At 45.8% G+C, this 67,269-nt stretch overlaps 3 protein-coding genes across 3 annotated transcripts; all 3 read left to right on the top strand.

The window, feature by feature from the left end:
• Window positions 1–507: 507 nt before the first annotated feature.
• LOC115394557 (transmembrane protein 236) lies at window positions 508–3,274 on the top strand. The gene is made up of 4 exons (XM_030099899.1): window positions 508–779; window positions 985–1,057; window positions 1,725–1,848; window positions 2,538–3,274. The coding sequence occupies exons 1-4, from the start codon at window positions 508–510 to the stop codon at window positions 3,272–3,274; spliced, it is 1,206 nt and encodes a 401-aa protein (XP_029955759.1).
• Window positions 3,275–11,505: 8,231 nt separating this feature from the next.
• Window positions 11,506–25,542, top strand: LOC115394020 (macrophage mannose receptor 1-like). Its single transcript, XM_030099135.1, has 30 exons — window positions 11,506–11,648; window positions 11,741–12,142; window positions 15,857–16,030; window positions 16,443–16,598; window positions 16,683–16,796; window positions 16,887–17,027; window positions 17,110–17,289; window positions 17,478–17,635; window positions 17,728–17,844; window positions 17,921–18,036; window positions 18,178–18,326; window positions 18,819–19,018; window positions 19,095–19,201; window positions 19,291–19,372; window positions 19,467–19,617; window positions 19,716–19,754; window positions 19,847–20,010; window positions 20,121–20,185; window positions 20,294–20,394; window positions 20,497–20,636; window positions 20,783–20,891; window positions 20,997–21,166; window positions 21,475–21,586; window positions 21,669–21,901; window positions 22,553–22,718; window positions 22,836–22,985; window positions 23,080–23,196; window positions 23,349–23,507; window positions 23,795–23,827; window positions 23,913–25,542. The coding sequence occupies exons 1-30, from the start codon at window positions 11,579–11,581 to the stop codon at window positions 24,140–24,142; spliced, it is 4,305 nt and encodes a 1,434-aa protein (XP_029954995.1). The 5' UTR covers window positions 11,506–11,578; the 3' UTR covers window positions 24,143–25,542.
• A 21,204-nt stretch (window positions 25,543–46,746) lies between these two features.
• Window positions 46,747–63,973, top strand: LOC115394023 (macrophage mannose receptor 1-like). The gene is made up of 30 exons (XM_030099138.1): window positions 46,747–46,901; window positions 46,994–47,395; window positions 48,355–48,528; window positions 48,944–49,099; window positions 49,191–49,304; window positions 49,395–49,535; window positions 49,618–49,797; window positions 50,255–50,412; window positions 50,506–50,622; window positions 53,860–53,975; window positions 54,117–54,265; window positions 57,223–57,422; window positions 57,499–57,605; window positions 57,695–57,776; window positions 57,872–58,019; window positions 58,118–58,156; window positions 58,249–58,412; window positions 58,523–58,587; window positions 58,696–58,796; window positions 58,900–59,039; window positions 59,187–59,295; window positions 59,401–59,570; window positions 59,879–59,984; window positions 60,066–60,298; window positions 60,947–61,112; window positions 61,227–61,376; window positions 61,471–61,587; window positions 61,749–61,907; window positions 62,196–62,228; window positions 62,314–63,973. Exons 1-30 carry the CDS (start codon window positions 46,832–46,834, stop codon window positions 62,541–62,543), a joined length of 4,296 nt encoding a protein of 1,431 aa, XP_029954998.1. The 5' UTR covers window positions 46,747–46,831; the 3' UTR covers window positions 62,544–63,973.
• Window positions 63,974–67,269: the final 3,296 nt, after the last annotated feature.

The raw sequence follows: 67,269 nt of genomic DNA, 5'->3' as shown, positions 1-67,269 counted from the left end.
TCTCATGTTCCCTGGGCTTTCAGCTCATGGTCCCTACATGGTGATTTTGCTTTTGGATCGATCAACATCAGTTTTGTGAGACGAATTCTGAGATCAAGATTCAGACATACGAGGGTCTGATTTGAGCTTCATTATACTGATAAAAAAAATAACAGGCATACATCTAATTCAGTCCCATCAGAAGGCTGTAGTAGATGCATATCCTTCAGGTCACAAAGTTGCATGACCTTTGTTTGTATCCTGTGTAAAAGGAGAGTAAAGGGCCGGTCGCATCGCCGTCACATCGAAGTACACAATGCCTAGTGCAGTGTAAGCAGTTGGGCGAGCAGAGAGCCGGGACTGTGGTGTGTGGAAAATGCTAGTGGAGGCAGACAATGCAGGGGTCCGAGGCCTGACCAGCCCTCAGAGGGACAGGGGTCGCCTCACTGCGACAACAACCCCCGTCTCCCTCCCATCTTTAGCTTCTTTTTTTGTTTTTTGTTTTGTTTTGTTCCACACAGCCACAGGATGGGCTCTGGGAGGACGCTGAAGTTCGCTGTGTGTGAGGTGCTGCAGTTCGCAGGCTTGTGTGTGCCACTCTTCATCATCATGCAGAGGTTCGCCGTCATCGTGGCCAAAGTCAAAACATCGGCAACCCCCCCCGGGGACGGCAGCACGGCCTACTGGCTGATCGTGGCTTCCTCCATCGCTTACGTCACCTCCACCGCCTTGCTGGTCTGGGTCCCGGTGAAGTACATGGTCTTCATCAAGAAGAAGTTCCTCATCGGGAGGAAGAAGTGGTGAGTGTTTCTGGCTGCAGGAGCCTCAGCGCTGATCTGACAGGGCCGCTCTGACTGACACCTGACCAGCTCCGCTGAGTCTGAACAGATCAGTGGCCTGGTTCGAGCAGCTCTCGGTCAGGAAATACCAGGACCTGGCGAGTCATGTGTCTGCAGTTTCCTCCCTGATTTTTCGGTGCTTCCCTCTTTTTTGTGCTCCTATCAGGAGGCCTGTGACCCTGGTATATGTGATCCTGTCCACATTACCCTGCTTCGCTTTCCTCATCGCCAGCTCTGAGGTACAACTTTCACATGATTTGCTTCTCGTTTGATTCGCCCATTTGAAATATCAATTTCAACCCGGGTGCTGCTATATTTGTAAGCAAGAAGCAGCCTGTGTTTGTAGATCATTTGAAGTTATTTTGGCCAATCGTGTTTATATTTCAAAAGAAGTGGCAGAGAACATGAGGGACCAAGATATCTCGTGGGTGAGTGAAAATCACAGTGTGGGGCCTCCGTGAGTCGAACAGAGGTGATGAAATCTTTCACTTCTCAGGGGAGGAATATCCAGCCTAATGGATAAGGAGCTACTGATAAGCAGCTTTTTTCCTCTTCCTGTCCAGGGTGCTCTTGTCAAATCATCTGTCTATGAGGCACATTTTCACTTCCTCGCTGGCTGCAGCCCAGGCTCCACTCGCTGTTTTATGTAGCACTTTTGGAAAGCCCGAGGTGACCTCTTGGCCTTACCTTATCTGGTGTCTTTTACATAAGAGCAATAAATTCTGCTAAGATGACCAGCTTGTCTGCTTTGTTCTCTGTCCAGTTGGTATGAGGCCCTGACTCCAGCAAATACCAGGGCTGCGAGTGATGCAGCTCGCTCGATGCATTACTGCAGAAGCAAATTGTTAGTATTGATCAGACATGAATAATTACAATAACTACTAACATCACGTGTCCATCCCACAGGTTCAGATAAATAACAACCTGAAACACGATACGTTCACAGAGCTCCCTGTGTCACTCGTCCTCTTTTCACTCATCTGTATAGACGTGGTGGAGAGGATTCGCCACTGCAGACTGACCGGCCAAGGTGAGCACAACTCAAGTAGCAAATGACTCGGTGAGTGCCGCAGAAACTGATTTTTCACCAACTACTCACTCAATCACACCTTCAGAGGTCAAAGGCCAAAGGGTACACATAGTTGCAGCATTTTAGCATTTCTCTTTTCAGAAACGTTGTACTATTACTACTGTTTCAGAGTCAGTACTTTTCATGAGACAGACTAAAAAAAATAAAATGACATAAAAGAACAAGTCTGATTTCTTATGGCACATTAGCTCCAGTTGAGGTAATGCTTAATATTTGACTTTTTTCATGAACACAATATCTGTTGCAGCTGGGACAATTGAGCTAGTAGTCTCTCCTGGAGGATCCTGGTTCTTTTCCCAGTTTGAATATTCATCTTGTGCCGGAGTGGCTGTTCTCTGAATCCTCTACCTCCCTCACACAATCCAGGGACATGCTTGTTGAGTTTGATTCGTTTTGATTGAGGCTGTGAATTGCCTGTAGGCATGAATGTGTGAAAGTGTGGGATCGCGTCACTCTGCATTAGTGCTGTGGCCCTGACTTAGAAAATAAATGAGCAGAAAAGTAATGGTTGAAGTAGAGGTTTGGTCTCTCACCTTTCTTTAAGCCATGGCCAAACAAAAATTAGATATAAAACTAAAATCATATAATTTGTTTCATTTCTTCTATCGTCTTTGCTTTCCTCTCCTCAGCTAACGACATGGAACGAGATGCAGACATCCCTTCCACTGTCCTAACCCATGTGGAGCAGGTAACTCCTGTGAATACCATCACTCCAGCTGTCCCGGGGCCAGCTGTGCCCGGGCCAGCTGTGCCCGGGCCAGCTGTGCCCGGGCCAGCTGTGCCCACCCCTTTACAACCGGGCGCAAACCAGCAAAACGATAGGAACCAGAACGGAGCGGCGGCTCGCCCGGAGACCAACGGGACAGTACCGGGGATCCCGGGGATCCCGGGAAACCCCAGGAGGCCGTTCAGCATCTCCGGGCTGAGCTCCCGATCAGCAAGCACCACGGCGTACCGTCTGTCCCCCTACGCCTACACGGGGCCGCTGCGATTCCTGTGTGCCAGCGACGCCCGGGCCGACGTGTTCGTGGACAGCTTCGTGTTCTGGATGGACACGGTGGAGATGGTCAGGGTGGCAGGTCACCCTCTGGTGTACTACTCAGGCTGGGTGTTCCCCATCTACATCTTCAGCTACCTGTCCTGTTTGCGCGTGGTGGTCATGCCCCACAGCCCGCTGCTGTCCTCACTCGGAGTGGCCCTCCAGGATTTGCCCTTCTTCTTCGTGCGCGTTGGCCTGATCGCCTTCTTCGGCTTTGTCACGCCCATCCTCTACCTGATGAAGAACCTGCTGGTGTGCCTGGCCTTCATCTATTTCAACTTCATGACCAAGCTGAGGATCTTCAACACGGAAAGGATGTTTTTCTGAAGCTCAAACCTCAACGACAAACATGAAACGTGTTAAAGGACAGCCTGACAAAAAATACAAAACACAGTGTAAACCTTCATCGGTGGTTGCATCAGTATAAAAAAGGTTGAAGTTAATGACTTCAGAAGACTAAAAGGGCTATTATGATGGCCTTAAAATTGCATTAAATTGTGTCTAATTTGAAAATTTTGCAAAATCATAAAATACAAAATGTAAGAAGCCATTTATTCAGCTAACATAGAATCAAACACAGTGTAATCCTAATACTGTAATGTAATGTAGTTTTTGTTTCTGAACTCAGAAAAAAAAGCTGAGGTGAAACACAACATCTCCTCTCAAAAACTGAAATGTTTTAATGTTTAATTTCCCTACATAATATTCCTGAGTCATAAATACATAATGTTGTTTAAACTAAAAATATAAAATAGACATATCTAAAACTTTGAACAGTTTTCATGCATATTTGAGTTCCTTAAAGTCTGAAGTAACATGACGTTTTAAATATATTTATTATAGATTTTTTTGTGAAGGCAAAATAAACTTTGACAAACCTGACTAGCATGATATAAAAATTGCATTTTTTTCTAGCATAAAAACCTCCCTAGATATTAAATTCCGAAAACATAATTCCTGATTTCCTAAAATTAATGCTAAAATACCAAATTTAACATTTGGTTACATTGTCTGGGATAGATCGTGTTGATAGCTGGATACAGTTAAGTTAAACATTTGAAATCCATCTATCTTTTCAGCTAAAATATTTAATTAAAATGAGCAGAAGTCCTAAAAATGTCCAACCCTTTATTCCGCACCATTGCCATTGTTCAAATTCTGAAACAAGTTTCATTATGTAATCATGACTAAATCATCCGAGTAGAAGCAGGAGGGAAAGAAGTTTGGCTCAGATGTTTGATGAATGTACGAAAAGCTGTTGCAATCCAGTCAACATGTGAATTTGCATGTGCACTACAGAACTTCTTTAGATATCAGCGATCATATTTAATACAGGCCAAAGGGGAGCTTGTAGGCAAAGCACATTGTGTATAAATGACTGTTGATTTAAGCATGATGACTTTGATATAAATGCATCATTTTTTTACCCTTTAAACGGTGCTTTGAGAATGTGCCTGTGACTTTTGAGAGATCGCAGCTGACTTTTTTTTTTACTGCTATCATAAAGTGCAGTGAAAATATAAATCCTTTTTTTGTTATCATTGGGTTTTTCTTTTCTTTGCTTTGATAAGGTTATTGAACAAGCTCCTTAAAAACCTGTATGTTTCATTATGTATGTGTGTGATTTCACACGCACATCTTTGTCAGGCCTAATTGAGGCACAAACTGGTTTTATAAGTCCTCCTGAATGTGAACAAATAATGTGGGTGGACTATCGAGCAGACTGAAATGAAGCTATTCTAACAGTGTTGACTGAATTTTTTTAATGGGCTGGTGGGGATATTCTTTTTTTTTTTTTTTCTTTTTTTTTACAGCACTGTCCAAGTTTGACAGATAATAAACAAAAGCATATACTTGACCTCAGAAAATAGAATTTTCGTTTTTTGTGTGAATTTTGTCTGTGCGTTGAATGGTGCTCTGGTGAATTTTGACATTCACCAAATTAAGAATAACAATCAGTAATATTAAGAACAATAATCAGCTTTTTGGACATTTGGTGTCACTTATTAAAAAAACTAAACAAAAAAAACACACTAACAGGGCCTTGTGCTTCTTGAGCCGTCTGGCTCCTCAGCTTGGTGGACTCATGATAACTGCTTATATTTGAAGAAGATTAGATCAATTCTATTTCGTAAGTGCTTAGCCCACCTACGGGCTTCGCTATTGGTACTCCTCTTTAGCGCAGCCAATCCACTGAGACAACAGAAAACTCAACGCACCATTCCTCTCCGTGCGATGGCACAGCACCACACCCCTCGCCGAGGGTATATCCTGAGCCAGCGGCCGCCACTCTCCCTTCTTCTTCCTCAGCCCTTGAGACATCAGGAAGCCACAAGACTCTTCAGATCAAGATTCCTTGGATCAAGATCAAGATGGATTCGCCTGCCCGCGAAGATTCACCAACGGACGCCGGGCCCTTCACCTGCCGCTCCTGCGGCACCCCGTTCATTGAGCAAGATCACCATGAGCGCTGCTTCATCTGCCTTGGCTGGCAGCATCACCGCCAGCGGTCCTCCTACCCGACCTGCCTCACTCTGCCGCCTGAAGAAGTCCAACGGCAAGCAGCCTTTATGGGCTCCGCCTCTCCGGTTCCCGCCCACGGGGAACTGGGTCGAAGTCAGCGGCAGCATCAGCAGCAGCAGCGTGTCGCTGCGTGGACGGCTGGCCGCTGGTCTCCAGAGTACCTATCATAGAGGACTCCGTCAGACTGTGCCTTCTTCCCAAGTCCTCCGCCTGGCCTGGCAGAAAGCCCATGCTGCCGTCTGAAAGAGACAGGCACATGGCGGGCCTTTTGGATCGTTGTTATGCTAGCGGCAACCAGATGTTCGCCCTAGCTAACAACATGACTTTCCTGCTGGGCTCCGTCAATAAGATTTGCCACAAAAAGTCCCAGCTCTGCCCTGATGATATCAAGGAGGTGCAGAATGTGGCCGAGGTTCTGATGCGGATGTGCCGCACCATCGCCATCAATGACTCTGCGTCATGGCAAACGCACAGCTTGCCATGAGGCACCTGTGGCTTGGTCTCTCCTCCCTCTCTGAGCGGGACCAGTGGGGAGTTCTGGGGCTCCCCCTGTCAACCGCCTCTCTCTTCGGACCTGACATACAGGTCATCATCGAGTGCCTTGAGGCGGTGGCGCGAGGCTCCCAGCAGCTCACCTTGCACCTGCAGCCCCGTCGCGAGGCCCCACCGCAGCAACGACGTCCGGTGGAGCAGTGGTGTCCAGCCCCCTGGAGTTCCCTGGCGACTGGCCAGAACCGACCATCTTCCCACCGACCCTCCTCCCAGGATGCCAACTAGCCGAGCCGCAGAGCGCCCCGTCCGCTCGTCCTGCACCTGCTGTTAAAAATGTAAATAAAGGGCGTAAGGCCCGTTACATCACTCAAAGAGCAGCAATCATTTCCTCTTCCCGTGCTTGCATGAATGATGCATGTCAAGCTCGGCGGGGCTCTTTCCCTCCCTGCTCTGGCTGTGTGATAAAGCAGAGAACAGTGAACAGAGCGCACTTGGAGCTGCCTGGACGCACAGCGCCTTCGCCGGCTCTGCCTCCTTGCTCTCGCCGCGCTGCGGCCATGGAAGCGGGACACAGCAGCGAGCTTGGGCTGCTGGCTCTACCGAGGAGCGATGCTGGTACCGCTCCAAACTGCATTCTCCGCTGGCTTCCACCTGTGTCAGCACAGTGAAGCGTCAGAGCAGCGGGACTGTGCCAGTCTGGGTCCCCGCTGACGAGCACCCTGGCCCCAGCATCATCACTCAGGTCAGTGGCCCGTCAACCTCCGGGAGCGCGCCCCCGCCACCGGGTTTGTCCCCATCAAAGCACTGGTCCGCTGCCCCGAAGCAGCCGCCCATGCTTTTTCATGGGACGCCCCCTCCACAGCCCTTTCGTTGGGGGCCCCCCGTCTCCCAAGGTCGGCAGGACGGGTGGGCCGCCCCCTCAGGCTGTGGTGCAGCTGCTCGCGCTCCACTTCCGGACGTGGCATGCTATGTTGGGACCGCTTTCTCCCTGGTTATCCAGGATGCTGAGAAGCGGCTTTGCCCCCCACTTATGCCGAAGCAGAAGTGGCCTCGCTCCTCCGCCGGGGGGCGGTAACGGAGCTGGGCGCGGAGGAGGCGAATTTGGGCTTTTATTCCCCCTACTTCTTGGTTCCCAAGAAGAGCGGAGGTATGAGACCCATTCTGGACCTGTGGGTCCTGAACGCTCACAGAGCCACCAGGAGGTTCCGCATGCTGACGGTCAAACACCTCGTGGAGAGCATCCACCCTGAGGACTGGATGACGTTGGTCGACCTTATGGACGCCTACTTCCACATCCCCATTCTGAGAAGACACACAACCTTCCTCCGGTTCGCTGCAGGGACCAGGTATTTTCAATACAACCGGCTCCCCTTCGGCTACTCTCTCGCCCCCCCCCCCCCGCACCTTCACCAAGTGTGTCGAGGTGGCGCTGGAGCCTCTCTGTCGTCGGGGTCTGAGGAACCTCACCTACATCGACAACTGGCTCATACTGGTGTCCTCTGATCAGGAGGCTGTGCTGCACACAATCCGGGTCCTGCACCACATTGAGCTCCTGGGGTTCTTGGTGAACCGGGACAAGAGCACGGTGACCCCAGCTCAGCATATGGTTTGTCTGGGTTTGGAGCTGGACACACTCTACATGACGGCCTGCCTCTCTGCGGACAGGCGAGCCTCCCTCCTTTCGGCCCTGAGGTCTGTGACGACCACACCTCTGGTCAGGGTCCATCTGGTCAGGACTGTCCTGGGTTGAATGGCTGCGGCCCACCCAGTGGTACGGTTGGGCCATCTACACACGCACAGACTGCAACGGTGGTTCAGTCACCTCCGCTACTTGGGGAAGCGGGATGGATGCAGACAGGTCTTGATCTCACCCCAGGTATGCCAGGATCTCCTATTCTGAATGGATCCTGCTCTCCTCGTGCAAGGAGTCCCCTTGGGCTGCGTGCCGCATCACATCGAGGTGTTCATGGATGTGTCTCTCGCAGGATGGGGAGGCACCCAAGACCACCATGAGGTGGGCGGTGCCTGGGATTACACTCCCATTCACGTCAATGTGCTGGAAATGACAGCGGTGCAGCGCGTCCTGCTCCATTTCCAAGCCAGGCTGAAGAACAGCTATGTGCTCATCAGGACGGACAACACCACGGTCGTCGCATACCTGAACAGGCAGGGGGGGGACTCGGTCTCCCCCTCTTCATCGCAAAGAGACGGATATCCTGCTGTGGGCGGAACGGCACCTCACCTCTCTCAGAGCGCGACACATGCCCAGGGTTCTCAACATCGGTGCGGACATAATGTCCCGGGGAGGCCCAATCCGCGACGAGTGGGTCCTGTCCCCGTGGATGGCAGCCCAACTTTGGTCCAGGTTCGGCCACCCAGTGGCAGACCTTTTCGCCAGTGCAGAGAACGCACAGTGCCCACTCTGGTTGTCGCTCAGGTCGTCAGACGGACCCCCTCTAGGGGCACATGCCTTCACACACAGGAGCTGGCCTCCGGTTCCTTTCAGCCCACCTCTTGGCCGCGTTGCTGCGCAGGGTGAGGATGCGAAACCTCCACATGATTGTGGTGGCTCTGGACTCCCCCAGCATCCAGTAGTTCCCGGACCTGGTCCAGCTAGCGGTCTCCGACCGCTAGCTGGACCAGGCGTAAAGGTGGCCGATCCCCGACAGGCCCAACACGCTGCTGCAGGCAGGGGGCACCCTTCGATCCCACCCTCTCCTGGGCGGGAGGCTCCTGGCTTGGAGGTTGAGAGGGTGAGACTAGTGGAACTAGATCTCCCTCCAGCGGTGGTTTCCACCATCCACAGTGCCAGGGCCCCCTCCACTGTCAAGGCCTACAGGTCTTGGTGGCAGCTCTTCACAACGTGGTGCTCGGAGAGGGGTCTGGACCGGGTCTCCTGCACTATTGGTGGAGCTTTGGAGTTCCTCCAGGCCCTGCTGGACAGCGACCGCGCTGCATCCACTCTGGCGGTGTTTGCATCGACCATTACAGTGGGTCACGACAAGTTCGGCCACTTCTCTGCACGCAGTCACCTGCTGGTGAAACGGTTTCTGCATGGGGCGTGTCGGCTGCGGCCACCCCCCACGCATGTGGTCTCCCCGTGGGACCTCCACACGGGACCCCCTTTTGAGCCTTTGGAGCAGGCGGAGGACCGCTTTCTCTCCTTTAAGGCCACCATCTTGCTAGTACTAGCATCCGCCGAGAGAGTTGGGGATCTCTGTGCCTTGTCGGTCCACCCGTCCTGTATGGTGTTCAGCCAGGAGGGGGACTCGTGCACCTTTGGCCTAACCCAGCCTTTCATCCCAAGGTGATCACTTCGGACCTCTGGTTGCGAGTGATCCGGATCAGAACGCTTAGCTCCCTGCCTGGCTCATCTGGGGACGACCCACAGCTGCGGTTGCTGTGCCCAGTCAGGGCTTTGCGTTACTATGTGCAGCGCACAGCTGACTTTCGCACCATGGACCAGCTGTTTGTGAGGTTTGGTGCCAGGGGGTGTGGAGCCTCGCTGACCTCTCAGCGTAGTGCCCACTGGGTAGGGGGCACTATTGCAGCTGCCTACGAGGCACAGAATCTCTCCACAGCCGGTGATTCGTGCTCATTCCACACAAAGTATGACTGCCTCTGTGGCCCTGTGCAGAGGTGTCATGGTGGGTGACATCTGCCAGGCTGCCTCCTGGGTGTCCACGTCCACTTTTGTGTGTTCATATCTGATGGATATGTGCACAGACACTGTGGCTATGTCGGTTCTCAGCGAGTACAGGGGTTCTGTTGCTTAACCGTGTTGGTCCTTTGGCCCAGCTGCCGTGTCCCGGGTGGGGTTGTGGACCAGGATTTTTCCCCGCCTGCCGTTCTGGCTCTGCCGCGGCTTGCGGATGTTGTGACTGTGGTAGTGCTCAGCTGAAACAGGAGTTCTGCCGCTTACCGTGTTGTCCTTTTTGGCCCGGCTGCTGCTCCCCATGTGTAGCTCACGGACCAGGGGTTTCATCCCCGCCTGCCGTTGTGGCTTTGCCCCGGCCGGTGTGTGTGTGTGTGTGTGTCACTGTGACGATGCCTGTGCACGTCGCGGGTGGCGCTTCAGCGCGTGGATGCCCGCCTCCTTCTTCGGGAGTTCTGCAGCCGTTCTGGACGTACGGTTTGTTTACTTCCGCCTTCCGCACCAATCCTGTCAGCTTGCCAGCTGGGAGTACATTCATCCCTACGGCCCCCACCTTGGTGAGAACCACTAGCGAAGCTCGTAGGCAGGCTAAGCACTTACGAAATAGAATTAGTAGTTACTGAATGTAACTTCAGTTCTACGAGTGTATGCGTGCCTGCCTACCTGCTGGCCCAGCTGTCTGCTTACCTTACTTGTCTGATTCAGAAGAAGGGAGAGTGGCGGCCGCTGGCTCGGGATATACCCTCGGTGAGGGGTGTGTTGCTGTGCCATCGCGCGGAGAGTATTGGTGCGTCGAGTTTTCTGCTGTCTCATTGGATTGGTTGCGCCAAAGAGGAGTACCAATAGCGAAGCCCGAAGGCGGGCACACACTTACTCATAGAACTGAAGTTACGTTCAGCAACTTCTAATTATATTCATTAACAAGACAACGTTAACATACGTAAAATGTGTGAGTGTTTATATGTTCTGTACACTTGGTGTCATGAAGTTTCATAGGAATCCGACAAAGCTTCCTGTTTCTAGCTTTGCCCGTATATCACTTCAGTAAGAGTTTACTGATAAGAACTTTCACAGGATTTTATCTTCCTTTACTGTAAACCTCCTGCACAGAACCTCAGGCCCCAGGGGACAAGGTTTCCCGTCATTCCTCGACAAACAAGAATAGGTCAGAGTCCGACATATGTCTGGGTCACATGTTGGAGGGCTTTTAAATTTGAAGCGGATACAAGAAGTCAGAACTCTTCACTAATCTCTATTTACATCTACACATCTGAGGGGGAGTGCTGGGTACTCATGCAGTTCTAAGGTGAGGTAGTCAGATCAACAGTTGTTTCCCCCAATAGGAAGCAGGATTTCCTCCTGTCCTTTCCGTCCACTGACCTGTATCATCACTGCACTCCTCGCAGTCCTCTTGGGAAGTGGTGTCCCACAAAGAAATCCACATCATCAGCAAAAAGCTGCACACTTCATTCAGTCCTCATTCACTTTGGTGTGAAGTCAACATCTGGTCTCCAGGGTTTTTAAACAGGTGCAGATTCAAGTACAAGCCAATGCATCATCTCTAATGAATAAATAGAAATCTTAGAAAAAATTATAACATCTATTGAAAATGATACTGTGAGAAAAATGATTCAAAACGTTATCTTTCTACGTGTTTTGTTTTTCACAGCTTGGCAATGTTGGTTCACGAAAGTTCTTGCTGAATAATGTGATTAGATTGTTTCCCACTTCCTGCCTTCCTCCACTCAGCCAAGAGGTCAGTGAAAGTTGGTGGATGCTGCAGTTCTGTGACCAGCAGTAAGGACTCACGTGACAGGATGTCCATCACAGTGATTAAGAGGAGAAGGCGCCGTATCTCGGTGTCACTGCTGCTCCATGCCACATGCCTTTGAGCACAGTGGATCGCTCCATGCACAACTGGAAAGCCCTTCTGCCGCCTCGTTCACCCCAGAGAGTTGATAATGTTGCCCTCGATGCATTTTACTGTCATCATCTGCCTCCTGCAAGTCCTCTGCATCACTGCTGACATTGGTAAGAACTATTGTTTCAGTGACTTCACCTTTAATTCTGCAAAAGGCTCTCGAAGTGTTTTACAACCACTGTTCTGCTGTGTTCTGTTCCAGACAGCGGCACCTTCCTGATCTACAACCTTGACCACAACAAGTGCGTAAAGGTGGAGGGCCCCACCTCCCTGACAGCCGGCCCTTGCAACCCTCGTGCCAAGAACCAGCAGTTTCGCTGGGCTTCGGAGTCCCGCATCCTCAGCATCTCTCAGAAGCTGTGTCTGGGCGCCACGGAGATCAAAGACTGGGTGAAGGTGGCCCTCTTCGAGTGCGACGAGAACAGCATCCTGCAGCACTGGCAGTGCAAGAACGACACCCTGTTTGGCCTGAAAGACGAGAACCTGCACCTCAACTACGGCAACTACAAAGAGAGGAGCATAATGATCTTCAAAGGCTCGGGACTCTGGAGTCGCTGGAGGATATACGGCACTCAGAATGACCTCTGCTCAAAGGGCTTTCAAGGTAGCCATTGTTGGTGAACAATTAAGGAAGCTGTGATGCTGTCGTTATCTGAGTGTCTTGTATTAAAACCTCTAGACCTCTCCCTCTAGAACTGCCACCTTATTGTGGTGGGAGAGTTTGAGAGCCAGCATGATCCCAAGAGCTATGTTGCTGGGGGGCTTTATGCCCCCCAGTAGGGTCTCCCATGGCATCAGGTCCTGGGTGATGGGCCAGACTGAGAGCAGTTCAAAAGCCCCTATGCAGAGAAAAAGAACAAAGGTCGTTACGTCGCCCGGTATGGTGCAGCCGGGGCCCCACCCTGGAGCCAGGCCTGTGGTTGGGGCTCGTAAGCGAGCGCCTGGTGGCCAGGCCTTTGCCCACGGGGCCCGGCCGGGCTCAGCCCGTAGGGACGACGTGGGCTTGATCTCCGGTGGGCTCACCACCCACCGAGGGAACCGTAGGGGCTGGGTGCAATGTGGATTGGGTGGCAGCCAACGGCAGGGTGCCCGGCGACCCGATCCTCAGACACAGAGACGAGCTCTAGGGACATGGAATGTCACCTCGTTGGCGGGGAAGGAGCCTGAGCTTGTGAGGGAGGTTGAGAGGTACCGGCTAGATATAGTCGGGCTCACCTCCACACATAGCCTGGGCTCTGGAACCCAACCTCTCGAGAAGGGCTGGACTCTCCACTTCTCTGGCGTTGCCTGCGGTGAGAGGCGGCAGGCTGGTGTGGGTTTGCTCACAGCCCCACAACTCAGCCGCCATGTGTTGGATTTCACCCCAGTGAATGACAGGGTCGCATCCCTGCGCCTTCGGGTCAGGGATAGGTGCCTCACTGTTGTCTCGGCTTACGGGCCGAACAGCAGTGCACAGTGCCCGGCCTTCTGGGGACTACATTGTTGTACTCGGGGACTTCAACACCCACGTGGGCAGCGACAGTAAGACCCGGAAGGGGGTGATTGGATCACACAGCCTCCCCGATCTGAACCCGAGTGGTGTTTTGTTGTTGGACTTCTGTGCTAGCCAGTTTGTCCAACAAGCACCATGTTCGAGCACAGGGGAGTCCATAAGTGCAGTTGGCACCAGGACACCCTAGGTCGGAGGTCGATGATCGACTTTATTGTCGTGTCATCGGCCGTGTGTTTTGGACACTTGTGTGAAGAGAGGAGCAGTGCTTTCGAGCGATCACCACCTGGTGGTGAGTTGGATTCGCTGGCAGAGGAGGAAACTGGACAGACTTGGCAGACCAAAACGTGTTGTGAGGGTCTGCTGGGAACGTCTGGTAGAACCCTCTGTCAGCATGGTTTTCAACTCCCACCTCTGGGAGAGCTTCTCTCATGTCCCGAGGGAGGCTGGGGACATTGAGTCCGAGTGGACCATGTTCTCTACCTCCATTGTCGAAGCAGCTGCTCGGAGCTGTGGTCGTCAGGTCTCCGGTGCCTGTCGTGGCGGCACCCCCTGAACCCGGTGGTGGACACCGGAGTAAGGGCTGCCGTCAAGCTGAAGAAGGAGTCTTATTGCGCCTTACTGGCTCATGGGACTCCCGAAGCAACTGACGGGTACCGGCAGGCCAAGCGAACTGCAGTCTGAGTGGTTGTGGAGGCAAAAACTCGGGTCTGGGAGGAGTTCAGGGAGGCCATGAAGGAGGGCTATCAGTCGGCCTCGAAGAAATTCTGGCAAACCATCCGGCGCCTCAGGAGGGGAAGGCAGGTCTCTGCCAACACTGTTTTCTGTGGAGGTGGGGAGCTGCTGACCTCAACTGGGGATATTGTTGGACGGTGGAAGGAATACTTCGACGACCTCCTCAATCCCGTCGCCACAACTTCCGTGGAGGAAGCAGAGGCTGAGGTCTCAGAGGTGGACTCGTCCATCACCCAAGCTGAAGTCACCGAGGTGGTTGGTAAGCTCCTCGGTGGCAAGGCATCGGGGGTGGATAAGATTCACCCTGAGTACCTCAAGTCTCTGGATGTGCAGGGACGGTCTTGGTTGACACGTCTCTGCAACATCGTGTGGCGGTCAGGGACAGTGCCTCTGGATTGGCAGACCGGGGTGGTGGTCCTCCTGTTTAAATAGGGGGACCGGAGGGTGTGCTCCAACTATGGGGGATCACACTCCTCAGCCTCCCTGGGAAAGTCTATTAGGGATACTGGAGAGGAGGATTCGACCGATAGCCGAACCTCGGATTCAGAAGGAACAATGCGGTTTTTGTCCTGGTCGTGGAAGAGTGGACAAGCTCTATACCCTCCATAGGGTGCTCAAAGGTTCGTGGGAGTTTACCCAACCAGTCCACATGTGTTTTGTGGACTTGGAGAAGGCATTCGACCTTGTGGGGGTTGCTCCGGGAGTATGGGGTCCGGGGCCCCTTGTTAAGGCCCATCCGGTCTTTGTATGTCCGGAGTAGGAGTCTGGTCCGCATTGCCGGCAGTAAGTCGGACCTATTCCCGGTGCAGGTTGGACTCCGGCAGGGCTGCCCTTTGTCGCCTGTTCTGTTTATAATCTTTATGGACAGAATTTCTTGGTGCAGTCAGGGGCCGGAGGGGGTCTGGTTCGGGGACCACAGGATTTCATCTCTGCTTTTTGCAGATGATGTTGTCCTGTTGGCTTCATCGAACCCAGACCTACAGCATGCACTGGGGTGGTTCGCAGCCGAGTGTGAAGCGACAGGGATGAGGATCAGAACCTCCAAATCCGAGGACATGGTCCTCGACCGGAACAAGGTGGCTTGCCCTCTCCAGGTCAGTGGAAAGACTCTGGCTCAAGTGGAAGAGTTTAAGTATCTTGGGGTCTTGTTCACGAGTGAGGGATGGATGGAGCGTGAGATTGACAGGCGGATCGGTGCAGCGGCTGCAGTGATGTGGTCATTGTATCGGTCCGTTGTGGTGAAGAGCTGGAGAGACCATGTCTCTCGGCTGGCCTGGGAACACCTTGGGATCCTCCCAGAGTAGCTGGAGGAAGTGTCTGGGGACAGGGAAGTTTGGGCATCCCTGCTGAGACAGCTGCCACCGCGACCAGGCCCCGGATAAGCGGTAGAAAATGGATGGATGGATGGTTCAACATGAAGCTGTTTTATACCTGGCTGCCTCAAAATGTTGAGTCACGCTACAGAAACATTAGTGACATTCGTAGTTTGCACCGGTTGGACATGACTTTGGTAAACCAAGCTGAATATCTTGGAGAGCTAAACTTTTTTTTTTTTTTTTTTTTTTTTTTAAGAGATGTCAATGAGAAAAAAATTCAAATGAAACCATTTTGATTCCAAATTGCAAGACCACATTTTGCAACTGCTTGAAACAGCTGCTGAGAACAGATTTCGAAATCAATATTTTTATTGTTTGACAGAGAGGCACTCTGGCAGTGTTTTTGTATGCTTCAAGAAAAAAAGGTCCAGTATTTGTATTTATATATACAGAAAAATGCCTTTCACTTCAAAAAACAAGTGAAAGATCCCCAAAAAAATCTTTGTTACTTATTAAGTAAAAGGTGTCAATAAATGACAATAAAGATGATTCTGATTCTGATTCTGATTCATTTCAGTCAGGGGAAAATGAAGCGATACATGTACAAGCATCAAATTTCCACTCAAAGACAATAACAGACGCTTGTATAAGGATGTCACTTGGCTTTAGTATTAGAGTAGTGCTGTATTTCTAAGTGAAGTCATGACGACACAAAATATCTTCAATTTGCTCAGTCTCGATGCCACTGACGTTAAATCAATGATCTGTGTCTCCTCAGAGATTTTCACCCTTGGAGGTAATTCCTTTGGAGCACCTTGTCAGTTTCCTTTCAAGTACGGCGATAATTGGTACTCCGAATGCACAAAGGATGCACGCACAGATGGACTGCTGTGGTGTGGCACAGACAGAGACTATGACAAGAGCAAGAAGTGGGGGTTTTGTCCTACTAAAGGTAAGTATCACAACACAAAATGACCGGTTTGCTCTTTCAGGCATTAGTGCTGCACTTCACAGGCACTGCGATACAACCCCCATGGCTATCTGGCTTTATTTTACTGAGGTCAGCGCTCACAGGTCTGGTTTCTGACTCCTCCTCGCTCTGGTCCACTGGTAGAATAACAGCACCACTTCCTGTCATGACTTGCCAACACAGCCCTGTCCTTGCTTTCCTCTTTCCATCCCTTCTTTCCCCTCAAATTGCTCAAACTGTGGAGCTGGAAAACAGCTGAAAAATAAAAGCATTTCACTTCACTGCAGTCTTTCATAAACCACAGATGTGTCAATCAGCATCAGAACACACTTTGACCCTTATTTCTCACACTCATCATCCAGTAGCTTAATGGTGTGTCTTTTCCTGAATGTAGACTCCGCTGGCTGGGACACTGACTCAGTCACGGGGGTCCAGTATCAAAGGAACTTGCAGTCAGCGTTGACCTGGCATCAAGCCAGGAAGAGCTGCCAGCAGCAGGGAGCAGACCTCCTCAGCATCGTGGAGCTCCACGAGCAGTCATACATCTCAGGTACGTGGCCACCCCCTCTCACCCACCCGTCCATTTCCATGCTGTTTTAAACCTTGTGTTTTTTTCTCGCTTGTGCTGAAGCAGGGTTAACAAGTCACTTGGGAGCGCCTCTTTGGATCGGACTGAACAGCCTGACGTCTGAGACTGGATGGCAGTGGAGCAATGGAAATCCATTCAGGTATCTGAACTGGGCTCCAGGTACGTGTCCATTTGGTGTTCTATGATGTGTTTGTAGCGTTTAGGTAAATTAAAAAGACACTCAGGAACTACACTCTGCACTTACTGCAGGTCATCCCTCGTCGGAGCCCGGGCTCTCCTGTGCGACCTTGAATCCTGCAAAAGCTTCAAAATGGGAAACCAGTGCCTGCTCTCAGAAACTTGGCTACATCTGTCGCAGGGGAAAGTCAACGAGTCTGCCTCCACCACCAAGTAGGACTTTGATTCAAAATGACCGGAAGGAAACAATTCGACACAAGATTGAACGCTCAGCTCTTTTGATGTCTGTTCACAGGCAAGGAGCCCAGCTTCTGCCCCAACCACTGGGTCCCCTACGCAGGAAACTGCTACTACTTGGAGAGGAGTAAAAAGATGTGGAAAGATGCTCTGGCTGCATGCCGCAAGGTGGAGGCAGATCTGGCCAGCATACACAATATCGAGGAACAAAGCTTCATTATCTCTCAGTCTGGATATTGTAAGTATAGAACGAACCCAAACAACCATCATGGAGGACTAAAGTACAGCATTACAACAGACATTCATGAGAGTTTATTGATACTATTTGAATATCTTTGCAACAAATTAAACAATGCAAGTTGGATCTATTTATCTTGGATTATTAGCTGTTACATGAGTCACTGCTCTGTGTATTTCTAACCTCAGTGTCGACTGATGTCCTCTGGATCGGCCTGAATGACCAGCGGAGCCACATGCTGTTTGAATGGTCCGATAACTCCGACGTCACCTTCACCCAGTGGCTGAGCGGCGAGCCCTCTCACTCCGCGAGCTTCCAAGAAGACTGCGTCCTCATCAGGGGGAAGGTAACAACCGCCACCGTGAAAACAGACCAACCGAAAGGACTAGACAACGTTAACACTGCATCAGCTCTGACGTTAGAAGGTTTCCCCTGCAGGATGGGAAGTGGGCAGATCACATCTGTGAGAAGACGTACGGTTACATCTGTAAGAAGAAAGGATCCACCAAGCCAGCTGAAGGGATCCAGGAAGACGTCAACCCAGGATGCGTAATTGTGAGTCGTGATTTTTGGAAACAAGTATTATCATAGTGGGAGTAATACTTAATATCACAGTGTTTTTACTTTTCAGGGCTCTGTCAGGTTCGGTTCATACTGTTACAACAGCGGAGTGGAAACAAAAACATTTGAAGAGGCAAAGCAGGCGTGCTCACAGGCTGGGGCCAGTCTGGTGGATATAACTGACAGGTACTGCATCGTGATGTGAAGATCCGAGACAGAATCAAGAATCCTGTAATTTTGAGATTAATTTTGAAGGAAATTCACAGTTAAAGAAGTTTCTTATAATTTTACCTTCTCACTTTTCTGTTTCTGTGCATTTCATTGCAGATATGAGAATGCTTTCTTGGTGAGTTTAGTGGGTTTGAGGCCAGAGAAGTATTTCTGGATGGGTCTTTCCAACACAGCTGACAAAAGCACTTTCAAGTGGACGACGAGAAGAAAAGTTACCTTCACTCATTTCAATGCAGGAATGCCAGGTAAACTAAACAAACTTATAGTATTAAAAATCCAATAATCCCAAAAGGGTGGAATAATGTTTTAAAAAATAAAAAATTAAAAAGGTTTATGATATAACATAAGCAACCAATTTGATTTTGAAATCAAAATATTCTACAATGTCACAAAAACATCTTGTCATTTTGAACTTGAGAAAACAAACCTCAGGAAAAGTTAAGAAAGCACAATGTTGACTTGTCGTTGATGTGATTGTGAATCACTGTTGAGCATTGTCAAGATAAAATAAGGTCGTCTCTAAAAAAAGGGCTGAAGAAACTGTCCAGAAAACAAACCATAATGAGTCTTTATTCAGGGGGGAAAAAAAAGAAGAAAAACATGCAGAGATTGTTTAATCCACTTTCAGCAGAGTCACTGCTGGGCCTGTGTTTGATTGCTCGAAGTTCATGCATTGTACATCTTTCAGTTCAGTTTACTTGTTTGTTTTTCTGTTATTTGATTGAAAAAAAAAAAAGACAGACATCAGGGATGTGTTGCAATGACAACTGGGATGTTTGCCGGGCTTTGGGACGTCATCAGCTGCAGCAGGAAGGAGAAATATATCTGCAAGAAGGGGGCTGAGGGTGTGCACGTGACAACAGTTCCACCCACCACTCCGACCCTGTACTGTGCGTCCGGCTGGAACCCTGTCGCCGGCAGAAACGCCTGCTACAAGGTAGGAGAATAAACACCGCAGTGAAAGTTGTGCTGCTTGAAGTACATAACACTAATCTTTTCTATTCATCAAATAGCTTTACAAGAACGCAAACAACGTCAAGAAGACTTGGCAGGAATCTAATGACTTCTGCCAGGCCATCGGAGGAAACCTGATGAGCATTCACAGTTCGGATGACCTGAGGTGCCGCTTATACTCTGTGATGTACATCAGAATTCAGGCCAGAAAAACAAAGGTAACGATCAGGTAATCTGTGCTTCTGTTTTCCAAAGGTCGTACAGAGGTGAGCCAGCTTGGATAGGCCTCACCTACCGTGGCGTGCGTGAAGGTTTTGTCTGGAGTGATGGATCGCCTGTAAGTGGCGCTTCACATTCACAGAAAGTGATATTTCTAATTTTGACATTCCAGGGTATGATGATGTGTGTTTCCCAAAAAAACTGTGATTTAGTTCGCCTATGAGAACTGGGGACACGGGGAACCAAACAACCACAATGACAATGAACTCTGCACAGAGATCCAGTTGTACGGCGATTACGGACAGCATTGGAACGATCGGCACTGCGACGCCTACAACAACTGGATCTGCCAGATACGTAAAGGTAACACTGGCAGAGACAGTCTTGAAAGAGAAGTTCAGATATTAAATAAAGCATTTCCCTGTCGTTTGGAGTGAGTACTGTGATTCTTATGTTTTCAGGAGTGGAACCCAAACCTGAGCCTGTAATTGTGGAACCAGGTAGGTTTGGTAGCTTTGTTTATCATTGCCGTAGCATAAGTACAGCCCTGGTGTGCTCTAAATGACTCCTAACGCCAGTTTTCTCTTCACAGTATACAACAAGACAGATGACGGGTGGCTGATATATAATGGCACGCAGTACTTCATCAACAATGATAAACTGGCGATGGAACACGCTCGAGCCTACTGCAGGACAAACTTTGGTGATCTTGCCGTCATCACAGGAGAAAGTGAGAGGAAGTTTCTTTGGAAACAGGCAAGAAAAGCTCATGCCTCATCAAAATGTAGCAACATGGAACGAGAATTCAAAAATTGTGTGTGCAAAAGTTTGACATCAAATCATTTGATATCTTAACTTTCAATTAGATATCTCGAGGCTCACACGGACAGTACTACATTGGCATGACAGTGAACTTGGATAAATCATTTAGGTAAATCATTCTACTTGATATCAGGAGTTCCAGAAAATCACCGCTGATCAGTTCATTCAGTAACGTCATGAGGATGATGCATCATTCATTTTCTTATTCTATTTCCAGCTGGTTAGATGGGACTCCAGTGACGTATACCGCATGGGAGCGCAATGAGCCTAACTTCGCAAACAACGACGAAAACTGTGTCACAATGTACAAGAGCATGGGTCAGTCAAATGCAAGGACGCTCCATTTCTTTTGTTCGCTTCAAGTAAGAATAATTGTCATTGATCACATTTTCTGAACATTTCCATTAACTCTGTATTTAGGATACTGGAATGATATCAACTGTGGCTTGGAGTTCCCCTCCATTTGTAAAAGAAGCAGCCATTCAGTCAATACAACAATGGTCCCAACCACAGTTCCGAAAGCAGGATGTGCGCCAGAGTGGCTGTCTTTCCAAAGTAAGGTAATAATAAATTGATATATCATTTTTGTCTGAATGACATGTAAGTCATTGATCTCGAAAAGTTTCCCCCTCCTTTTATTTGGGATTGAAAATTACTGTTGTGTTATTATTACAAATAAAAGTGAAAATGTCTCTTTTTGACACAGTGCTACAAAATAGTCACAGGGAAGGACAGTGAGACCTGGCAGGATGCAAGGAAATACTGCCACGACCAGGGAGGGAATCTGGTTTCTATCCTGAATGACAGAGAGCAAGGTGATCAATGTGCAGTATCCTGAAATCACCTTTCTGAATAAAACCGTTTTCCTTATTGTTTCATCCTTTTTCCCCATCATGAGTTTCTCATTTCTTTCTTCGTAGCATTCCTAACAACACAGACGCTCCACCACAATCAAGACTTGTGGATTGGCATGAATGACGTCAACTGGGAAATGCATTTTGTATGGACAGACGGCCGAGCCATTAAATACACCAACTGGGCCAAAGGGCACCCAAGATCAGCACCCGATGGTCTCTATTTTAAGGAAGAGGTTATCTATCACTCTGTGATTGACGGACGTTTAAACTCTTTGCCATGAAGCTGTTGATGGATTCTCAACAGTCAAAATTAAACAAAGTTGATCATTATTGCTATTAATGCTAAATTGTTCAATTTTTTGAATGATTAAAGTGTAGGTTAGCATTTAAAAGACACACATTAGGTCAACTGATCTTCTAAAAATTCAGTGATGGTATGAATTTTGGAGGAATACGAAGCCTGCACACAGTTTCTGGCAAGCAGCCTGAATGAATGTGATAACATTCCAGGGGAAGTGATGCACCTTTCTCTGCCCGATAGGCGTTTGACTGTGTGATGATGGTGGGGAGCATCCCCAAAATAACAGGACAAGGACACTGGAAGGTGGAGGACTGCAACACAAATCTCGGCTTCATCTGCAAGAGGAACGGAGGTGAGTGAGATTTTATCAGGACCATGTGTGGCAGGAAGAATTTCCTGCCGATACTTCATGAAAATACCTTGTATTTGTCCAGATTCTCAGATCGCAGTGGCACCCACCACCGTGCCACCAAATGCCTTCTACAAGCTTGGTAATGACTCCTACAAACTGGTGGCTCAGAAGATGAGATGGGATGAAGCGAGAAGGCAGTGCCAAGCAGATGATGCTGATCTGGCCAGTATCGTGAACCCCGTAACCCAGGCGTACGTCACGCTGCAGATCTCTAAGCTCAATCAGTCTGTTTGGATTGGCCTCAACAACAATGTGGTAAGAAATCTCCCAGTTCCACAATGACACAGAGGTTATATAAAGACACAAGGCTTCATTGAAACTTTATGATAGGGATCATGTATTCTGATTTCCTAAACAGAGGACCTTTGGTCCAGCCTCAAGATGCTTAAATTATAATCAAAGTTTATTCAAATACATTGTATAACTATAATCAGAATGCCCCTTCTCTGCATCGACAGTCAATTCAGTTATATGAAAAAGAAAATCTCTTAATGATCACATACATAAATTCAGATAAATGTCTCAGACTCAAGATGATTTAACGTGATTCAAATAATCTCTATCAGTCTTACAAACGACATCTGAAATTAATAATGGTAGAGATTACACATCTTCAGTATGGAAAATAACATCAAAACTCATTTTAATTCATTTTAATTTCGAATGTATTAAAATGTGTAACAATACACTGAATAATAAGAATTCTGTTTTGCAAAATCCATCTTGAAGTCTGATTCGTTTACATGTAATTATGTAACAACAAGATAAATTAATATATTTATACTTTTTTCTTCCGTTTTTCACTGCAGTCCTGCAGCCACTTCTCCCAGCCTTCCTTTGTTTGGCTGTGTTGTTGATCACCACCCTACATATTTTCCTCAGCCTTGTCTGTTTATCTATTTGCAGAGTGGGGGTCGCTTCAAGTGGGTTGATAACTGGCCTCTGTCTTACACCTTGTGGGGAAAAAATGAACCCAAAAACAACTACGGCTGCGTTTATGTAGATGTGGACAAATTATGGAAGACGGCGCCTTGTACCAACACATACTATTCCCTTTGCAAAAAATCGACAGGTCAGATCGTTTTTTTTTTTTTTTTTCGTCTTCTACTTGTTACTCTGAATATTAACTGTAAGCATTCTTATCCCAATCTTTTGAAGATTGACATGCACTTTTTGGCCTCTTTTTCAGACATAGCTCCCACTGAGCCCCCTCAGCTCCCTGGCAGATGTCCAGAATCTAAGGATAACAGCTGGATACCTTTCAGAGGCCATTGTTATTCATTTTTCCCCTCACAATCACTGAATTGGCCCTATGCCTCAGTGGAATGTCTAAAATTGGGTACATTGCTATGAATTCCTCTTGATCCACTGTTAAACTGTAATACCACTGTGTGTAAACCATGACAAAGTATTATTGTGGCTCTGCCTGTCAGGCGCCTCTCTACTCAGCATCCAGGACCCTGCTGAGAATCTGTTCATACAACAGAACTTGGAGCTTCTGCATGATGGTGCAAAAAGTTTCTGGATTGGCCTGTACAAGACTAATAATGGTGAGAATATAATGCGAAATACAGCTTTAGTGTCTCAGAGTCACTTAAAGTTAGTGAAGTGACCAACGCATGCCTAATGGACAGACAGCTTGGTGAAATGAATACAGGTGATCAACAGAGTGAAGATATTGTTTCCTTTTTTATTTTTCCAGATGACTGGATGTGGATCGATAACACTGTTGTAGACTATACCAACTGGAAGAAAGAAATGCCAAAGTCAGACACGTGTGTTCTTATAAATTCTCATGGCGGACAGTGGAGTACGGACAGCTGCAGGAGATTCTCGGCTTTCATTTGCAAAATGCCCAAAGGTAGGTTCAGTCATTTCAGAAGATCATTTCAGATGGATTAGAGATAAATGAGGAGGATCTGATGTTTGGTGTGTGTTCAGGATGAAAAAGTGCTTCACATTAAATAGATGATCACATTGGGGGTTACCTCTGAACTCTTTCATGTCAGCAATGTTGATGTACAGTATGACAGCTGAGGCCAGGCAGGAAGTTCAATTAAACATGATGTTTGCAGTCGACATGAGAATGACAGCAGTCGGGACGAAAATGAATTCACTCGTTGATGTTTTTTTCTTTCTTTTCCTCAGTTGTCACACCGACAGAAAAACCTACAGCTGCTGGTATGTTAAAGAAAATTATTTCATATCAATATGGTAAATGAAAGCTCCGTCGCTGATAATGTTGATGTCTGTTTTGCCTCCTCAGCACAAATTAAAGAACCTTCACATGGCTCTGCCGGCATCCCTGTCGCGGTGGTCGTCATTATGATTGCCTTAGTTGGACTCGGTGCCTTCGTCCTCCTCCGCAAACGAATACCCTCCTCAATCCTGGGAGAATCCACCTTTGACAACAAATTGTATTTCAACAATCCAATTCGAGCTCCTGTCGACGCCAAAGGTCTGGTGGTCAACGTAGAGCAAAATGAGCAGGCATAGCAGGATGGCGGAGGAGTGACAGCCAACAAAATCAGGTCAAACAATACCAGCAGATCTTGTCAACTTTTTTTTTGATCACTGTATTAGGAAACTGGATCTGAAGCAAACCCTGTGCTGTTTTGTTTGCTTCTGTTTGACACTGAATTATGTACTGTGAAATTATTATATAATAATTGAAGCAGCACAAAACAGAGGAATTGGGACAAGACCTTCTGTGTATACAAAAAACATTAATGCAGTTTGTGAAATGTGTGCAAATATTTTGATTTTGCTTTAAGAAATCAGTTTACCCAACGTCAATTGCATGAGAAAACTCACAAGATGTCAGAACAACCAAGTTGTTATTTTATTTTTTTGTCTGCTCTGGTCTTTGATATTGTAAATAAATGTCCAGTAAATAATGACATAGTTAAATTGTCCTGTTTTCAAAAAGCAAAAAAACAGTCATGAATCAAAACCCTACCATACAGCACAGACTGTATTTGTACTAATAAATGTCAGTAGTCAGACTTTATTAATGCCCTTGGAGAAAATTTATTTTTTCCATATTGAGCCACCCTGTCTCTGGGATGGAGCCACATTGAATCATTCCAGGGGAGCTGAAGGGGGTCAAGGGTCACAGTGGTGACCCATCGACTTTGATATTTGAATGTGTGAATTCCCGATCCAAAGTCTGCTTCTCTGACCTCCAGGTTAGTGATGTGAAGTGAACAATGATAATTGATTGTAGTCGTGCCACAAATCAATATCCGCAACACGTTGCACATTTTTAAAACACAATTCACAGGGATGGGAGTGCTTCAGGCTATCGGAATTTAGAAACACAAATGGCAAATTTCATCAGTACAATGAATAAATGAAGCCTTGCTAAATAATCTATTAAATTGTTTAGGTAGCCTAATTGTTGTGTGACCAGCCGTATTCAACAAGGTGATCATGACATTTTGAAGAATTATGGCAGCAAAAGTGTGTTTTTCAGAGCAAAATGAGGATATTGATTCGTGGCACTACGACAATCATTTGTCATTGTTCACTTCACATAACTAACCCAGAGGTCAGCGAGAGGTTTTGAAGTAATCACATCTAAATCATCCGAGTAGAAGCAGGAGGGAAAGAAGTTTGGCTCAAACGTTTGATGAATGTAAGAAAAGCTGCTGCAACCCAGTCAACATGTGAATTTGCATGTACACTATAGAACTTCTTTCGATATCAGTGATCATATGTATTACAGGCCTCAGGAGAGCTTGTTGTCAAAGCACATTTTGTATAAATGACTGTTGAGTTACGCATGATGACTTTAATGTAAATGCATCTTTTTTTTTACCTTTTAAACAGTGCGTTGGGAATGTGCCTTTGAGAGATCGCATCTGACTTTTTTTTTACTGCTATCATAAAGTGCAGTGAAAATATAAATCCTTTTTTGTGATCATTGGGTTTTTCGTTTCTTTGCTTTGATAAGGTTATTGAAGAAGCTCCTCAAAAACTTCGTAGTTAATAAACGTAACTCCAGTTATGAGTGTATGCGTTCCTGCCTACAGGCTTCACTATTGGTAATCCTCTTGGCGCCAGCCATCCGCTGAGACCACACTGAAACCTGTGCACCAATCCTGCCCGTGTGTTGGCACAGCACCACACCTCTCCCTGAGGGTATAAAACCAGGTACTCGCCGCTTAATCTCCCTTCTTCTGAATCAGCAAAGAAGGAAGCAAACAGCTGGGCCAGCAGGTAGGCAGGCACGCATACACTCGGAGAACTGGAGTTACGTTTAGTAACTACTAATTCTACGTCGTGATATGCTCAGCCTGCCAACGGCCTTCGCAATTGGTATAAACCAAGGCGGAGGCCGTAGGGGATGAATGTACTCCCAGCTGGCATGCTGACAGGATTGGTGCGGAGTATCGCCTAGTATCTGGTGACACGATTCGTATCACGATTCATGGGTCACGATTCGATATATCCCGATATATCCCGATACCAATGTTCATGACAACTAATTTGTAAACTAGTAGTACTTAATGAGAAAACTTGTATGAAACACATTTTATTCATCCCAAATGCAACAGAAGCATTCAAGCAACTATATTTAACAGCAAACAAGTTGCAGGCTACTTTTTCATTTAAACAGTCAATAAAAATAAAGGCTACATATACCTTCAATAATGTAACATGTTTTGAGAAAATAAAGTGCAATCATTGTAAAACCTTGAACTGAATTGAATTGAAATTCCTTTATTTGTCCCACAGGGGGAAATTGCAATGTTAAGCAGCACAGGGAAAAGAAATAGAAACAGAAAGAAATGCAAAATATGAGAATTTACAAGGTCCAACCATACATAGAAAAATTAACTATAAATTTAGGATAAATACAATTAAATAACAGATACAAACTAAATGACATAATTTAAATATAGTTTAAATATAAGTTTCAGACAGATATAAAGAAATAACAGATATACACTAACAGATATAAATCAAATATAAATTAAATATACATTTAAGACAGAACACATATGTAAACTATAATATTAAAAGATATGAGTTACATATTATTTAAATATACATATAGGACAGTATGTACAATATTATAGAAAAATGTGAGAGAAATGAAAAGACAAATACACAGGAGTGTCATTTAGGACAGTGTGTGGTGGGTGTTTGGACGAGTTGGAGCAGTGCTGGCTGTAGAGTCTGATAGCAGCAGGGAGGAAGGACCTGCTGAGGAGGCAACGCTCCTTCACACACCTGGGGGGACGCAGCCTGTCCCTCACCGCTGTCCAGGGCCCTCAGGGTGTCCTGCATGGGGACATCCTGCTCAAATGCATGTGGGTTGGTGGTGTTTCCGCGGTATATGACTTTTGCAAAGCACATTTTACAAATGGCGTGGCTCTTATCTGTCCCTCCGTCCTTGTTGTAAAAGCCAAAGTGCGTCCAGATTCCGGCTTTATAAATATTCCTCGGAGCGTCTCCCACTTCCTCTGCCACGGGAGACTGTTGTGTGATCCAATTACCGCGAGACGGTAGTGTAAAGAAACCACCCGGGATAGCTCTCGCGAGATGCTGTTCTTCCTCTGGCAGACTGGAGGCTCTGCAAAGCTCTTGGTGTGGTGTGCTGCCAACTAGTGGCCAGGAGTAAAAGTGCAGCACACAAAAAGACAACGCAATGGATATTTGCCGGGTAAATACATAATTAAAAATCGATATGGACGTATTTTGAATCGATGCGAGAATCCCATGATGTCATATCGCGATATATCACCGAATCGATTTTTTTAAACACCCCTAGTAAACAAACCGTACGTCAGAATAGCCGAAATAACTTCCAGGAGAAAATGGGGCAAGCAGCCTGACCGAGGCGCTGTCCAAAAGTGCATAAGCATCGCCAAGCGACACACACACACGCCGACCGGGGAGAAGCCACAGAGGCAGTTGAAGAAAACCCTGGCCTGCGACCCCCACGGGGCGCGGCAGCTGGGCCACGAAGACCAGCACAGTTAGGCGACAGAACCCCTGTTCTTGCCGAGAACCGACATGGCCACAGTGTCCGTGCACATGTCCATCAGATATGAACGCACAAAGGTGGACGCGGATGCCCCGGAGGCAGCCTGGCAGATGTCACCCACCGTGACACCTCTGCACAGGGCCGCAGAAGCAGCCATATTCCGTGTGGAATGTGCATGAATCACTGCCGGTGGCGGAAGATTCTGCGCCTCATAAGCGGCTGCAATAGCGCCCCCCACCCAGTGGGCGAGACGCTGAGAGGACAGCGGGCCTCCACACCCCCTGGCCCCGTATCGCACAAACAGCTGGTCCCGAGTGCGAAAACCAGCTGTGCGCTCAACGTAGAGACGTAGAGCCCTGACGCGACAAAGCAACCGCAGCCGCGGGTCGTCACCGGACGAACCAGGCAGGGAGCAAAGCATCCTGATCCAGATCACCCACGACCGAAAGTCCGAGGTGATCACCTTGGGATGAAAAGCCAGATTAGGCCAAAGGTGCATGAGACCCCCATCCGGGCTGAACACCATGCAGGTTCGGTGGACCGACAGAGTGCAGAGATCCCCAACTCTCTTGGCGGACGCAAGCACTAACAAGATGGCGGCCTTAAAGGAGAGAAAGCAGTCCGCTGCCTGCTCCAAAGGCTAAAAGGGGGCTCACTTAAGACCCTCCAACACTGTGTGGAGGTCCCACTGGGAGACCACATGTCGGGGGGGGGGGGGGGGGGGGGGGGGGGGGGGGGGGGGGGGGGGGGTTGGGGGGCTGGGAGCAGAAAACACTTCAACAGACGACGGGTGACAAAGAAACGGCCGAAACTGCCATGAACCGCTGCAATGGCCAATGCAAACACCGCCAGCGTGGTTGCAGCGCGACCACTGTCCAGCCGGACCTGGAGAAACTCCAAAACTCCACCGATAGCGCAGGAGACTGGGTCCAAACCCCTCTCTGAGCACCACATTGTGAAGAGCTGCCACCGAGACCTGTAGGCGTTGACAGTGGAGGGAGCCCTGGCACTGTGGATGGTGGAAACCACCGCCAGGGGGAGATCTAGTTCCACTAATCTCACCCTCTCAGCCTCCAAGCCAGGAACCTCCCGCCCTCTCCTGGGTGGGAAGGGCGCCCCCTGCCTGCAGCAGCACATCGGGCCCGTCGGGAATCGGCCACGGGTCTCCAAAAGCTAGCTGGACCAGGTCCGGGAAGCACCGGTCACTCGGGGAGTCCGGAGCCACCACGATCAGGTGGAGGTTCTGCATCCTCACCCTGCGCAGCAATGGGGTTAAGAGGCGGGCTGGAGGGAATGTGTACAGGAGGCCCGGAGGCCAGCTCCTGTGTGCGAAGGTGTCTACCCCGAGAGGGGGTGTGTCTGACGACCTGAGCGAGAACCAGAGTGGGCACTGTGCGTTCTCTGCACTGGCGAAAAGGTTTGCCACTGGGTGGCCGAATCTGGACCAGAGTCGTGCTGCGACCCACGGAGACAGGCCCCACTTGTCATGGAGTGGGCCTCCCCTGGACATTCTGTCCGTGCAACGTTGAGGACCCCGGGCACGTGTCGCACTCTGAGAGAGGCGAGGTGCTGGTCTGCCCACAGCAGGATCTCCGCCGCTTTGCGATGAAGAGGGGGAGAACGAGTCCCCCCCCGCCTGTTTAGGTACGCGACCACCGTGGTGTTGTCTGTCATGACGAGCACATGGCTGTCCCTTCAGCCTGGCTTGGAAATGGAGCAGAAACTGCTGCACTGCCGTCATTTCCAGCACGTTGACGTGAGTAGGTGGGGAACCCAAGGCCCTGCCCACCACGAGATGGCCCAGGGTTCCCCCCCATCCTTCGAGAGACACATCCGTGAACATCTCGACGTGATGCGACACGCAGCCCAAGGGGACTCCCTGCATGAGGAGAGCAGGATCCATCCAGAAAAGGAGATCCTGACGCGCCTGGGGCGGGATTGAGATCATTCTGTGTCTGTCCCATTTCCCCAAGCAGCGGAGGCATGAGAACCACCGCTGCAAGCCTGCGCATGTGCAGAAGGCCCAACCATACCACTGGGTGGGCCGCGGCCATCAAACCCAGGACATTCCTGAGCAGACGGACCCTGACCAGAGGTGTGGTCGTCAAAGACCTCAGGGCCGAGAGGAGGGAGGTTCGCCTGTCCTTGGAGAGGCGGGCTGTTGTAAAGAGCGTGTCCAGTTCCAAACCCAGGTAAGTCGTGTGCTGAGCTGGGGTGAGCGTGCTCTTGTCTTGGTCAAGACCTGGGCCGTGTGCTCCACCGCCTCCTGAGGATGGCAGTATGAGCCAGTCGTCGATGCAGGTGATAATCCTCAGCCTACAACGACCGAGGGGCTCCAGCGCCACCTCGACACACTTGGTAAAGGTGCGAGAGAGTGGCCGAAGGGGAGTCGGTTGGATTGAAAATACCTGGTCCCCATGGCGAACCGGAGGAAGGGCCTGTGCCTCCTCAGGATGGGGATATGGAAGTAGGCGTCCGTGAGGTCAACTAATGTAATCCAGTCTCCAGGGTGAATGCTCTCCAGGAGGTGTTTGATCATCAGCATGCGGAACCTCCTGGTGGCTATGTGAGCATTTAGGACCCGCAGGTCCAGAATGGGCCTCATACCTCCGCTTTTCTTGGGAACCAAGAAGTAGGGGGAATAAAACCCCGAGTGCGCCTCGTCCGCGCTCAGCTCTGTTTATCGCCCCCCGGCGGAGGAGCAAGGTCACTTCTGCCTCGAGAGCGGCCGCCCCCGCAAGGCATGCGAGCCGCGTTCGAAGGATCCCATTGAAGAGAGGCGGATGACAGGCAAACTGCAGGGCATAACCGCTTCTTATTGTCCTGGACAACCAGGGTGAAAGCAGACCCAGCATAGTGCACCACATCTGAAAACGCAGCGTCAGTGGCTGCACCACGGCCTGAGGGGACGGCCCTCCCATCCTCCTGGCCTCGGGAGATGGTGCCTCATGTTGTTTGCTGGGGCAAACGATTGATTGCCGCTAGTGTAGGCTCTGTCCAGAAAGAACGCCATGCGCCTGTCAATCTCTGACGGCAGCATGGGTTTCCCGCCGGGCCAGGTGGAGGACTTCAGGAGGAGGCACAGTCTCACGGAGTCCTCTATGGCAGGCACTCCGGTGACTGGTGGCCAGCTGTCCACGCAGCAATATTTGCGGTAGCCTTTCACCGCCCCCTTGGCGGTGAGCGGCGTACCCCAAACCCGTTGCACGTTCGTTTGGAAAGATGGCATGGCGGGACAAAGTCCGTGACTGGCTTGCTAGCCCGAGTGCAAAGTCCTGCTAAACCGGCTCCGGAGGCTGCGGTGGCAGCGCGAGGCTGGTGCACTCAGCTGCGGACGTGAAGAGCCCTGTGAGATGCTCCACCAGCTCACGGGGAGCGCTCTGGCGGCTGGCCCGGGAGAAAGTGGAGAGGGAGTCCTGCTGGGTTGATCTCCCTGACACCGAGATGATGCTGCTGCTGCTGACGCTCCCGGTCTCAGCCCAGTTGTACAGGGCGGGAGCAGGAACCTCTTTGGCGCTGTCATCATTCCCGGAAGCCGGGGACGCGGTGTCCATGAAAGCCGCTCAGACTCCTCTAGCGGCAGGGCGAGGCAGGCAGGACAGGAAGACCACTGACGGTGATGCTGCCAGCCGAGGCAGATGAAGCAGCGCTCGTGGTGATCGTTCTCCTGAAGAACGGCGCTGCAGGAGCGGCAGGTGAAGGGCACGACGCCCCTCGGTGGCGATCCGTCATGGGCCGGCTTGTCCATCTTGATCCTGGAGTCTTGATCGTGGAGTCTTGATTGCGAAGGTCTTGAAGGCTTCTGTAAGTCTCAAGGGCTGAGTCAGAAGAAGGGAGATCGAGCAGCGAGTACCTGGTTTTATACCCTCAGGGAGGGGTGTGGTGTTGTGCCAACACACAGGCTGGTTTGGTGCGCAGGTTTCAGTTTGATCTCAGTGGATTGGCTGGCACCAAGAGGATTACCAATCGTGAAGCCTGTAGGCGGGACAAGCATATCACGACGTAGAACTGTACATTTCATTATGTATTACCCCTTTCACACTGGCCAAAAAACCCGTTTAAACCCGCTAATTACCCGGGTCCTCGTGGCAGTGTGAAAGTGTTCACTCGGCATTAGACCCGGGTTTTTCAACCCTGCAATCGACCCGAGTTTTTAGCGGGTCGCCACTATCGCCTTACTGGGAGGGGTGAAAGGGAGTGTGAAAGGCAGACGCGAGCCGACGCGGAAACTTACGTGATGACGTCGACGCAGCGTGGCTACGTTAGCGCGCTAGTTGTTGTTTCTGGACACAGCGTGAGATCTCCTTCGTCAACATGACCCAGTATTGGCAAGATAGCGAGACCAGAGAGCTCCTATGGATCCGTGGGGAAGAGGAGATTCATCTACAGGTAACGGGGACTGAGCTCTTGTCCGTCATTTACTTTCGCTTTGCTCCATCGCGCTGATGATGTCATCAACGCGGGACACTATCAGCGCGGGAAGACGAAGCGACGCGGCTCGCCAGCAGGCGGTTAGACATGGGTCTGCATGCAGTGTGAAAGGACACAAAAGGCGATTAGCGGGTTGAAAACATGGGTCGAAAACTAGGGTCGACCCGCTAGTTGCAGTGTCAAAGGGGTATCAGTGTGTGATTTCACATGCACATCTCTGTCAGGCCTAATTGACGCACAAACTGGGTTTATAAGTGTACAGAACCCCTAAAGGGACATGGGGGGAAAAAAAATATTAACTAGCTGTAAGCTTTATTGAATAGAAAGGTCTTAAGCCTCGTCTTAAAAACCGAGACTGAGTCAGTCTCCCTTACAGACACTGGGAGCTGGTTCCACAAAACAGGAGCCTAGTGGCTAAAAGCTCGAGCTCCTGTTCTACTTTTAGAGAACCCCGGAACCTCCAGCAGACCAGCACTCTGAGAACGAAGCATTCTCCTGGGGCAGTATGGGACTAATAGCTGTTTAATATATGATGGGGCCTGGTTGTTCAGGGCTTTATAGGTTAAGAGGAGGATTTTGAATTCTATTCTAGATTTAACAGGAAGCCAGTGAAGGGAAGCTAATATTGGGGTGATATGATCTCTCCTACTGTTTCTTGTGAGAACTCTTGCTGCAGCATTTTGAACGAGTTGGAGACTTTTTAGGCAGTTATTGGGGTCCCCTGATAACAAGAAATTACAGTAGTCTACTCTGGAGGTAACAAATGCATGGATTAATTTCTCAGCATGTTCCTGATTTTGGAAATATTACGCAGGTGAAAGAAGGAGGTCCTGCAGACCTGTTTAATGTGGGAGTTAAAGGATAAGTCTTGGTCAAAGATCACTCCCAGGTTCCTCACAGTGTCACTGGGGGTTAAAGCAACACCATCTGGGGTCAGTATTTGATTAGATAATTTTTCTCTCAGGTGTTTTGGGCCAAATAAAATAAATTCTGTTTTAACTGAATTTAGGAGGACAAAGTTTTGACTCATCCAGGTTTTTATGTCATTAAAGCTTGGGTTGGCGATTTGAATGAGATACATGTATTTAAATACTGGTGAAAATGATCTTTATGACCCGATGGGAAGCAATTCATTACGTGTTCTGAAAGTGGTTTGGAAAATATCCGCTACCTACAGCAGAAGTAAAACGGGAAAAACAGCAACCAATCGTCTTGACGGGACACCTTTTTTTAAACCAATCAAATCCCTTCGCCGTTCGACCTGCCCCCTGCGCGTACCTGGTTCAGTACGCGCGTAGAAGGACAGAGTGTCGTTGCAGAATGGCGGAGAAGAATGTTTGGGGCTTTACTTACCGGTGAGTGCGCCATAACTTGGCGAAGTGCAAATAAAGAAAAACGAAGGAACGAAGCGCTGAGGACAGGTTACGCCAGGGACGCACTGGACGCGGAAGCGCCGTGCGCACAGCGCGTGGAACGTCTCCGCGTCTCCGCTCCCAACAGAGCTCCTCCAATGGGGTGGGAGCTGGGCGGAGCCTTGGGGAGATGCTACGTTCGTGCTACATGCTAGTTTTCCAAGATCGTCAACCCTAGCTTTAAGACAAGCTTCTAAATTGGTTTTACAGGGATAGGTAGATCTGTGTATCATCTGCATAACAGTGGAAGTTAATGGAGTGATGATGTTCCCTACAGGAAGTATGTATAATATGAAGAGTGTGAAGAGTATAGGTCCTAAAACAGAACCCTGTGGTACTCCATATCTAACCTTGATCCAGGATAAAGAATCATTATTAACATTAACAAAGTGGAACCTGTCTGTTAAATATGATTTAAACCAGTTTAATGCTGAACCTTTAATACCAATAGTATATTCTACTCTCTGTAGTAGAATATCATGATCAACAGTGTCAAATGTAGCACTGAGATCTAACAGGACCAGAACAGAGACCAGTCCTCTATCTGAGGCTGTGAGAAGATCGTTAGTGACTTTTACCAGAGCTGTCTCTGTACTGTGATGAGCTCTAAAATCTGATTGAAAAGACTCATATAGGTCATTATATAAATGGTCACAAAGCTGACTCACAACAGCTTTCTCTAGGATTTTAGAAATAAAGGGAAGATTGGATATTGGTCTGTAATTTATTAGAACACCTGGATCAAGGGTGGGCTTTTTGAGGAGAGGTTTAATAACAGCAACCTTAAAGGCCTGTGGAACATAGCCTGTCACTAAAGATAAGTTGATCTGATCTAATATTGATGTACTGATCAGGAGGAAAATGTCTTTAAACAGTCTTGTTGGGACTGGATCTAATGTACAAGTTGTAGGTTTAGATGAGGCCACAATTGAGGATAACTCAGAAAGTTCAATAAGATGGAAGCTAAGTAGTTGTGAGTCAGGTTCTACTGACAAATCTGAGGATGTGGTTGGTTGGTCTGTGACCACTTTGGGGAGAGTGCTTTCAATTTTATCTCTAAAAGTTATGATTTTGTCATTAAAGAAGTTTACAAAGTCATTGCTGCTTAAGGCTGAGGGGATCTGAGGCTCAACAGAGTTGTGACTTTTTGTCAGCCTGGCTATGGTATTAAAGAGGAACCTGGGGTTGCTCTGGTTTTCTTCTATTAAGGATGAATAGTAGGCAGTTCGAGTTTTAAGTAAAGTTTTTTTATAAGTTAACAGACTATCTTGCCAGGCAGTACGAAATACTGCTTGTTGGGTAAGATGCCATTTCCTCTCTAGTTTTCGAGCTGATCTTTTTAATATTTGCAGTTGTTTGTTGTACCATGGAGCTAATCTCCTGTGGGTTCATGTTATTAGTTTCAGGGGAGCAACTGAGTCAAGCGTGGAGTGGAGTGAAGCTGCCACTCCATCTACAACTAAATCAACCTGAGTGGGACTGATACTGCTGTCCACTGGGCCAAGAGATGGGAGTGAGGTTAATATTGATGGGATCATTTCCTTGAATTTGGTCACATTATCCTCTGACAGACATCTTCTAAGTTTAAGTTTTTTACCAGGTACTTTAAAACCAGTTAACGTAAACTCAAGTGATAACAGGAAGTGATCGGACAGTACAGGGTTGTGGGAAAAAATGTTAATTGGTCAATGTCAATACCATAAGTGAGAACAAGGTGGAGGGTGTGATTAAAGTGATGAGTAGGTTTATTCACCTTCTGAGAAAAACCAGTTGTATCAAGTAGTGAACTGAAAGCAATGTTAAGGCTGTCAGTGTCAACATCTACATGAATATTAAAGTCTCCCCCTGCAATGATTTGATCTGAGCTTAAGACTAAACTGGAGAGAAAGTCTGAAAATTCAGACAAAAATTCAGAGTATGGAGCAGGGGGGCGGTACACTACAGCAAACAGGACTGGCTTCTGTGTTTTCCAGCTGGAGTTAATGAGATTCAGAGTAAGACTAAACAAGACCAAGACCAGGAACAGCTTGGCTCTGGTTGGAACCCTGGCACCCTGGAGCCTGGAGTCCTGAGCCCTGCTTCAAGTGGGAGCCCTTCCCCTCCCCAGCATCTGGGCCTCAAAGACCACGACTCAGTACAAGAAGACTCAGCTTCAACATTTTGAATACAGCATCCTTTATCCACAACCTGAGATAGAGTAAATGGGATTACAGTTTGCACAGAGACACACCAGCCTTACAATACTACACTGCTAAATAATATTACATAGAAATTAAATAAGTTTCATTACTCCCTGCTCCTTTTCAGACCTTTTATGTTTGTATTCTGTTTTCTGTTTTTCAATTCATTTTTTAAATGTTTGAAATAAATTCGTTCTCTTATTCATACATACAAATTGCATTTTGTCTGTGGATTTGTTCTCTGCACACTGGAGTTGAGTGTAATCAAATGTAATGAAAAATAACTGCAGTGAAAAGACTTTTCTCTGGTCTGTGTGACAGTGTGATGTGATGAAATTACGTAACTGTTGTGTGTCAGATGTTTACTATTGAAACTCTGCATTGGTGTAACGTCACATCTGTCTGATAATGTACAAAGTCATAAATGTGGAGAGCCAGGTACCAGGCCTTTTAAGAATGGGACACTGCCTGCAGGAGGACTGCAGAGGCTCAGACTTCACTGTCCAGGAGAGGCTCCATTCATCACAGGTACATTCAGCTGAACTGAAGTGTATGTACTAGTGACACACAGTGAAAGCCTTCCAGTTCAACAGTCTATTATGATTAGGGGTGTGCGATATGGCGATATAAGATCGTTAAAGGTGCATTAAGGAGTTTTTCAACTTTAAAAATACTTAATTTCCACCATAAATATGTTACACATTTTTAATGATGTGTACAATGTGCCCTGACATATTCATTGCAAGTACCGCTAACAGCGTTAAATTGTCTCTTGAAAGTTGCAGTGCCGGTCCGGCACCAGAATTTTTTGGGGAGAAAGGAATGACGTAATGCACGCTCCTTTGGTTTCGTTTTGTCCGCCATTACTCCGCCAGATGCTTAGTGAGCAACAACTGAGCAGGAGCTTCCAGAAAGTAAGAAAAGACTGGCTTCTAGCACTGCCACAACTCCAGCACAGACTCCACCAGGTAAAAGAAACTTAAATTTTACTCGAGTGCTACTAAAAGAGCGAGGAAGGAGTTCCTCTCTTCCGTGCACGCAAGCCACAGGGACAAGTGTTTCACTAAGCTGCATTACGCCCAAGGCCTGCAGGGGCCGCTGTTTCGCATAAAAAGCGCAAACTCCTTAATGCACCTTTAAGGATTATAACGTAGGGACGATCTCATAAATCAGAAAGATCATTAAATCGTCTATAGGGCACTTACTCCTCGTTCTTTTTTCACCTATGTATAATATTTTTTGGAGTGATGATGTTACCTGAAAGCTTCAGATAATATTAACTAAATATTCCCTCTAGTGCAGTTATCCACATACATAATAGATACATGCGGAGCAACATTAATGATGATTTAATAAAAAAAAAAAAAAAGACCCGCAGCCACAGCCAGTGCTGCGTTCAAGTTGACTCGCGGACGCAAAGGCAGCTAACAATGAGCGGAGCGCGGTGTGACAGCTTCTCTAACTGGAACTACTGCTGGGTGGAGGCTGTGTCAGGCAAAGCTGGTTTACAACAGCAGTTCTACAAGAGATCAGCCGCCATAGAAATACCCCAACAAGCTGGAGGAAAAGACACTGAAGCTAGCACCGATGCTAATGCTAGCTAGTGAGCTACCGCTAGCAGTTCACAAGCGAGCATGAGGGATTTTATATAAAACAAATCACAGAAATGTGAAAAGACACTTGGTGAACATACCGTCAAGTTAACAGCTGAAATGACCCCTTTGTCTAATAACTAGTGGAATGTCTTTGATTTAATGGAATTATGAGGAGCTGAATTTCAATGGCGACAGAGCCCTCCAGTGGTCATATAGCACAACTATTAAAACTATATCTCATTAAAACGGTGCTAAAAAGCTATTTGATGTGTTTAGTTTTTTGTTACAAAGTGTACTTTATTGTTCATTATCTTTTACCTCATTTTTAAAAGGAGATAAAAGCTTAGATCTCTGAAGAAAAAATTGTTCTCAAGCAGCTGTATTATTCACTCAGGTTATAGATATGAAAGTTAAACTGTTTTTGTCTTATGTTTGTGTTCATTGCACATTTTGATTAGAAAAAAAATTGTACTCTTTAAATTAAAGGTGCATTAAGGAGTTTTACAACCTTAAAAATACTTAACCCATTTGTGCCCAAATTTTTTTCAGAGTTGTAAGGCATATCATTTTATCAATTGAGTCCAGTTGAATCAAGTTATGTATTTATTATTTCCATTTTGTTCTTTTTTTTGAAAAAAATTACATTTTTATGACTGGCAACAATTGTTGCCAGTGGGCACATACCTTGTCACTATGTCAAATGTCACCTATAATACAGGAATGACAATGACAACAAAATAATAATATAGTCAGAATAAACAATAACAATAAGATGGAGCCTCAGGTTCTCCCTGCATAAAATTCCACACAAAAAACAATTTGGAATGTTTTTTTTTTATTCTCATTTTTTTACACTCAACACCTCAGCAAACAGTTTTTTCTTAGAACGTCTAAAAACACATACTACATAAAATTTCTTGCCATACATTCCATCATCTTTCATACATGTTCTACTCATTGTGGTACTTCTTGAAGCACACCACATGTGGTGGAACATCACACTTTCCACGTGCTAATGATGTGCGCCGCCACAGTTCTTGCATCGTTTCTAGTGATGGGTAAATCAGGCCTCCTGAACCACTTTCCGTGGTTTCCATTTTCTGTGGTCACGAGTCTCTTGGTTTTAAAGTGGAGGCTGAAGGACTGACAATGAAGTGTGCTTTCACTCATTTCTTGAACATACAGCACCATCTAGTGGCTTCAGACAGTACGGACAGTGGTTCATGAGGCCTCGTTTGCCTCTCACTAGTTGCACCTGCTGCTGTTGAAGGCCCAGTGGTTGAAACTATCAAACCAGTTATCAGCAATGCCTTTGAAGATCTTCTACCCTGCCTAATTGGTTTTGTTCCATGGAGGAGAGTCTGGGCTGTCAGCCTCTGGAAGCAGAGGAGATCCTTCTGGCCGCTTTTCCAGGACCTAAATGAATGACAAAGCAAGCATGACAGATGTAAGAATGCGCCATGTTTTAGTTCACATTTGATTTTATTGATGAATCATCAATATCATTCTTTCTAAAGCATCATATGTAGAATATTCTGGAAAAGCAATATCACAGTTTAGTTTTTGATGTTGGTCTGGATATCATCACTGTTGCTCTTGTCGACTGAAGAGCAGTAGCGATGATGACCTCTAGTCAAAGATCACAGACTCGACTGTGATACTGCTAAATAACATCCATCCTACCCCAGGGGTGGGGGTGGGGGGGGGCATTGGCTATGAAAAGTACTTGTGAGCCAAGAGAAGTGTACCTCCAACATCATCCAACAGCAACATTTTTTAGTGAAACACAGTGAAAACGTGTCTTGTGTTTCAGTGAAACACAAGCTAATGTTAGCTAGCAACAAAATGATATATGATAACATATAAAAATCCTAAACACACAGGCCTTGAACACCTGTGAACTTATTTAGCTTGAAAGAGTATTCTAAGAGGACTAAAATGAGACACTGTACATCATTCTACAAATTTAAATAAGTAAATTAGGAGCAATCCTGCAGACAGTGTTTTCCTGTAGTTAGTGACAAGCTATGTGCCCATTGGCAACTTTTGTTGCCGCTCATAAAAATAAGCCCATGAACAAAAAAATATTTATCCTAGGTACAATTTTTGGGTTCAGGGTTACTCTAGAGACTCCAATGATTAAATAATTATAAATATGGCTGTTGGAAAATCATTAGAAATGTTTGAAAATTACCTCTTTCCAGGAAGATTTGCGTCGGCCATGTCTTCAGCCAGAAGGAGCAGGAAGCAGATGATGTCATGTGACAGGAAGCACTTGGAAATGATTTTTTAAAAATGAAAACCTTTGTCTAAGTGGTCTACTAGCATTTAAGTGGGAAAAGTTGCATTAGTACCTTTGAGATTTTTTATTGTGAGTCAAAAACAACAGTGATAAACTTTGGCAACAATTGTTGCCAGTGGGGCAAAACGGGTTAATTTCCACCATAAACATGTTGCACATTTTTAATGATGTGTACAATGTGCCCTGACATATTCATTACAAGTACCTCTAACAGCGTTAAATTGTCACTTGAAAGTTGCAGTGCCAGTACGGCACCAGAGTTTTTTTGGGGAGAATTTGAAAAGAATGACGTAATGCGCGCTCCCACTGACCTGATTTCCTTAAGTTTCGTTTTGGCCGCCATTACTTCGCCAGATGCTTAGTGAGCAACAACTGAGCAGGATCTTCCAGAAAGTAAGAAAAGATTGGCTTCTAGCACTGCCACAGCTCCAGCACAGACTCCACCAGGTAAAAGAAACTTAAATTTTACTTGAGCACTACTAAACGAGCGAGGAAGGAGTCCCCCTCTTCCGTGCACGGGAGCCACAGGCACGAGTTTTTCACTAAGCTGCATTACACCCAAGGCCTGCAGGGGGCGCTGTTTCACATAAAACGTGCAAACTCCTTAAAGCTCGTGTCCGGAGTTTCCGTTTGTTTCCAACATATGTATCATTTTTCAACAGAGCTTCAATGTATCAGTCTGGTTCGATACTACAATATAATATTAGCATAAAGCAATATAAAAATGTATTTATGAGCCCCGCCTTCGTCTCATAGACCCCCATGTTATCGAGAAGGGTCTGGCTGCAGACCGCACCTCTCAGGCCCCTCCACCACACTTCTCAAGCCCCTGTCCTGCAGACCTCTACCGCATTTCTCAAGCCCCTGTGGCGTCAGTCCAGCCCGGAAATGACGTAACTTCCTGTACATTTGGACCGGAGCCGAGCGAAAACCCTAACCCTAACCCTAACCCTAACCCTAACCCTAACCCTCTGTGGTTATTTAATTATCTGAAGGTAGATGTGAGCAATATGCAGAGCAACGACTGATACTTAGTGCTAAAATAGCAAAAGAGAAAAAGACTGATACAATAGAGACGCTGCTGGCCGATTTTTCTAGAGAAACACAGAGTGCTTTATTTAGATTTTTACGAGAATCTGACTTGTACTATCGTATTTAGGTGCGCAGCATACATATAGGTGGATCAGTCTTCAATGATACTACAGCCCAGTAGGTGGCGGTAATGGCCCAAGATGGTGGCCAGTCGCTGAAATAGAAGAAGAAAGGGGCCTGAGAGCGGTGGAGGGGCCTGAGGAGAGTGGTCTGCGTGGAGGGGCCTGAGAGGTGAGGTCTGCAGCCAGACTCTCTTGATGTTATCCGAAAAAGCGCTGGTCAGCGTCAGCCAATAGACTTCCAGCTTTCGCATTCTCGTGCTGTCAATCAAAGTGTGGAGCAGCCAGAGAGCAGGGCCGCTCGCCCAGGCAGAGGTGAGTTAGCTCCGCAGCAGCCGCCGCGCTTACCTCGGATATATCCACTGTCTGCTGAACATCCACCGTAAACAGCTCAACATGTAGGATGCTGTAGGACTCGGAGGCTCTCATTTTCACCCGACGGATAATAGCGTGCACAATTAAGGGGGTGTGGCTTGGTCGCTCATGAGAGCAGAGGGAGGGGGAACCTCGAGACATTGGATTAAAAAAAACCCTCTCTCTTTCAAAACACCAGACACGAGCTTTAAGGCACCTTTAAAGCCAGTTTCTTTAGCTTCAATTGTATTTTTTTTCTATTAGGGTTTTACATGTTTAAATATATTTTATACGTTTTATGTTTAACATTGGAGGGAAAAAATGGTCAAACTTGCAAATTAGTCTGGAAAAATCAATATAGAAAAGAATCGTGATAAAATCGTGATCGAGATATTGATTTTAAAAAAATCGTGATATGACATTTTTGCCATATCGCCCACCCCTAATTATGATTACATTCTTTTTAAAGCATCTTTTCACAATTAATGTTAATAAAAGCAGATGTGCAGCCCATGCTTGAGTCAGATAACACTGTCCACATAACAAAGAAAGTGATTAAACAATGTGGGTGATGTCAATGACAAGCATTAAATTAATCACAAGCAAACCTTTGAAATAAACAAAATTACTGTGTAATAAATTATTTTCATAACCTATTCCATCCCTGAGAGTAACTGAGGATGCTAATATGATATTAAAGTCTTCATTTGGCATGTTCTCCCTCCTTGCCTCTCACCAAAACCTGCCTTCTTCAGCTCCTCTCAGCAGTCTCCATGTTTTGCATACTCTGTATTGTAAACTGTTTTCTTGTCTGTCACATCTGCTGATCGTGTGCCGGTCCTGCAGACGGATCTCTCCTCTGTTGCTCACACTGAGCTGTCTTCCATTATTGAGAGTTGAGAGTTTTCTTGGGAGTTTTTCCTCAATGGATGTGAGGGTACAAGGGCAGAGGATGTTGTTGTGATGCTGTGTAAAGCGATTTCAGACAAATTATTTGTAAAAATGGGCTTTACAAATAAAATTGCCTGGCTTTGCCTTACCATTTAGAGTTTATTTTGATGGCATTTTCAATATAAGATGTTTAAATGATCATTTCTGTGTGAGATAATAGAATAAATGTATCTTTCTAAACTAGACACACACACACACACACACACACAGATCATTTTTTTTAAGTATCTAATTTTGCTAAACTTTAGACAGACATATGCCTTCATAAAGTTTGTCCCAGTAGAGTTGCCGTAACTAGCTGCCTCGGTTTTTCATGTTGTGATGATGAAGGCACATGCGCAGAAGCGTCTGGTACGGATCCGGTACTGAAAACAGGGCCGGTCCCGAACCCTAACCCTAGCCCTAACCCTTTTCAATCTGAAAAGGCCAATACCAAAATAAAAATCAATAAACTTCTCCCACGGGTGATGTGTGTATTCCTCCATCTTTGTGTGTCTGTTTTACTTCCGGTTCATTGACGCTACTTGAAAAAAAAACAACCTTTGCGAGATCTCGCAAAAGTTCATCCTTTTTTTTTTGACCCATCAATATATTTTTCCCCCATGTACCTTTGGGGGCTCCGTAATAAGTCCTCCTGAATGTGAACAAATAATGTGGGTGGACTATTCTGCAGACTGAAATGCAGCCATTTTAATGGTCTTGACTGAAACTTTTTAATGAGATGGTGGGGATATTTTTTTTTCTTTTTTCTTTTACAGTACTGTCCATTTTTGACCGACAATAAACAAAAGCATATACTTGCTCTCAGAAAATAGCACTTTGGTTATTTGTGTGGATTTTGTCTGTGCTCCGGTAAATTTTGACATTCACAAAAACTTAATAACAATCAGGAAAATTTACAACAATAATCAGCTTTTTTCACATTTGGTGTCACTGATTTAAAAAAACAAAACAAACAAAAAAAACCACACACACACACACACACACACACACACACACACACACACACACACAAACAGCGACTTGTGCTTTTGAGCCATCTGGCTTCCCAGCTTGGTGGACTCATGATAACTGGTTATATTTGATGAAGATTAGATCAATTACATTCATTACCAAGACAATGTTAACATTAGGGGTGTCCTCAGATAGTCGACGATTCGATGCTTCGTTCGAAGGGGCATGATTCCACTGCCAATCACGCAGTCCAAGCTTCGAAAAAATGTGGTTATTAAACGAGGATCATTCCATTACAGCTGTATGGGGGTGCTGAATGACTGATTTTAAATAGAATTGCTTGTTTTTTTTCCAAATAAACATGATATAAAGCCTATTTGATATACATGTTAGCCTATCAAATATACTGTGGAAAAATTTACTTGTAGTTTTATTCAATATTCTATCTCGTGTTTGTGAATGAACCACCATGGTGAGTGGCACAATCCGATTTTGTGCAGAGCTCCGTCACAGAGCAGCATGGCGGTGGTGATTTGGCTTCACTTTAAAAGGCTCACAATGTCGGAAAAAAAACAGAACTTCAGACAAGGCAAAGATGATCCAAAAAACAAGTCAAATGCAAGTTGTGTCCTTTCATATCACTTCACAACAACATGGCTTTCCACCTTAAATGGTAAGTAGCCAGATAATTGGGCTAATAAAAGACGGTTCTGTTACTCAATTCTCATTTTTAATGCTGACTTTTATTTCGCTTAATTGTAATATTTTAGGTTATTATTATATTATTATTTTTATTTATGTTAAAGGCTAATTCTATTTAATTTAGTGTTTGTTTTTGCATGGATGTTGCGCTGCGAAATGGACCCGACACAGTGCAATTAAGCCTATTTCATTTAATTTGAGCAGATAATGTGAGAAATTGTTTAGCCAAAAAATGTGAGCTTATCTGCAGAGCTTTTAGATATAAATAAATTACATGCTTTAGCCCGTTTGTTAGGAGTGGGTTTGGTTCTGGTCATTTGAACTATACTTCATTTGTTTGATGTTTAGAGTTACCGACACTTTGTTCCAGTCTGTGTTTCAGTGTGTAGGAAAAAAAAAAGTGTTGTTTCCTGCACTGTTTTTTTTGTTTTGTTTTGTTTAATTTTTATATTATTAGTGCAATCAGGGCCGACTGTAAGCATAGGCGCCAGTGAGCACCGCTCTGCACTATGGGTGGCCGTTTGTGCCATACACCGCCTGGTACAAAACGCCGTTCAGAACGGCGCTTTTAACGCCGAGCGCCGCCAGGCGCTTTTATTTTGAAACGCCTTCCGGCGTCTCAAACGCCGAGCGCCGCCAGGCGCTTTTAAAGCGCCACCAGGCGCTTGAAAACTGAGTGAGGAACTTTTTTCCATATATGTTTTCTTGTCCACATGACGTTTGATATATTAAATGTATTAAAATATATGTTTTCCTTTCTAATCAATTTTTCAAAACTGAAATGTTTAAAAATAAATCTGAGATTCTCTCTTTAGGGTCTATGTTTGTCTGTTACAACATTACATTCTCAGTACAATTCAGTTTTTTCAAATAATATCTGAATGCATGATTAGAAGAAGTATTTGAATATTCGTTTGGTAGTAAGTGTCAGGGATGCTGAACTACTTAAACATAAAATCACACTGGTTAATTTATTATGACATCATTTGTTTTATTTTGTTACTGCTTATATTTTTAATAATAAATCACACAACATAAAACAACAGTTTAACTGGTACGAAGGCACAGATAATTATTTCACTTATAAACATGTTATTTCTGGCTGCATAGGGACATTTCATCTCAATGATGCAGTCATTGGACACCATGACATCTGGGGAGCCACCAAGCAGGTTGCTGTCAGAGAGGAACACTGCTTTTCCTGGATCGTCACACCAGTGGGCTTCATGTATTCCTCTCAATTCCTAAGTCACAAGCCTGGGGTCAAAAAAGATAATTTATTGCACAATGTGTAGGCATTATTACAATCTGTTATTACAAAATAGAAGGAGAGAAGGAAAGAAATATAGGCTCAACTATTCAAGATTTCTTTGTTTACACAAGACTCCTTTGTGGGGGGGGGGGGGGTTTCTATCACAAGGTGGGATTTATTTATTGTATTTATGAGAGTTAAAACATTTTCGGTGAAGGAATTTGATTCTACATACATTTTGAAAATGTGATCTAACTTTTTCAAAGGTAAAAAATTCCCTGTGGGAACATTTACAATCCTTTTGTGACCTGTTCTGACTATTGGCAAACTTTAGCTGCTCTGAAAACATGTCAGATAAGTAATTTTTTGAACATTTTCCACCCTATAACCCTGTAAGTCTCCTCATTAAGCTCACCCCTGATCAAAAGTATTTATTTTTTTTTTGTTTTTAAACATTTCAGTTTTGAAAAATTTATTAGAAAGGAAAAAATATATTTTAATACATTTAATATATCAAACGTCATGTGGACAAGAAAACATACATGGAAAAAAGTTCCTCACTCAGTTTTCAAGCGCCTGGTGGCGCTTTAAAAGCGCCTGGCGGCGCTCGGCGTTTGAGACGCCGGAAGGCGTTTCAAAATAAAAGCGCCTGGCGGCGCTCGGCGTTAAAAGCGCCGTTCTGAACGGCGTTTTGTACCAGGCGGTGTATGGCACAAACGGCCACCCATACTGCACTGTGCTGCGCTCCGATGCCCGTGTAGGCATGCTTCAACCTCCCCCCCCCCCCCCCGCACACACACACACACACACACACACACACACACATACAAGATGATGGATTCGACGATCAGTCGACTATTGGCAGATTCGGACGAATCAGATTCGACTGTAAATTGTGTAAATGTTCGTATGCTCAGTACACTTATGGAATGAAGTTTCATAGGAATCCGACGAAGCTTCCTGTTCCTCGCTTTGCCCGTATATCACTGCAGCGAAAGTTTACCGATAAGAACTTTCGCAGGATTTCATCTTCCTTTACTGTAAACCTCCTGCACAGAACCTCAGGCCCCAGGAGACAAGGTTTCCCGTCATTCCTCGACAAACAAGAATTGGTCAGAGTCCGAGATATGTCTGGGTCACATGTTGAAGGGCTTTTAAATTTGAAGCTGATACAAGAAGTCAGAACTCTTCACTAATCTCGATGTACACCTACACATCTGAGGGGTATCGCTGGGTACTCATGCAGTTTTAAGGCTTGGTAGTCAGATCAACAGTTGTTTCCCCCACGAGGAAGCAGGATTTCCTCCTGTCCTCTCAGTCCACTGACGTGTATCATCACTGCACTCCTCGCAGTCCTCTTGGGAGGTGGTGTCCCACAAAGAAATCCACATCATCAGCAAAAAGCTGCACACTTCATTCAGTCCTCATTCACTTTGGTGTGAAGTCAACATCTGGTCTCCGGGGTTTTTAAACAGGTGCAGATTCAAGCAGAAGCCGATGCATCATCTCTAATGAATAAAAAGAAATTTGAGAAAATTATAGCATCAATTGAAAATGATACCTTAAAAATAATGATTCAAAATGTTCACTTTCTATATGTTCTGTTTTTCACAGCTTGGCAATGTTGATTCACGAATGTTCTTGCTGAATAATGTGATCAGATTGTTTCCCACTTCCTGCCTTCCTCCGCTCAGCCCAGAGGTCAGTGAAAGCTGGTGGATGCTGCAGTTCTGTGGCCAGCAGTAAGAACTCATGTGACAGGATGTCCATCACAGTGATTAAGAGGGGAAGGCGCTGTATCTCGGTGTCACTGCTGCTCCATGCCACATGCCTTTGAGCACATCGGTCTGCTCCATGCACAGCTGGAAAGCTCTTCTGCTGCCTCGTTCACCACTGAGTGTTGATAATGTTGCCCTCGTTGCATTTTACTGTCGTCATCTGCCTCCTGCAAGTCCTCTGCATCACTGCTGACATCGGTAAGAACTATTGTTTCAGTGACTTCACCTGTAATTCTGCAAAAGGCTCTTGAAGTGTTTTAGAACCACTGTTCTGCTGTGTTCTGTTCCAGACAGCGGCACCTTCCTGATCTTCAACGTTGACCACAACAGGTGCGTAAAGGTGGAGAGCCCCACCTCCCTTACAGCCGTCCCTTGCAACCCTCGTGCCAAGGACCAGCAGTTTCGCTGGGCTTCGGAGTCCCGCATCCTCAGCATCTCTCATAAGCTGTGTCTGGGCGCCACGGAGATCAAAGACTGGGTGAAGGTGGCCCTCTTCGAGTGCGACGAAAACAACATCCTGCAGCACTGGCAGTGCAAGAACGACACCCTGTTTGGCCTGAAAGACGAGGACCTGCACCTCAACTACGGCAACTTCCATGAGAGGAGCATAATGATCTACAAAGGCTCGGGAGTCTGGAGTCGCTGGAGGATATACGGCACTCGGAATGACCTCTGCTCAAAGGGCTTTCAAGGTAACCAGTCTTGGTGAACAATGAAGGAAGCTGTGACACTATCGTTATCTGAATGTATTGTATTAAAACACACATACTGGTTCAACATGAAACTGTTTTAGACCTGGCTGCCTCAAAATGTTGAGTCACGCTACAGAAACATGAGTGACGTCAGTAGTTTGTACAGGTTACACATGACTTTGTTAAACCAAGCTGAATATCTCGGAGAACGAAACTTTGGTAACACTTCACTTGAAGCCCCCCTGTATAACACATTATAAGTACATTTATAAAGCATTATAATGCCATTATAGCGTGTGTAGCTATAGTTATAAACATTCATAGATGATCACAATGCCAGGACCTAACCCTAACCCTAACCCTAATCCTATGCTGTATAGTGAGTTATAAAGCATTGTGATCATTTATGAGTGTTCATAACTACTTATAATGTGTTATACTGGTTGCTTCAAGTAAAGTGTTACCTAATTTTTTTTATAAGCGATGTCAAGGAGAAAAAATTCTAATCAAACCATTTTAATTCCAAATTGCAAAAGCATATTGTGCAAATGTTTCAAACAGTTGCTGAGTACAGATTTATGAATCAATATTTTTATTGTTTGTTGTGATGCTTTTGATAGCACTCTGGCAGTGTTTTGTATGCTTAAAGAAAAAATGTCCAGTATTAGTGTTTATATGTACAGAAAAACGCCTTTCAAGTGAAACAAGTGAAAGATCCCCCACAAAAATTTATTTATTTATATGTTACTTATTACGTAAAAGGTTCTGTGAAGACATAAACATACGAGCTTCAAATTTCCACTCAAAGATAATAACAGATGTGTGTATAAAGATGTCGCTTGGCTTTAGTATTAGAGTAGTATTGTATTTCTAACTGAAGTCATAACGAACTAAAATATGTTCAATTTGCTCAGTCTCGATGCTAACTGACGTTAAATCAATGATCTGTGTCTCCTCAGAGATTTTCACCCTTGGAGGTAATTCCTTTGGAGCACCTTGTCAGTTTCCTTTCAAGTACGGCGATAATTGGTACTCCGAATGCACAAAGGATGCACGTGCAGATGGACTGCTGTGGTGTGGCACAGACAGAGACTATGACAAGAGCAAGAAGTGGGGGTTTTGTCCTACTAAAGGTAAGTATCACAACACAAAATGACCGGGCTGCTCTTTCAGGGATTAGTGCTGCATTTCACAGTCACTGCGATACAACCCCCTACAGTTATCTGGCTTTATTTTACTGAGGTCAGCGCTCACAGGTCTGGTTTCTGACCTCTCCTCGCTCTGGTCCACTGGTAGAACAACAGCACCACTTCCTGTCACGACTTGCCAACACAGCCCTGTCCTTGCTTTCCTCCTTCCATCCCTTCTTTCCCCTGACGTTGCTCTAAGTCTGGAGCAGGAAAACAACTTAACATTAAAAGCATTTCACTTCACCGTAGTCTTTTATAAAGCAGAGATATGTGTCAATCAGCATCAGAACACACTTTGACCCTTATTTCTCATACTCATCATCCAGTAGCTTAATGGTGTGTCTTTTCCTGAATGTAGACTCCGCTGGCTGGGACACTGACCCAGTCACGGGGGTCCAGTATCAAAGGAACTTGCAGTCAGCGTTGACCTGGCATCAAGCCAGGAAGAGCTGCCAACAGCAGGGAGCAGACCTCCTCAGCATCGTGGAGCTCCACGAGCAGTCATACATCTCAGGTACGTGGCCACCCCCTCTCACCCACCCATTCATTTTCATGTCGTTTTAAACCTCCTCTTTTTTTTTTTTATCGCGCTCGTGCTGAAGCAGGGTTAACAAGTCATTTGGGAGCACCTCTTTGGATCGGACTGAACAGCCTGACGTCTGAGACTGGATGGCAGTGGAGCAATGGAAACCCATTCAGGTATCTGAACTGGGCTCCAGGTACGTGTCCATTTGGTGTTCTATGATGTGTTTTTAGAGTTTAGGTAAATTAAAAAGGCACTCAGGAACTACACTCTGCACTTCCTGCAGGTCATCCCTCGTCGGAGCCCGGGCTCTCCTGTGCGACGCTGAATCCTGCAAAAGCTTCAAAATGGGAAACCAGTGCCTGCTCTCAGAAACTTGGCTACATCTGTCACAGGGGAAAGTCAACCAGTCTGCCTCCACCACCAAGTAGGACTTTTATTAAAAATGACCGGGAGGAAACAAAGCAGCACAAGATTGAACGCTCAGCTCTTTTGATGTCTGTTCACAGGCAAGGAGCCCAGCTTCTGCCCCAATCACTGGGTCCCCTACGCAGGAAACTGCTACTACTTGGAGAGAAGTAAAAAGATGTGGAAAGATGCTTTGGCTGCATGCCGCAAGGAGGAGGCAGATTTGGCCAGCATACACAGTATCGAGGAACAAAGCTTCATTATCTCTCAGTCTGGATATTGTAAGTATAGAACGAACCCAAACAACCATCATGTAGGACTAAAGTACAGCATTACAACAGTTTTCATATTGATACTATCATTGATACTATTTGAATATCTGGTAACACTTTATTTGAAGCCCCCCCTGTATGACACATTATAAGTACATTTATAAAGCATTATAATGCCATTATAACACGTGTAGCTATAGTTATAAACATTCATAGACGATCACAATGCCAGGACCTAACCCTAACCCTAACCCTAACCCTATGCTGTATAGAGCTGTATAGTGAGTTATAAAGCATCGTGATCATGTATGAGTGTTTATAACTACTTATAATGTGTTACACCAGGTGCTTAAAGTAAAGTGTTACCAAATGTCTTTGCAACAAATTAAAGGATGCAAGTTGGATCTATTTATCTTGGATTATTAGCCGTTTTATGACTCACTGCTCTGTGTATTTCTAACCTCAGTGCCGACTGATGTCCTCTGGATCGGCCTGAATGACCAGCGGAGCCACATGCTGTTTGAATGGTCCGATAACTCCGACGTCACCTTCATCCAGTGGCTGAGCAGCGAGCCCTCTCACTCCGCCAGCTTCCAAGAAGACTGCGTCCTCATCAGGGGGAAGGTAACAACCGCCACTGTGAAAACAGACCGACCGAAAGGCTGAGACAACGTCAACACTGCATCAGCTCTGACAGTGACATGGTTTCCCCTGCAGGATGGGAAGTGGGCAGATCACATCTGTGAGAAAACGTACGGTTACATCTGTAAGAAGAAAGGATCCACCAAGCCAGCTGAAGGGATCCAGGAAGACGTCAACCCAGGATGCGTAACTGTGAGTGGTGATTTTTGAAAACAAGTATTATCATAGTGGGAGTAATACTTCATACTAAAAAATGTTGAGTTATTTTGGTAACCCAATTTATATGTTGCTGGTGTTGAGTTAAATTTTTGGGTTATTTCTATAAAGAGTAACCCATTTTCTGGGTGATAGGGCTATTATTTTAAGTCAATTTCTGGGTTTTCAAGGTTATGTACCATTTTTGGGTTGTTTTTCAGAGGATAACTCATGTTTGGGTTCGGGGCTTGTTTTTTTTTTTAAATTAAAAAGCTATTTTTTTCTTGATGGCGGTATAATATGAAGTAATCTCAATAACATTATTTAGAATCACACATCTTATGGACATGAAATGTGTCCTTTACCTTTTAAAGAGGTACTAAATACTTACGCATGCTATATGTGACTACTATGACCATACACAGCAAGGTTGGTGGTAATAATAACCCTCTGGAGTCTGACCCTATTTTGGCCGTTTTTGGATACTTTTGATTTTGCCTTTATACCACATAAAAAAATTTTGCTTGGTATGTTTTTTTTTCACCACAACCTCATCTATATGATCTGATTATTATTGTTTTCATTTTAACCTACTTCATTAACACACTGGGCCCAAAAACACACAGAAATCATTAAATTTGAATTGAAAAAATCTACTATTTATTCCAACTGTTTTGGAACTTGAAAAAGTAAATATAGGTTGCAAATATGAACATATAAATGTAACACTGAAATAAAGTAATACTCAGACAAATATTTTCAATAAAAAGCATGTATATTTAGAACCGTTTTTTACCTTGTCAAGTTGCAACTCCTTGAAACAAACTGAGTGCAAAATTATACAGAGAGGTACACCAGTGCTTTGCATACCCAAAGTCTCAAATAACTGCTCCCAGAGTTCCAAATAGTGCAAATGTAACATAAGAGGTAAAAAAACAAAAAGAAAAAAGCCTTGAAACAGTCCCTCGCCATCACTGTAGCTGGAAATGGCACGGATGTAACAGTGTTCTGTTTCAAGTAATCTGCAATGCTCAGCAGTGACACCAGCGATGTGCATGTAAGGAGCCCAAGGAACTTGTAGAGTTCCTCAACTTCAACATCAGCCCAGTTGTGCTTCTTCCCCATTTATTTGCTCTTTGCTGCATGCAATCAACAATTTCCCCTCTGGGACCAATAAAGTATTTCTGATTCTGAGACGGCCCACCGAGCACAGACACATATCTGGCACCATCAACAAGGGAAGAGCCAGAATAAGATGTGGCGAGAGGGATACAACAAGAAAGGGGCATTAAAAGGTGAAGGAAAAACGAGGGATTTGGGAGAGGTAGAGAGTAGAAAGGCCTCCACGATGACCTGTGTTGCATAAGGCACTTAAAAGGAGTTCCAGTTTTTGGTAACTTCTTTAAAAAGTATCAGATTTAACTTGAGTTTCTGTCATCTCCCGTTGACCTGTTTTTGCCAGAGTGCATAAGTGTATTATTGTGGCGTCGCGTGGGTCACTGGGGGCACTAGAGGGCCGCTGCCCTGCAGGCTGTGTTCTGCCGCAAAGGACCCTGGGAAACGGGACTGCGTTTTGGGGCTGTTTCGGGCAGGTTTGTGTGTGTGTTTGGGTTTGTCTGCGTTTCCTTTTGTTGTGGGTGTGTTTGTTTATTGTTGTTCTGTGCTGTTGCCATGTTTTCCTTTATTTTTATTTTATTTATGTGCGCACCGTAGGTCAGGGGGACCTTGGGAGGCACTTGGCCTCCGCGCCTCTGAGCTGGTCTGCACTGGGTTAGTTGTTGACGCAGTAAACTTGTGTGCTTATGAAACTAAAGATCAGACGCAGTCGTTCCTCGCTGTGTCTGCCGCTAATTGAAAATTGCCAGAGTATATTTACGAGGGGGGACCCAAAAGTTTCCGGACTGATTCTATTAATAAAAAAATACAATGAATTTCCGACTTTGGCCGCTAGATGTCGCTACAGGATAGCCTCATGCATAACTGTGCCAGGTTTGGTCTTCCCCCGTGATGCGGTCAGCTGACAGTCACTGTTTATGTTGACAGAGTTACACCCCGCTCTTCGATTTTTCAAGATGGCGGATATCCACGGATATGCGCTCTGTCAAAACATTTTGTTTTTTATTGGGAAAACAGCGGCAGAAACACTCACCATGTTGCAGACATTCTTTAAGAAGTATTCTTAGGGTGTCTGAGTGGTTTGGGCCCTTTAAGAGCGATCAGATTACATCACGAAGACCAGGCACGCAGAGGACAGCAATCCACTTCCAGAACAGAGGAAAACGTCACAAAAACTGAAGAAGATGTCCTGGTAGGTCCACGCAGGACTTTTGATGACATTGCAGAACTGATGGGAGTATTGTAGAGATCCAGACAGATCATCCTCAGGCGGTTATTAGAAGCAGGGAGACGAAGGCACCCGGAAATGGCCTCATCATAACAGACAGCAGACCACAGGACGCCCCGTTACGCACAGAAATAGCACCAAATGTTGTGCGTAAAGCATAGTTTTGGACTAAAACCGTGACCAGCCAGCCTCCCCACCGCCATATTCCCCTGGTCTGGCCCCAGGCGACTGCTTTTTGTTGTCAAAGATGAAACTGGAGCGCCAGCGGAAAGGTAAGACAGGCATACAGGCGGGGGAGGGAAAATCGAAGTTCTATCTTTCCGGCACAGCTACGCACGGTCATGGCGACTCTTCTGAACAGTGAAAATCTCCGGTGCAGCGTTGTATTCAAGCCAAAGGAGAGTATTTTGAAGGTGACAGTTTCAAATAATTGCGAAGATTAAAAAATAAAAAGTTATAACTACAGTCCGGGAACTTTTGGGTCCACCCTCGTATAACAACAGAACAAAACTAATTCTGATAAGTAGTTGGGAAGGACCAGCAGTAAAATGTGTTTATTATTATTACAATCATTTTAACCCAAGTATTGGGAGCGCTAAATTGCGCAACCCAATAGCTGGGTGAGGAATAACCCAACTTTTGTGTTAAATAAATTCAACTTAATAATTGGGTTAGGAATAACCCAACATTGTAGTTGGCATAACCCAACTTTTGGGTTAAATAATTCAACCCAAGAATTGGGTTTCAAAAAAAGAACCCAACCTGTTGGGTTAAAATAACCCCAAAAAAAGGGCTCATCCTTTTCTGAACCAGCAGTTGGGTTAAAATTGGGTTATTTTCTCACCCAACTGTTTTTAGTGTGTTGATATCACAGTGTTTTGACTTTTCAGGGCTCTGTCAGGTTCGGTTCATACTGTTACAACAGCGGAGTGGAAACAAAAACGTTTGAAGAGGCAAAGCAGGCGTGCTCACAGGCTGGGGCCAGTCTGGTGGATATAACTGACAGGTATTGCACCGTGATGTGAAGATCCCATACAGAATCAAGAATTCTGTAATTTTGAGATTAATTTCGAAGGAAATTCACAGATAAAGAACTTTCTCATAATTTTACCTTCTCGCTTTCCTGTTTCTGTGCATTTCATTGCAGGTATGAGAATGCTTTCTTGGTGAGTTTGGTGGGTTTGAGGCCAGAGAAGTATTTCTGGATGGGTCTTTCCAACACAGCTGACAAAAGCACGTTCAAGTGGACTACGAGAAGAAAAGTTACCTTCACTCATTTCAATGCAGGAATGCCAGGTAAACTACACAAACTTCTAACATTCATCATTTAGAGATAAGATCCAATAATCCCAAAAGTGTAGAATAATGTTTTAAACTATAAAAAATTAAAAAGGTTTATAATATAACATAAGAAACAAATTTGATTTTGAAATCAAAATATTCTACAATGTCACAAAAATATCTTGACATTTTGAACTTGAGAAAACAAACCTCAAGAAAAGTTGAGAAAACACAATGTTGACTTGTCTGCCATGTCGTTGATGTGATTGTGCATCACTGTTGAACATTGTCAAGATGAAATAAGGTCTTCTCTAAAAAAAAAGACTCAAGAAACTGTCTTGAAAACAATCCATAATGAGTCTTTATTCAGGTTGGAAATAGGTCAGGGGCCAAAAGTATAATCTGTTTTTCTGACCAAACCAACAAAAGGAAAAAAACGGCTGAATTTCCTTTTTTCGTTTTCAACAAAAAAACGAAATAACGTTTTTTTCTTTCTCAATTCAAAACCAAAAACAAAACCAACACAAGCAAATTACGGTCTAATTTTGTTTTTTGGATTTCAATTTTTCGTTTTTTCGTTTCAGGTCTCAAAACGAAAAAACGGAAGCACGTGACCCCTGACGTCACGGGTCAAATGGACTCCCTACCAAAATAAAAGCCTTACTAATCAATGGGTAATAAAAGATAAATTACGTTAAATAGCGTTTTTATTTTTGCACAGCATTGATTGCATACACTACTTGGCTTGTAATAATGTTAGAAAATAATAATAATAATTATTATTAACAACAATACTGCTACTACTACTACTACTACTTCTACTACAGCAATAATAATAATAATAATAATAATAATAATAATGATGATTACAGGTCTGCTGCCTGGCCTGCATACATCTAATTCGCGGACGTGAGATCGTTTAAGTGTTCACCTTTTCGATAAGTGTGACATGTCTGTTGATCATAAAATACGTGGGTCATTTTAACTTTGTGACATGTCAGCTGCATGGCGTGTGCTGATGAGAAACGTTTCCCTTTTTCGCCCAGTAGATGGCAGAGTGAGCCAGTTATTTGTGCAAAATAATGACAGAACACTGAATGCTGTTATTAGAAATTTTATTTTTAAGTTTATTAAGCGACTCATGGACTCTGATAATAAAATTATTCAAGTCAAACCTGGGCAGAGCAGTGTCTGGTACACTTCTGTGTTCTGGAGACACTGGAGAGAGTGTTTATATAGTTTATATGTGTCGTGCTCTTTTTCTGTTTTGTTACTGTCTTTAGTATTTGTGTGTAATTTTATGGACCATTTCGAGTCTGGAATAAAGAATAAAAAAAGAAGAAAGAGGAGCATTCCACTGTTTGTCCATAGGAGCATAACATTGTAAGATCCTTAGGGCCCGAACGCACTGGACACGGAAGCGTAGCGGAGGCGCCGCGAACGTCTCCGCGCAGGCGCTTGGCTGTTCGTATTGGAGGCGTATCTGCTGCCTGCGCTCTCCGCGCTGGTCACACATCGACTGCACTTGGCTGGATCCGTCTGCTCTCGGTTTTCCTCTGTCTCGCTCTGCCAGGATGGATGTGTGTGTTTTGGTGACCTGTGGAGAGACTTTTTCTCCTCCTGTCCTCTTTTTTCCTGCATCACGCGAATCTCTTGTCGCTGTGTGTGTGTGTGTGTGTGTGTGTGTGTGTGTGTGTGTGTGTGTGTGTGTGTGTGTGTGTGTGCGCCTGTTTGTGTGTGTGTGTGTGTGTCCATCTCTCTTGTGATTAGACCCAGTGACAGACGGACGAACAACACCCTAACTAATCGTCATTTAATTTATTTTATTTTGACAATTGACCGGATTCTCTTGCTTTTTCTGTTTCCGACTTCCTGTCTGGTCCGATCTGCTTGATCCAGCTGGTGCTCGCGGCGCTCGCGGTTCGCGTGAAAAATAGAACGAAGCGGAGCGGGCGTGCGGCGCCCCCTGCGCGTTGTGTGCGGCCAGTCAGATAGGTTAATATGGGAGGCGATCAGAACCGCTTCCCCATCCAGTGCGTTTGTGCCGTCAGTCCCTCAACTGAGTAATGGTTTTTCTTCTAAATTGGCTCACTCTGCCATCTACTGGGCGAAAAAGGGAAACGTTTCTCATCAGCACGCGCCATGCAGCTGACATGTCACAAAGTTAAAATGACCCACATATTTTATGATCAACAGACATGTCACACTTATCGAAAAGGTGAACACTTAACGATTTCGCGTCTGCGAATTAGATGTATGCAGGCCAGGCAGCAGACCTGTAATCATTATTATTATTATTATTATTATTATTATTATTATTATTATTATAGCAGTAGTAGTAGTAGTAGTAGTAGTAGTATGGTTGTTAATAATAATAATAATAATAATAATAATAATAATAATAATAATTATTATTATTATTATTATTATTATTTTCCAACATTATTACAAGCCTAGTAGCGTATGCAATAAATGCTGTGCAAAAATAAAAACGCTATTTAACGTAATTTATCTTTCATTACCCATTTATTAGTAAGGCTTTTATTTTGGCAGGGGGTCCATTTCACCCGTGATGTCAGGGGTCACGTGCTTCCGTTTTTTCGTTTTGAGACCTGAAACGAAAAAACGAAAAATTGAAATCCACAAAACAAAATTCGGTCGTAATTTGCTTGTGTTGGTTTTGTTTTTGGTTTTGAATTGAGAAAGAAAAAAATGTTTTTTCGTTTTTGGTTGAAAACGAAAAAAGGAAAATTCAGCCGTTTTTTTTCCTTTTTCATTTGTTGGTTTGGTCAGAAAAACAGATTATACTTTTGGCCCCTGACCGAAACAAAGGACAAAAACATGCACGGATTGTTTAATCTGCTTTCAGCAGAGTCACTGCTGGTCCTGTTTTTGAATGCTTGAAGTTCGTGACATTGACTTTCAATTAAGTTTCTTTGTTTTTTTTTTGTTGTTTTTTTTTTGCGAGAAAGACAGACATCAGGGATGTGTTGCAATGACAACTGGGATGTTTGCCGGGCTTTGGGACGTCATCAGCTGCAGCAGGAAGGAGAAATATATCTGCAAGAAGGGGGCCGAGGGTGTGCACGTGACAACAGTTCCACCCACCACTCCAACCCTGAACTGTGCGTCCGGCTGGAACCCTGTCGCCGGCAGAAACGCCTGCTACAAGGTAGGAAAATAAACACAGCAGTGAAAGTTGTGTTGCTTGAAGTAAATGACACTGATCTTTTCTATTCATCAAATAGTTTTACAAGAACGCAAACAACGTCAAGAAGACTTGGCAGGAATCCAATGACTTCTGCCAGGCCATCGGAGGAAACCTGATGAGCATCCACAGTTCGAATGACCTGAGGTGACGCTTATACCCTGTGATGTACATCAGAATTCAGGCCAGAAAAACAAAGGTAACGATCAGGTAATCTGTGCTTCTGTTTTCCAAAGGTTGTACAGAGGTGAGCCAGCTTGGATAGGCCTCATCTACCGTGGCGTGCGTGAAGGTTTTGTCTGGAGTGATGGATCGCCTGTAAGTGGCGCTTCACATTCACAGAAAGTGATATTTTCTAATTTTGACATTCCAGTGCATAATGATGTGCGTTTCCCAAAAAAACTGTGATTTAGTTCGCTTATGAGAACTGGGGACACGGGGAACCAAACAACCACAATGACAATGAACTCTGCACAGAGATCAAGTTTTACAGTTTCAGACAGCGATGGAACGATCGGCACTGCGACGCCAACAACAACTGGATCTGCCAGATACGTAAAGGTAACACTGGCAGAGACAGTCTTGAAAGAAAAGTTCAGACATTAAATAAAGCATTTCCCTGTCGTTTGGAGTGAGTACTGTGATTCTTATGTTTTCAGGAGTGGAACCCAAACCTGAGCCTGTAATTGTGGAACCAGGTAGGTTTGGTAGCTTTGTTTATCATTGCCGTAGCATAAGTACAGCCCTGGTGTGCTCTAAATGACTCCTAACGCCAGTTTTCTCTTCACAGTATACAACAAGACAGATGACGGGTGGCTGATATATAAGGACACGCAGTACTTCATCAACAATGATAAACTGGCGATGGAAAATGCTCGAGCCTACTGCAGGACAAACTTTGGTGATCTTGCCGTCATCACAGGAGAAAGTGAGAGGAAGTTTCTTTGGAAACAGGCAAGAAAAGCTCATGCTTCATCAAAATGTAGCAACATGGAATGAGAATTCAAAAATTGTGTGTGCAAAAGTTTGACATCAAAGCATTTGTCATCTTAACTTTCAATTAGATATCTCGAGGCTCACACCAACAGTACTACATTGGCATGACAGTGAACTTGGATAAATCATTTAGGTAAATCATTCTACTTGATATTAGGAGTTCCAGAAAATCACCGCTGATCAGTTCATTCAGTAACGTCATGAGGATGATGCATCATTCATTTTTTAATTCTGTTTCCAGCTGGTTAGATGGGACTCCAGTGACGTATACTGCATGGGACCGAAATGAGCCTAACTTCGCAAACAACGATGAAAACTGTGTCACAATGTACACGAGCATGGGTCAGTCAAATGCAAGGACGCTCCATTTCTTTTGTTCGGATCAAGTAAGAATGATTTCTCATTGATCACATTTTCTGAACATTTCCATTAACTCTGTATTTAGGATACTGGAATGATATCAACTGTGGCTTGGAGTTCCCCTCCATTTGTAAAAGAAGCAGCCATTCAGTCAATACAACAATGGTCCCAACCACAGTTCCTAAAGCAGGATGTGCGCCAGAGTGGCTGTCTTTCCAAAGTAAGGTAATAATAAATTAATACATCAGTTTTGTCTGAATGGCATGTAAGTCATTGATCTCGAAAAGTTTCCCCCTCCTTTTATTTGGGATTGAAAATTCACTGTTGTGTTATTATTACAAATAAAAGTGAAAATGTCTCTTTTTGACACAGTGCTACAAAATAGTCACAGGGAAGGACAATAAGAACTGGCAGGACGCAAGGAAATACTGCCACGACCAGGGAGGGAATCTGGTTTCTATCCTGAATGACAGAGAGCAAGGTGATCAATGTGCAATATCCTGAAATCACCTTTCTGAATAAAACCGTTTTCCTTATTGTTTCATCTTTTTTCCCCATCATGAGTTTCTCATTTCTTTCTTCGTAGCTTTCCTAACAACACAGATGCTCCACCACAATCAAGACTTGTGGATTGGCATGAATGACGTCAACTGGGAAATGCATTTTGTGTGGACAGACGGCCGAGCCATTAAGTACACCAACTGGGTCAAAGGGCAGCCAATATCAGCACCCGATGGTCTCTATTTTAAGGAAGAGGTTATCTATCACTCTGTGATTGACGGACGTTTAAACTCTTTGCCATGAAGCTATTGATGGATTCTAAACAGTCAAAATTAAACAAAGTTGATCATTATTGCTATGAATGCTAAATTGTTCATTTTTTTGAATGATTAAAGTGGAGGTTAGCATTTAAAAGACACACATTAGGTCAACTGATCTTCCAAAAATTCAGTGATGGTATGAATTTTGGAGGAATACGAAGCCTGCACACAGTTTCTAACAAGCAGCCTGAATGAATGTGATGACATTCCAGGGGAAGTGATGCACCTTTCTCTGCCCGATAGGCGTTTGACTGTGTGATGATGGTGGGGAGCGTCTCCAAAATAACAGGACAGTGGAAGGTGGAGGACTGCAACACAAATCTCGGCTTCATCTGCAAGAGGAAAGGCGGTGAGTGAGATTTTATCAGGACCATGTGGGCAGGAAGAATTTCCTGCCGATACTTCATGAAAATACCTCGTATTTATCCAGATTCTCAGATCGCAGTGGCACCCACCACCGTGCCACCAAATGCCTTCTACAAGCTTGGCAATGACTCCTACAAACTGGTGGCTCAGAAGATGAGATGGGATGAAGCTCGGAGGCAGTGCCAAGCAGATGATGCTGATCTGGCCAGTATCGTGAACCCCGTAACCCAGGCGTACATCACGCTGCAGATCTCTAAGCTCAATCAGTCTGTTTGGATTGGCCTCAACAACAATGTGGTAAGAAATCTACCAGTTCTACAATGACACAGAGGTTATATAAAGACACAAGGCTTTATTGAAACTTTATGATAGGGATCATGTATTCTGATTTCCTAAACAGAGGACCTTTGGTCCAGCCTCAAGATGCTTAAATTATAATCAAAGTTTATTCAAATACATTGTATAACTATAATCAGAATGCCCCTTCTCTGCATAGACAGTCAATTCAGTTATATGAAAAAGAAACTCTCTTAATAATCACATACATAAATTAAGATAAATGTCTCAGACTCAAGATGATTTAACGTGATTCAAATAATCTCTATCAGTCTTACAAACGACATCTGAAATTAATAATGGTAGAGATTACACATCTTCAGTATGGAAGATAACATCAAAACTCGTTTTCATTAATTTTAATTTCGAATGTATTAAAATGTGTAACAATACACTGAATAATAAGAATTCTGTTTTGCACAATCCATCTTGAAGTCCGATTCGTTTACATGTAATTATGTAACAAGATAAATTAATATATTTATACTTTTTTCTTCCGTTTTTCAGTGCAGTCCTGAAGCCACGTCTCTCAGCCTTCCTTTGTTTGGCTGTGTTGTTGATCACCACCCTACATATTTTCCTCAGCTATGTCTGTTTATCTATTTGCAGAGTGGGGGTCGCTTCAAGTGGGTTGATAACTGGCCTCTGTCTTACACCTTGTGGGGAAGAAATGAACCCAAAAACAACTACGGCTGTGTTTATGTAGATGTGGACAAATTATGGAAGACGGCGCCTTGTACCAACACATACTATTCCCTTTGCAAAAAATCAACAGGTCAGACCGTTTTCCTTTTTTTCCTTCTTCTTCTTCTTGCTCTTTATATTAACTGTAAGTATTCTTATCCCAATGTTTTGAAGATTGACATGCACTTTTTGGCCTCTTTTTCAGACATAGCTCCCACTGAGCCCCCTCAGCTCCCTGGCAGATGTCCAGAATCTAAGGATAACAGCTGGATACCTTTCAGAGGCCATTGTTATTCATTTTTCACCTCACAATCACTGAATTGGCCCTATGCCTCAGTGGAATGTCTAAAATTGGGTACATTGTTATGAATTCCTCTTGATCCACTGTTAAACTGTAATACCACTGTGTGTAAACCATGACAAAGTATTATTGTGGCTCTGCCTGTCAGGCGCCTCTCTACTCAGCATCCAGGACCCTGCTGAGAATCTGTTCATACAACAGAACTTGGAGCTTCTGCAGGATGGTGCTGAAAGTTTCTGGATTGGCCTGTACAAGACTAATAATGGTGAGAATATAATGCGAAATACAGCTTTAGTGTCTCAGAGTCACTTAAAGTTAGTGAAGTGACCAACGCATGCCTAATGGACAGACAGCTTGGTGAAATGAATAATATCAACAGAGGTGATCAACAGAGTGAAGATATTGTTTCCTTTTTTATTTTTCCAGATGACTGGATGTGGGTCGATAACACTGTTGTAGACTATACCAACTGGAAGAAAGAAATGCCAAAGTCAGACACGTGTGTTCTTATAAATTCTCATGGCGGACAGTGGAGTACGGACAGCTGCAGGAGATCCTCGGCTTTCATTTGCAAAATGCCCAAAGGCAAGTTCAGTCATTTCAGAAGATCATTTCAGATGGATTAGAGATAAATGAGGAGGATCTGATCTTTGGTGTGTGTACAGGATGAAAAAGTGCTTCACATTAAATAGATGGTCACATTGGGGATGACCTCTGAACTCTTTCATGTCAGCAACGTTGATGGACAGGATGACAGCTGAGGCCAGGCAGGAAGTTCCATTAAACATGATGTTTGCAGTTGACGTGAGAATGACAGCAGGAGGGACAAAGATGAATTCACTCGTTGATTTTTTTTTTTTTTCTTTTCCTCAGTTGTCACACCGACAGAAAAACCTACAGCTGCTGGTATGTTGAAGAAAATTATTTAATATCAATGTGGCAAATGAAAGCTCTGTCGCTGATAATGTTGATGTCTGTTTTGCCTCCTCAGCACAAATTAAAGAACCTTCACATGGCTCTGCCGGCATCCCTGTCGCGGTGGTCGTCATTATGATTGCCTTAGTTGCACTCGGTGCCTTCGTCCTCCTCCGCAAACGAATACCCTCCTCAATCCTGGGAGAATCCACCTTTGACAACAAATTGTATTTCAACAATCCAATTCGAGCTCCTGTCGACGCCAAAGGTCTGGTGGTCAACATAGAGCAAAATGAGCAGGCATAGCAGGATGGCGGAGGAGTGATAGCCAACGCAATCAGGTCAAACAATACCAGCAGATCTTGTCAACTTTTTTTTTCGATCACTTTATTAGGAAACTGGATCTCAAGCAAACCCTGTGCTGTTTTGTTTGCTTCTGTTTAACACTGAATTATGTACTGTGAACTTATTATATAATAACTGAAGCAGCACAAAACAGAGGAATTGGGACAAGACCTTCTGTGTATACAAAAAAAAACATTAATGCAGTTTGTGAAATGTGTGCAAATATTTTGATTTTGCTTTAAGAAATCAGTTTACCCAACGTCATTTGCATGAGAAAAATCACAAGATGTCAGAACAACCAAGTTGTTATTTTATTTTTTTGTCTGCTCTGGTCTTTGATATTGTAAATAAAAGTCCAGTAAATAATGACATAGTTAAATTGTCCTGTTTTCAAAAAGCAAAAAAACAGTCATGAACAGCCCTACCATACAGCACAGACTGTATTTGTACTAATAAATGTAAATAGTCAGACTTTATTAATGCCCTTGGAGAAAATTAATTTTTTCCATATTGAGCCACCCTGCCTCTGGGATGGAGCCACACTGAATCATTCCAGGGGAGCTGAAGGGGGTCAAGGGTCACAGTGGTGACCCATCGACTTTGATATATGAACTTGTGAATTCCCGATCCAAAGTCTGCTTCTCTGACCTCCAGGTTAGTGATGTGAAGTGAACAATGATAATCGATTGTAGTCGTGCCACAAATCAATATCCTCAACACGTTGCACATTTTTAAAACACAATTCACAGGGATGGGAGTGCTTCAGGCTATCGGAATTTAGAAACACAAATGGCAAATTTCTTCTGTACAATGAATAAATGAAGCCTTGCTAAATAATCTATTAAATTGTTTAGGTAGCCTAATTGTTGTGTGACCAGCCGTATTCAACAAGGTGATCATGACATTTTGAAGAATTCTGGCAGCAAATGTGTTTTTCAGAGCAAAATGAGGATATTGATTCGTGACACTACGACAATCATTTGTCATTGTTCACTTCACATAACTAACCCAGAGGTCAGCGAGAGGTTTTGAAGTAATCACAGCTAAATCATCCGAGTAGAAGCAGGAGGGATAGAAGTTTGGCTCAAATGTTTGATGAATGTAAGAAAAGCTGCTGCAACCCAGTCAACATGTGAATTTGCATGTACACTATAGAACTTCTTTCGATATCAGTGATCATATGTATTACAGGCCTCAGGAGAGCTTGTTGTCAAAGCACATTTTGTATAAATGACTGTTGAGTTACGCATGATGACTTTAATGTAAATGCATCTTTTTTTTTACCTTTTAAACAGTGCGTTGGGAATGTGCCTTTGAGAGATCGCATCTGACTTTTTTTTTTACTGCTGTCATAAAGTGCAGTGAAAATATAAATCCTTTTTTTGTGATCATTGGGTTTTTCGTTTCTTTGCTTTGATAAGGTTATTGAAGAAGCTCCTTAAAAACTTCGTGGTTACTAAACGTAACTCCAGTTCTACAAGTGTATGCGTTCCTGCCTACAGGCTTCACTATTGGTAATCCTCTTGGCGCCAGCCAATCCACTGAGACCACACTGAAACCTGCGCACCAATCCTGCCCATGTGTTGGCACAGCACCACACCCCTCCCTGAGGGCATAAAACCAGGTACTCGCCGCTTAATCTCCCTTCTTCTGAATCAGCAAAGAAGGAAGCAAACAGCTGGGCCAGCAGGTAGGCACGCACACATACACTTGTAGAACTGGAGTTACGTTTAGTAACTACTAATTCTACGTCGTGATATGCTCAGCCCGCCTACGGCATTCGCTATTGGTATAAACCAAGGCGGAGGCCGTAGGGGATGAATGTACTCTCAGCTGGCATGCTGACAGGATTGGTGCGGAAGAAAAGCGGAAGTAAACAAACCGTACGTCAGAATAGCCGAAATGACTTCCAGGAGAAAATAGGGCAAGCAGCCTGACCGAGGCGCTGTCCAAAAGTGCATAAGCATTGCCAAGCGACACACACACACACGCCGACCGGGGAGAAGCCACAGAGGCAGGTGAGGAAAACCCTGGCCTGCGACCCCCACGGGGCGCGGCAGCCGGGCCACGAAGACCAGCACAGTTAGGCGACAGAACCCCTGTTCTTGCCGAGAACCGACATGGCCACAGTGTCCGTGCACATGTCCATCAGATATGAACGCACAAAGGTGGACGCGGACGCCCCGGAGGCAGCCTGGCAGATGTCACCCACCGTGACACCTCTGCACAGGGCTGCAGAAGCAGCCATATTCCGTGTGGAATGTGCATGAATCACTGCCGGCGGCGGAAGATTCTGCGCCTCATAAGCGGCTGCAATAGCGCCCCCCACCCAGTGGGCGAGAAGCTGAGAGGACAGCGGGACTCCACACCCCCTGGCCCCGTATCGCACAAACAGCTGGTCCCTAGTGCGAAAACCAGCTGTGCGCTCAACGTAGAGACGTAGAGCCCTGACGGGGCAAAGCAACCGCTGCTACGGGTCGCCACCGGACGAACCAGGCAGGGAGCAAAGCATCCTGATCCAGATCACCCACGACCGAAAGTCCGAGGTGATCACCTTGGGATGAAAAGCCAGATTAGGCCAAAGGTGCATGAGACCCCCATCCGGGCTGAACACCATGCAGGATGGTTGGACCGACAGAGTGCGACAGAGTCCCCAACTCTCTTGGCGGACGCAAGCACTAACAAGATGGTGGCCTTAAAGGAGAGAAAGCGGTCCGCTGCCTGCTCCAAAGGCTCAAAGGGGGGTCACTTAAGACCCTCCAACACTGTGTGGAGGTCCCACGGGGAGACCACAAGTCGGGGGGGGGGGGGGGGGGGAGGGGGGGTTGGGGGGGGGTTGGGGGCGTGGCCGACACCCCCCCGCGCAGAAAACACTTCAACAGCGGGTGACAGAGAAACGGCCGAAACCGCCATGACCCGCTGCAATGGCCGATGCAAACACCGCCAGCATGGTTGCAGCGCGACCACTGTCCAGCAGGACCTGGAGAAACTCCAAAACTCCACCGATAGCGCAGGAGACTGGGTCCAAACCCCTCTCTGAGCACCACGTTGTGAAGAGCTGCCACCGAGACCTGTAGGCGTTGACAGTGGAGGGAGCCCTGGCACTGTGGATGGTGGAAACCACTGCCCGGGGAAGATCGAGTTCCACTAATCTCACCCTCTCAGCCTCCAAGCCAGGAGCCTCCCACCCTCTACTGGGCGGGAAGGGCACCCCCTGCCTGCAGCAGCGCATCGGGCCCGTCGGGAATCGGCCACGGGTCTCCAAAAGCTAGCTGGACCAGGTCCAGGAACCACCGTCACTCGGCGAGTCCAGAGCCACCACGATCACGTGGAGGTTCTGCATCCTCACCCTGCGCAGCAATGGGGTTAAGAGGCGGGCTGGAGGGAACATGTACAGGAGGCCCGGAGGCCAGCTCCTGTGTGCGAAGGTGTCTACCCCGAGAGGGGGTGCGTCTGACGACCTGAGCGAGAACCAGAGTGGGCACTGTGCATTCTCTGCACTGGCGAAAAGGTTTGCCACTGGGTGGCTGAATCTGGACCAGAGTCGGGCTGCGACCCACGGAGACAGGCCCCACTTGTCATGGAGTGGGCCTCCCCTGGACATTCTGTCCGTGCAACGTTGAGGACCCCGGGCACGTGTTGCACTCTGAGAGAGGCGAGGTGCTGGTCTGCCCACAGCAGGATCTCTGCCGCTTTGCGATGAAGAGGGGGAGACCGAGTCCCCCCCCACCTGTTCAGGTACGCGACCACCGTGGTGTTGTCCGTCATGACGAGCACATGGCTGTCCCTTCAGCCTGGCTTGGAAATGGAGCAGAAACTGCTGCACTGCCGTCATTTCCAGCACGTTGACGTGAGTAGGTGGGGAACCCAAGGCCCTGCCCACCGCGAAATGGCCCAGGGTTCCCCCCCATCCTTCGAGAGACACATCCGTGAACATCTCGACGTGATGCGACACGCAGCCCAAGGGGACTCCCTGCATGAGGAGAGAAGGATCCATCCAGAAAAGGAGATCCTGACGCGCCTGGGGCGGGATCGAGATCATTCTGTGTCTGTCCCATTTCCCCAAGCAGCGGAGGCATGAGAACCACCGCTGCAAGCCTGCGCATGTGCAGAAGGCCCAACCATACCACTGGGTGGGCCGCGGCCATCAAACCCAGGACATTCCTGAGCAGACGGACCCTGACCAGAGGTGTGGTCGTCAAAGACCTCAGGGCCGAGAGGAGAGAGGTTCGCCTGTCCTTGGAGAGGCGGGCCGTTGTAAAGAGCGTGTCCAGTTCCAAACCCAGGTAAGTCGTGTGCTGAGCTGGGGTGAGCGTGCTCTTGTCTTGGTCAAGACCTGGGCCGTGTGCTCCACCGCCTCCTGAGGACGGCAGTATGAGCCAGTCGTCGATGTAGGTGATAATCCTCAGCCTACAACGACCGAGGGGCTCCAGCGCCACCTCGACACACTTGGTAAAGGTGCGAGGAGCGAGAGAGTGGCCGAAGGGGAGTCGGTTGGATTGAAAATACCTGGTCCCCATGGCGAACCGGAGGAAGGGCCTGTGCCTCTTCAGGATGGGGATATGGAAGTAGGCGTCTGTGAGGTCAACTAATGTAATCCAGTCTCCAGGGTGAATGCTCTCCAGGAGGTGTTCATCAGATGAGGTGATCATCAGCATGCGGAACCTCCTGGTGGCTATGTGAGCAT

This window comes from Salarias fasciatus, chromosome 9 (genome assembly GCF_902148845.1).
Source record: "Salarias fasciatus chromosome 9, fSalaFa1.1, whole genome shotgun sequence".
In the NCBI taxonomy this organism is placed as follows: Eukaryota; Metazoa; Chordata; class Actinopteri; order Blenniiformes; family Blenniidae; genus Salarias; species Salarias fasciatus.
The sequence above is the reverse complement of the archived record's forward strand: the minus strand, read 5'-3'. Positions and strand labels throughout refer to the sequence as shown.

Bases quoted from the DNA above. Each gene is read 5' to 3' on its own strand.
- LOC115394023 (XM_030099138.1), top strand. From the start codon at position 46,832: ATGTTGCCCTCGTTGCATTTTACTGTCGTCATCTGCCTCCTGCAAGTC. The intron at 49,305-49,394 runs GTACGTGTCCAT...CACTTCCTGCAG, and splicing joins GTATCTGAACTGGGCTCCAG to GTCATCCCTCGTCGGAGCCC. The intron at 61,113-61,226 runs GTCAGACCGTTT...CCTCTTTTTCAG, and splicing joins CCTTTGCAAAAAATCAACAG to ACATAGCTCCCACTGAGCCC.
- LOC115394020 (XM_030099135.1), top strand. From the start codon at position 11,579: ATGTTGCCCTCGATGCATTTTACTGTCATCATCTGCCTCCTGCAAGTC. The intron at 20,186-20,293 runs GTAAATCATTCT...TTCTATTTCCAG, and splicing joins AACTTGGATAAATCATTTAG to CTGGTTAGATGGGACTCCAG. The intron at 21,902-22,552 runs GTAAGAAATCTC...ATCTATTTGCAG, and splicing joins TTGGCCTCAACAACAATGTG to AGTGGGGGTCGCTTCAAGTG.
- LOC115394557 (XM_030099899.1), top strand. From the start codon at position 508: ATGGGCTCTGGGAGGACGCTGAAGTTCGCTGTGTGTGAGGTGCTGCAG. The intron at 780-984 runs GTGAGTGTTTCT...TGCTCCTATCAG, and splicing joins CTCATCGGGAGGAAGAAGTG to GAGGCCTGTGACCCTGGTAT. The intron at 1,849-2,537 runs GTGAGCACAACT...TCCTCTCCTCAG, and splicing joins CTGCAGACTGACCGGCCAAG to CTAACGACATGGAACGAGAT.